General features: G+C 42.6%; 2 protein-coding genes across 3 annotated transcripts; both read right to left on the bottom strand.

Moving 5' to 3' along the window:
- Nucleotides 1–10,032: 10,032 nt before the first annotated feature.
- KAT14 (lysine acetyltransferase 14) lies at nt 10,033–54,936 on the bottom strand. 2 transcript variants are annotated; one of them, XM_007960939.3, is made up of 10 exons: nt 54,678–54,936; nt 52,258–52,376; nt 46,550–46,671; nt 37,910–38,091; nt 34,971–35,390; nt 34,265–34,833; nt 16,222–16,358; nt 14,773–14,948; nt 13,276–13,466; nt 10,033–10,787 (listed from the first exon to the last, which is right to left on the bottom strand). In XM_007960939.3, the coding sequence occupies exons 1-10, from the start codon at nt 54,934–54,936 to the stop codon at nt 10,614–10,616; spliced, it is 2,349 nt and encodes a 782-aa protein (XP_007959130.3). In that variant the 3' UTR covers nt 10,033–10,613. The 2 variants fall into 2 exon arrangements, with proteins under 2 accessions (XP_007959130.3, XP_007959138.3); XM_007960947.3 differs by having other exon boundaries at nt 34,971–35,387.
- Nucleotides 54,427–59,771, bottom strand: PET117 (PET117 cytochrome c oxidase chaperone). The gene is made up of 2 exons (XM_007960968.3): nt 59,527–59,771; nt 54,427–55,393 (listed from the first exon to the last, which is right to left on the bottom strand). The coding sequence occupies exons 1-2, from the start codon at nt 59,620–59,622 to the stop codon at nt 55,244–55,246; spliced, it is 246 nt and encodes an 81-aa protein (XP_007959159.2). The 5' UTR covers nt 59,623–59,771; the 3' UTR covers nt 54,427–55,243.
- Nucleotides 59,772–62,278: the final 2,507 nt, after the last annotated feature.

Raw genomic sequence — 62,278 nt, 5'->3', positions numbered from 1 at the left:
TCCTTGCTTTTAGAAATACACACCAAAACATTAAGGGTAAAATGGGCATGATATCTAACTTTTAACTTGTCCAGAAAAAAAAAAGTGTCTGTGTGTATGAGTGAGTGTGCATGTGTGGGAAAGAGAGGAGGGAGAGGCAAATGTATAAAATATTAACACTTACAGAACTGGGGTAAAGAGTATCTGGAAATTCTTTGTACTCTTTTACAACTTTTCCTTAAGCCTGATATTATATAAAAATTTAAAATAAACATTTTAAAGTTATTGTTCAGTGAGTCGTTCCTTTTGTACCTTTATCCCAACTACCCAGCTGGCTCTAGAAAGTTTCTTCCTTGAGTCTGCATCTGTTTTTCGTCTTGTTTTGTTTTTTGGAGACAGAGTCTCATTCTGTTGCGCAGGCTGGAGTACAGTGGCACAATCTTGGCTCACTGCAACCTCCGCCTCCCTGGTAAAACAATTCTCCTGCCTCAGGCTCCCAAGGAGGAGCTTGGATTACAGGCACCCACCACCATGCCTGGCAAATTTTTGTATTTTTAGTAGACACAGGGTTTTGCCATGTTGGCCAAGCTGGTCTCAAACTCCTGACCTCTGGTGATCTGCCCATCTTGGCCTCCTAAAGTGCTGAGTGGCGTGAGCCACCACGCCCGTCCTTGAGTCTGCATCTGAACAGGGCTAATTACTGCTATTTGTCTTACATACCCCTTTGAAGATCTGATAAAGCTTCAGGCCCTCCCCCCAGAAATACATTCATACTCTTATACTCATATATACTTGCCTTTGCATACAACCACCTCAGATTAAGAACCCTGACTTGGGAGACCAGCAAACAAATATCTAAACAAGAGGTTTAGAGGTCCCACCAGCAAAGTGAATGGGAAGTATATGACTGGGCTCTGAATCACGAGTCCCTATTCAACATTCAAGGGCCTGTTTGGCCTCGGATGATTTTCTCCTACATCTTACACACTTCTGCAGACAGGGAGGGGGCTGGCTGAGAGGCCCATTCTAGCCTGGACTTCGATGCTATCTTTTGCTTACTATCTGTGCATCCCTGGGGAGTTACTTAACCTCTGAAGCCTCAGTTTTCTCTTCATAAAATAGAGGCAATTACAGGACCACCTCATAGAGCTGCTGGAGAAAGAAGAGTTCAGAAATGAGAGCTTCCATTATTTTTGCATTTTTAGCACCTAATATTGTCTGCTTAATGCTTTGTGGCCTTTGTTGTTTTTACCAAGCCCAGCCTAGCATTGGCTCTGCAAGAGCTGAATAGTGTCTACTCCTCAGTGGCAAGCAACTACTGTACTCAGAGGCATGAGGCCACAGCCTAAGGCTTAATCACAAGGGCCCATGTTGCCAACAATCTTTGCTTCCTCAAGACCCTCTAAGATCAGGCTTTTGCTTTTTATCCTACTTGGAGCCTAATGTCCTTCACTGGACGTATCTTTTCATTTAATTGAACCTTTAGCAATATTCAGTTTAACTGGAATACTAAACATTTTGGGCAAATGTGAACATAGTAGTAGCATGTCTGCTTTTCAACTGTCATTAATCTTCAATACAAAATTCTCTTTCTCAGAATGAAATGAATTATAAAGTGTCACTCAAAGTGAAAACAGGTCTGTCTTGAACTCCTTGAATATTCATTAGGAGGAAAAGAATGAAATTTCAGATTGGTGGTGCACATTTGTGTGTGTGCATGTGCACTCTCTCTCTCTCCCTCTCTCTCTCTCTCTGGAGGCTCATAGAGTGTCCCAAACCATAAGCTAAAACTGCCCGTCTTCTTAGGGTTTCAGCTCTACCCAAAGCTTTGGAGTAGAGTTAAAATCCATTTTAATATTAAAACAAATCAGATACACTTAAAGAGCAGAATATGACATACCTGTAATTTTTTTTGTTTGCTTTTTTGAGACGGAGTCTCACTCTGCTGCCCAGGCTGGGAGTGCAGTGGCACAATCTCGGCTCAGTGCAACCTCCACCTGCCAGGTTCAAGCAACTCTCTTGCCTCAACCTCCTGAGTAGCTGGAATTACAGGTGTGCACCACCATGCCTAGCTAATTTTTGCATTTTTAGTAGGGACAGGGTTTCACCACGTTGATCAGACTGGTCTGACTCCTGTCAGGTGATCCACCCTCCTTGGCATCCCAAAGTGCTGGGATTACAGGTGTGAGCCAGGGCGCCCGGCCCATAGCTGTAATTTTTAATGAAACCTCAAAGGACATGAGTTCTTGCCAGGTCATAGCTGGTGCCTCCTTCTGTATTAGGGTTTTTGTAGGGCAAGGCTGGGAAGCACTGGTTTAGCTCTCTGGGAAGGGGAGGGAAGCGGTAAGCTGTCCAGAGGACTTGTTCTCCGGAGGCAAGCCATCACTGCTTTGGGGATCTTGGCAACTGAGCGTCTCTATGTGCCCAGGCCTCAGTCAAGTGCTGGGGAGGACAAGAGTAGCCTCAGTTCCCAGGGAGCCCAAAACCTGGTTAATACAGACAACAGCACCTACCCCTGCACAGAAGAGCCATTGCAGACACTGATACAAGCTAGCATTTTAGCAAATAAAGGCATTATTATTTGCCGAGTAAAATGTAATGTGGGGAGGCATCAGCACATGGCCTCTCGTATAGTTCTCTAAATTTAGTTTATTTAACATTAAACTTCAAAGGTTTCAAAAATTTTGTAACAGAATTTTGATCAAGTTGCTTCCATTTTTAAAGCTAGATCTGTCTTTAAAAACAAATAGCTGCCAGGTGTGGAGGCTCACGCCTGTAATTCCAGCACTTTGGGAGGCCGAGGCGGGCGGATCATGAGGTCAGGAGATCGAGACCATCCTGGCTAACACGGTGAAACCCCATCTCTACTAAAAATAGAAAAAAATTAGCCAGGCGTGGTGGTGGGGCCTGTAGTCCCAGCTACTCGGGAGACTGAGGCAGGAGAATGGAGTGAACCTGGGAGGCAGAGCTTGCAGTGAGCTGAGATCACGCCACTGCACTCCAACCTCGGTGACAGAGCGAGACTCTGCCTCAAAAAATAAATAATTAAAAATAAAAATAAATAAATAAAATAAAACAAAAACAAACAACTTACAAATGCCATAAACCTTAAAGAACACAGAATAGGCCAGGCGCAGTGGCTCATGTCTGTAATGCCAGCACTTCGGGGGGCTGAGGTGGGCTGATCACCTAAGGTCGGAAGTTTGAGACCAGCCACGGCCAACATGGTAAAACCCCATCTTTACTAAAAATACAAAAAATTAGGCCAGGTGTGGTAGCTCTCGCCTGTAACCCCAGCACTTTGGGAGGCTGAGGCGGGTGGATCACGAGGTCACAAGTTCAAGACCAGCCTGACCCGCACAGTGAAACCCCATCTCTACTAAAAATACAAAAAAATTAGCCGAGCATGGTGGCTGGCACCTGTAATCCCAGCTACTTGGGAGGCTGAGGCAGGAGAAATTGCTTGAACCTGGGAGGCAGAGGCTGCAATGAGCCGAGATCGTGCCACTGCACTCCAGCCTGGGCAACAGCGAGGGACTCCGTCTCAAAAAAAACAAAAAAAAACAAAAAAAAAAAACAAAAAAAATTAGCCAGGTGGGGTGGTGGGAGCCTGTAATCCTAGCTACTTGAGAGGCCGAGGCAGAATTGCTTGAACCTCAGAGGCAGGGGTTGCAGTGGACCGAGATGGTGCCATTGCACTCCAGCCTGGGCAACTGATCGAGACACTGTCTCAAAAAAAAAAAAAAAAAAGAACACAGAATATTCCCTTGCAATCCCTTCCATCTGTGGCCTAGCCTTGGCATTACTCTCTAACCATTAGCCCTACTTTACTATCTGTGCATCCTTGGGGAGTTTCTTTACCTCTCGAGCCTCACTTTTCTCTTCTATAAAATGGAGGCAATTACAGGACCACCTCATGGAGTTGCTGAGACAATGGCTCTGAGAATGTCCTTCGGCTGTTACTGGATAGCAGAGGTGGCCCATAAGCATTCTCCCCGAGTCACGGGGCGCAAATAAAACAGTATCTGTGCCACATACTGGACACGCCAGAGGGATGAATGCATCCACTTAGAGCTTAGTGAAGAAAACCATTTTTACATTTTTAGGAGAAAGTAAAATAATGTGCTAAATATTGAATTTATATATCATTTTCAAATAAAATCTCTTCAAATATTTTCATGAGAAACTCGATCTGGTTTTCATGGATATTTTAAAAATATCAGATATTACCCTTGAAACGGTTGCATACAATTCCTAATCACGAGCCTTTTTTTTTTTTTTTTTTTTTTTAAAGACAGAGTCTCACTCTTTCGCCCAGGCTGGAGTGCGGTGGGGTGATCTAGGCTCACTGCAAGCTCCGCCTCCTGGGTTCAAGTGATTCTCCTGCCTCAGCCTCCCCAGTAGCTGGTACTATAGGCGCCCGCCACCACGCCCGGCTAACTTTTTGTATTTTTAGTAGAGACGGGGTTTCACCGTGTTAGCCAGGATGGTCTCGATCTCCTAACCTTATGATCTGCCCGCCTCGGCCTCCCAAAGTGCTGGGATTACAGGCATGAGCCACCACGCCCGGCAATCACAGATGTTAACAATTCTCTCTTCTAGTTCTTGATTGTCACCAATGAGAAACATTGACAAAAATAGGTGATAAAATATTTAATCCTCCTGGCTGGGCACGGAGGCTCACACCTGTAATCCAGCATTTTGGGAGGCTGGAATATATATATTCCATTATATATTTCAGTGTAATAATAATAAAGTGCACAATAAATGTAATGTGCTTGAATCATCCTGAAACCATTCCCCCCTCAACCCCAGTCCATGGAAAAATTGTCTTCCACAAAACTGGTATCTGGTACCAAAAAGGTTGGGGACCACTGCTTTAAGCCATAGAATGTGTTCGGTGAAGTGGTCTCCCTGCAGCCAGCTTGGAAGCTACAAAAGCCACAGACAATCCAGTGTGTGTGAGGCTGCAACCTGGGCCTCCCAGGGCCTCCAGAAAGCCTCCCTGGCCTTCCTAGTCCGCCCCCACCAGCTACCCCTGGCCGCACAGGAACTCCTCGGGAGGCAGCTCCATCCTTGCCCAGGCTGACAATGTGGGCCACATGTGGTGAGCTCCAGGAGCTGCTCACATCTGTTGCTTATGGGACCACCAGGCAAGCCATCAGACCCCATTCTGCCCAGCCCGGAGGCGGCTGCATGCAGGAGCTGGTGCTTAGATTTCCAAAGTCATTATTAAAAGTTAAATTATATACATTTACAATTTTATCAATCATATTTAAAATCAATACTCAAAACGTACTAAATGTCAGCCAGGTGCAGTGGCTCATGCCTATCATCCCAGCACTTTGTGAGGTGGGAGGATTGCTTGAGGCCAGGAGTTTAAGACCACCTTGGCCAACATAGCAAGACCCTATCTCTGCAAAATACAAACAAACAAAACAACTTACTACATGACAATTATGTGACTGCTTGTTACTATTACCTGTGCTTCTGAGGTAACTTACATCTATTGTTTCTGTGTGACAGAAATACAATATAATGGTGGCTACTATACACATCCTTCTACCTCTGGGTTTAGTGACATCACATTGGTAGCTTGAAAATTGGCCGTGGTATTGGGTGCGGTGGCTCACGCCTGTAATCCCAGCACTTGGGAAGGCCAAGGTGGGTGGATTACCTGAGGTCGGGAGTCCGAGACCAGTCTGGCCAACATGGTGAAATCCCATCTCTACTAAGAATACAAAAATTAGGCTGGGGGCAGTGGCTCACACCTGTAATCCCAGCACTTTCTGAGGCTGAGGCGGGTGGATCATGAGGTCAGGAGATCGAGGCCATCCTGGCTAACATGGTGAAACCCCGTCTCTACTAAAAATACAAAAAATTAGCCGGGTATGGTGGCGGGCACCTGTAGTCCCAGCTACTCGGGAGGCTGAGGCAGGGGAATGGCATGAACCTGGAAAGCAGAGCTTGTAGTGAACTGAGATCGTGCCACTGCACTCCAGCCTGGGCGACACTGTGAAACTCTGTCTCAAAAAAAAAAATACAAAAATTAGCTGGGTATGGTGGTCGTGGTGGCACACGCCTGTAATCCCAGCTACTTGGGATGCTGAGGCAGGAGAATCACTTGAACCCGGGAGGTGGAGGTTGCCGTGAGCCAAGATCGTGCCATTGCACTCCACCCTGGGTGACAAGGGCGAAACTCCGTCTCAAAAAAAAAAAAAAGAAAGAAAGAAAAAGAAGATTGGCCATAGTGACAGTATTTCACCATGGAAATCAGCAAACACGACAAATCAGGGGCTTGGTTTACTGCTCCCCCTCTCCCCGCCTTACCCCCCGTCTGTGGTCATTTATCAGCACATTACTGACCGCACCTAGTGCGGACAAACCCCAAGGAGCTCTGGTTGTCCCAAGGGCTGAGGGGATTCACACGTGACGCACCTGGAACCTGCTCTGCTGGACAGAATGTTTGTTGGGTCTTTGGCGTTTCTAGGTGGACTTCGTCACCATGCTTGGGCCAGTGGCCTTCCAGACCTATGCTCTGATGTCACCTGCAATAAAATTCCACCTTATACAAGCAGCAAAGCTACAGGGGAAGACTGAGCTGCCCTTCCCACATGTGGGCTTACCTGGAGCCATTCCATCTGTGACAGCACAAACTATCCATCTTCCAGCCTCTTAACCTGAGCAGCCATCAGTCTTTTCCTTCAGCTCATAAAACTGAAATTTTACTGCATTCTTTGGTTACTTTTGCAGAGATTCTTCTGGCATGGGGTAACCTGTATATAATGTTGTAAGGTTCTAAGAGGCTAAGAGCTGCCTTTACCTATCCAGGCAAAGAGAAGGGGCTGAGTGCAAGGAGAAACACTTATGATTTGTGATAAACAGAAAGTTTCCATGCCTATAATATTTAAAAAGTGAAAAAAACAAGAGGCATTACCGAGGTCTCTCATCACATTGAACTCCTGGTACACACAGTTCATTTTCTCCCTCCTTCATCCAATGTGTGGAGTACTGGCTCTGTGCTGGGCACCACTCCGGGCACTGGGGGCAGTACTAAGTCACACACACACACAGACCCCCTAAACTACCCCCCACACCTCCCAGTCCCCTCCCCAAGGCTTAGCCAGAGCAGTGAAGGCTGCAGGCTGTGGTGCCAGACTGCCTGGCTTTGAATTCAGGGTCCTCCGTTTGTGATTTTCTTGACCTTGTTGTTCCTATTACTACAAATGTGTGAGGTGGGTCTCATCAATCCTGTTTTACAGATGAGGAAGCTGAAGCATGACATTCACTAAGACTGTGAACTTGTTTCTAATAAATAACTATAATACGTTTCTCAGAGTCAAGTATGTACTAATGAACTCACAAGTATGTGAGTTAGGTATGTATTAAGGAAGAGTCTCATGACTCCATGGCCATTCCCAGTTCTGAGGTACATAATGTTTTTACTGCAACTTCCTGCTGTTAGATACCTGGAGGATATCCTTAACCACACTGTGTAATGCAACCCCACATTGTGGGGTCAACTTGGATGCTTCTCTCCAGGGCTGTAGACACCAAGACACCAAGCCACTTGCAGGAGACAGTTCCAGGAAAGGTACCAAGGCAATGTGGCTTTCAGGTGATGAAAACTTTATGTAAAATACGTTAACGGCCTTTAGAAAATTTAAAATTATGTTTCTGGTTCTTAAACATCCTGCTGTAAATAGAGCTCAACCTCCCTAGAAAAAGACTGGGTAAATACGGACAATAATCAATCAGAATTCCTACACCCCCCTACGGATCCCGAAGGCCCACCTGGCTACTCCAGGCCACCTCCCAAGGGGAGAATCCAGACTCTCCCATGAACACACAATTGAAGGCAGAGTTCTTCAGCTTGTCAGAACTCATTCAGAACTCATTCTCGCTTTTGTGGCATGAAAAAGCAAGGCTTCCTCCTTACTTGATATTCTGAAACTTCACAGTAAATTTTGACTGTAAATCCACCAAAACATGGCTCTTCTGCAACCCAGTCCCAAGTCTGGCACTGTGGACACTCACTTCTAGAGGACTAGCTAAGGGTTTACTACAGGGCTAGCTCAGAAGGGCCAGAGAGAAAGGCAGGTCAAAACCAACAGCTGCCCCACACACAGGGGCCACCAAGCCCATCCCTGGGAAATAGCCCTGCCCCAACACCCAAGCAGGGACTGAAGTCGGGCAGGGAGTCAGCTGTCCCCACTCTCTGCTAAAGAGACAAGCACAAGTCCACTCCTCACTTTGTCCAGTCAGTCCTGCCCCATGAAAGACACAAGAAGGATGCAACAGACAACCCCTATGTGGGACACACCACGGGACAACTGATGTTGTTGGTGGCAGCACAGTAATAGGGCGGAGGCAATCTAGATGAACAGGCAGTGGAGACAGGACAGTAAGTCACTTATGTGGCCCCTGCTTGGCCACTGATCCAACAAACCAACTGTAAAATGAATTTCTAAGACAATTCGAAAGGTGTGACTACCGGTTGACTGCTAGATAATTCCAAACGTGTTCATCTTGTTAGAGGACTGATAATGAACATGAAATTATATAAGAAAATATCCTTATTTTTTAGAAATACCTATCTGAGTAAGTAGTGGTAAAATTATATGATATCTAGAATTTACCTTAAGATATTTTAGCAAAAAAAAAAAAAAGGATAAATGAAGCAAATGAGACAGAATTTCAACAATTATTGAATATGGGTGATGGGGTTTGTGGCATCATTCTCTTTGTGTATGATTAAAATATCTCATAGGCCAGGTGTGGTGGCTCATGCCTGTAATCCCAGCAATTTGGGAGGCCAAGGTGGGCAGATCACTTGAGCTCAGGAGTTCAAGACCAGCCTGGAAAACATGGTGAAACCCCATCTCTACCAAAAACACAAAAAATTAGCCAGGCGTGGTGGCGTGTTCCTGTGGTCCCAGCTATTCAAGAGGCTGAAGCAGAAGAATCGCTTGAACCTGGGAGGTGGAGGCTGCAGTGAACCAAGATCGCGCCAGTGCCACTTTACTGCAGCCTGGGCAACAAAGTGAGACCCTCTTAAAATTAAAAAAAGAAAAAGATGAAAAGGGTTTCTAAAAATTTCTCAAAATTAAAAAAAAAAAGTGAAACTGTCAGTAAAAGCAATCACAGCCTTCCTCAGCTCCTTGAAGTTATAGAGACAATTATTTGAGCCCCCCTTTGCAACAACAAATGCCTGACATTCACATACAACAATCACAAGCTGGTTTACATATGAGGAAATGTTGTCTCCTCAATTTTACTTTGTGGTGTTACAATCCATTCTGTCAGCAAAAACCTTTCAAAGAGGCAGAAAACTCTTGGGAGGTAGGGTGGGAGGTAAAGAAAAGGAAAGAAATAGATAAGACAGTGCTGCTACAGTTCCTCTCACAAATGAAATGGAGCCTCGACTGTTTCCCCAGATGACTGAACAGTTCCAGATTGGCTTAATGTGGGAGCTCAACACATTCTCTCTCACACAAAGGAATTCGAGCTGGCCGCAAGTACAGCTTCTAGAACAGATGTTCTTAACTTGTGGTTGACAGATCCCTGATACAAAATTTTAAATGTGCATGACAGTTTTCTAGAAAGTATTCAGCTTTCTTTGGATTCTCAAAGTGATCCATGTCCCAAAAAGTTAAGAACCACTGATCTTAATTAAAGAGGGTTTGAAAGCAAACCGACTAGATGGAAGCTCTGGCCATGGGTTGTGCAAAGAAAGCTTTTTATTTGAGAACACCTGATACTTTTGGAAATGTTCTTGGATCACAAACAACCTGAGTGACAGTCTATCTCCAACAGCCACAAACAAGGCAAACAGTCTAGTCCTGCAGACCATACAGGGTACATCTACAGAGGGTTCTACTTGCATCACCCACACCTCCACTCCTGTGAAACAACTGTCTTGGGCATGAGAAGTGCCAGGATAGGCCAAGTGAATGGCAGGCTGCCCAACAACCCCAATCCCAAACCAACCTCCCAGGCCATGGGTCCAAGTCCCTGCAGGAAGATACTAATAGGCAGAACAGGTAGAACATGTAGACACAAACATCTAGTTTATTTTTTCTGACAGTAACCAAAGTCAGCAAAAGAAACAATGAAACTTCAGTGCCCTAGAAATCCTCCTGGATTCAATGACAACACATCAATGGCTGGGCACAGGGTTGGATTCCTTTTATGAAATCATCTCATAATCTCTCATCATCCCAGGACAGGACAGTGCCTCTTGGGACTGCATGAATCTTTAATAGCTACACCACATTTTCTCATCCTTTAAGTTACGACAGACAGGTTCTCTCTCTCCAAGAGCATCAGGCTAGATGCTCTTTCACTCTTACAAACATCAGGTGGAGGGAGGACCATGACATGGTTCATTTAACTGTGGAGTCTGGGATGCTGGCTGAAGGCATCTCCAGGCAGGACTGGAGGGTGATTTTGCTAAAGGCTGCTCACTGCTCATTTCACTGCATGCCGCTTTTCTCACTTTGGTTGGGAGTTTGAAGGACCATGTAATCACAGACAAGATTAGGACTCCCTGTGAAATCAATCACTGCCTTTAGTGATTGTTCCACGATCTGTTCTCCAATAGTGCATGCATTTCTCTTTGAGCTGTATTCACATCAGCGCCGGAGTCTCAGAAAGAATGCGTGTTTACACTCAGTACTCTCCAATGGGTAATATTTATCATAGAAATCCAATACATATTCTTCAGTCTTGAATCCAAACTTCTGGTACAGTAGCATAGCGGGGTTGCTTGCTGAGACGTGAAGGGTTACGTCCTTGCCCATGCAGGTCTGCCAAAAGAGTGGAAAAATACAAGATAAAAATGGAAAGGCCTGAGGGAAAATGAGTAGGTGAAGAAACGCTTTTAAGTGTAGGCAGTTAGTTATGGAAACTGGAGAGACTGAGGCTGAGACACTGCAACACCTAGCAGCAGCTGGAAACAGAATGACATTTTGCTGCTGATCAAAACATTCACAAGACCAAGGAAATTGATAGTATTTTGGGCGTTTTTTATTTTTCTTTGAAGCAAAGGGTCAATGGGGATATTACTATTGTCAGCTTTTTTATTTATAACTCAATTACCTTTAAGTATGTCAAACATTTCAATACCCAACACTATGATAACCTTGAATAAATACAGAACAAAATAAATTTTGTTTTTAAAACTAGATGTTATCTTGTACCTCCCCAAAACCTGTAAAAATTCCTTACTAAGCCTGCTAAATTACGTGTACAAACATGAAATATTAAGAATGTAATGATAAAACCTGAGGCCCTTGTATAGACCTTCTGAATCCCAAAGTCCACCTTCTGTCTCTCTAAAACTGGCAGAATTAGCTTCTTAGAACTGAGATTTCTACATTCAGCTTTGACCTAATCTTAGGGGAAAAGAGTAACAATCATTCTATCAACACAAGGCAAGTCCTTAGATTATTTAATCAGCTACACAGAGTAAGGTGTCCCAAAAGTCATATCATTTAAGAACTTACTTTTTAATAAAGAAGGCACTGAAATACTGAAGTTGATAGAGTCCTTGAGATTTATAACCCATGGTTCTCTCAGGCCTCTAAGAACTCCTCTGTTGACTGTCATCTGAGAGCTACCTGCTTTCTCTGCTTAACTTCCATGTGTATCCATAGGAATATTTAGGTCAAGAGAGCACTTACTAGTATGCCAGGGACAAGAGCACCTTGTAAGTTTTTAAAGCAAATTTTGAGGGGTCATGTTAGTGTTTGCAAGATTGCAAATATACGTGATCTCACCGTGGCCATCATTGAGTACCAGCGACTGTGCGCCACCTATGTTTGGGCCCTCAGGTGTATGGTCTGGCTGGAGGGGAAGGTGCCCACCTGCAAAGATGAACCACTCCTCCACTGGCCTCGCAAACACTCAGCAGGGACTGACTCTGTACAGCCCTCATGCTGGGCACCAAGGACACACACACACAAGGACAAAGTACTACTGTTGCCCTGTCTTCAGGCCCTTACCAGTGACAGATAAGGCAGCAAATCCTCTAAGTGCTCTCCTAGGTTAAAAAGACGCATACTGAGAGATCTCAACTCTTGGGTGGGATGGGGCAGAGAAAAGGAGTGCTGTAGAAATAACTGAGAAACTCTCAAGAGAAAACCACCACCCAAAGTAGCACATATTAATTACTCAGTGAGTGATTTACACAGTCACTGCCTAAGGAGAGAAGGAAAGCAATTTCTAGGAAAATGGTTCTCAAGGTTCCTGCCAACATTTGGGAATTATTAAGCAAGTTTCATTAAAAATTGGAGAAACAACTTTTATCATCTTCATCTCCTCTTTAAAAGGAATCTTGCCTGCATAACATATAATCCTCCATACCAAATGGTTTCTAAGTAAAAGTTGACTAAAAAAACTCTAGGGGAAAAAAAATCCTTGCATGTTTTTTGATGTTGGTATACGGTGTGTTTTCTTTAAAGGTGATACAAATATATCAAAGGGTGAATTATAATTCAATACTAGAATCAAATCTTAGAAGGTTCATATCAGCCTTATACAGTGATAGTAAAATTAAAAACTATCAGCAACAATAAAATATGTAGCTAGGCGCGGTGGCTCATGCCCATAATCCTAGCACTTGGGAGGCTGAGGTGGGAGGATTGCTTGAACCCAGGAGTTCAAGTACAGACCAGGCAACACAGTGAGACCCTGTCCCTACAGAAAATCAGCCAGGCATGGTAGTGTGTGCCTGTGGTCCTGGCTACTCAGAAGGCTGAGGCGGGAAAATCACTTGAGCCCAGGAGGTTTAGGCTGCAGTGAGCTATGATTGTGCCACTCCAGCCTGGGTGACAGGATGAGACCCTGTCTCAAAATATATATATATATTTTCTTATTGATACAGTTGTGCTAAAATGTTTACAAATATTTTAAAAAATAAAAATAATAGTCCTACCCTCACTTCTCTGAGTTGCGAAGGTGATGATCCTAAGAGCAGTAGCTATTACTAATATGAACAGTCTACCCTAAAGCTCTTGCTTTTGGTGTTTTCTCATTTTATTTACTACACATGTTCACAAACTGGTTTCTATGAAAGCTGGGTCTAAATAATAATCTTATTTTACAGGGTCGGAGATTTTTGTCTGTGTGCTTTGACAACCTCATGAATGCTGATGACTGGCTTTCTTCACTTGGTTTCCAAGAAAACCATTCCATTGGGCCATGCTGGGAAGGGCTAGCTTAGCTTCATTCCTCCTCCAGGTTGTTCAGGGGAGCCCAGACACAGGTGATAAATCATAAACATAGACAACTTACCTGAATCAGATGATAGATCATGAAAGTTGCAATTCCTGCTCTTCTCCATTCAGGGTGGACAAAGAGAAATGAAATGTAAGCTTCATTGTATTTCACGTCAGGAACCATGAAGCCAAAGGCAATGATGACTTTCTTATAAAGAACAACAACACTGAAGTCTGGGTACTGCAGACACTCAGACAGGTCAATGCCTAAGAAAAGAAACCATCAGAGACTCAAACCACATGCCTTTGAGAATTAAGGAACACCAAGCTGTTCAGCATGTACATATGGCTACACCTGCATGCTAAAAAAAAAACAACACCAAAACTGGAGGTAACATAGATACCACACATCCAGATCATAAAAATAAGAGTGAATTTTAGAAAACATTGAAATTAACATAGTATTTTCTAAGTACATATATTAAAAGAAGAGTGGCAGAATAGAGTAGGTAGCAGTGCACAGGTTCAGAATTGGACACAACTGGCTTTGAACTCAGCCTCCTCTACCATGTGTGGCTTGGCACATTTCAAAATGTCTCAGAGACTCCGTTCCTGCAATGCGTAACATGAAGAGCACACCTAGACCTGACAGGGTTGAATAAAGATCCCCCCAAGCGTGTTCTATCACATCTTTTACCCCACACACATATAATGTATAAGCTCTTTTGTACAAACGATACCTTTCACAAAAAATAAGTAAAATATGGTTCTATGCATAATGTATGGAAGGCACCTAACATAAGGGCAGGAAGCAGAAGATGCTCCCAGAATGTTACTTTTGGCTCAATATGACTCCCAAAAGAGTGAGTGCAGCTCTGCCACCACATGCACGGTTATGTGATTATGTGACAATAAAGACGACACAGCTCTAATCTTGATGAAATCGTATCTAACACCTGAAAGGTACGTATTATTTCCTTTAGGTTTCAAGGCAGCATGGGAAAGCAGATCCACAAAGAACAGTTTATATTTAGCAATGAAAATGTGTTCCTTTAATTAATGACTTTGGTCTTCAGAGGCAATTTTGTTAAGGCTGATAAAATGACAAATTACACTGGGTCTACCCTTATTCTCAAAGTCTGTGATCAGGGTATTTGGCTTTTAAAAAACACCTTCTGGCTGTACTAACACTCTCTAAGGAACAGCTAAATAAACATAAAGAATTATTAAGCCAAAAACAAAAGTGTCCAAACATGCCCAAGCTACCAGTCTGTGTATCTTTGATAGACATTACCTGGTATCTAAATATATGCAGAAGCAAAACAGGATGAATCTTTTACTCTGGAAGCAGAGACAAACAGGGAAGAGAAACAAACAAAAACACTGTTTATTGCTGGCTTCTTCTAGATTTTAGGAAAACAAGAGGTATTTGTATTTTAGTATTTCTATATTAGCAGAGACAAACTAAACGAAATCATAAAAATCTTAAGGATATCACATAAACTAATTTTAAAAATCGCTAGAATGGACTGTACAGAAAAATGACCTGCCTGGTTTGGGAGGGGGAACATACCAGGCCAAAAAAACTCCTGACACATGGAGTTGATCGTTGGGATGTGATTTGGCCGCACATAACAGTAATCGAGAGGCGCGTCAGGCTCCGGCGTCCAGTGAGGGTCGCTCCTGTGCAGGTGGGAACGAATCTGTGACAGGAGCTGCAGTTTGGGTGGCTTTGTTTCATAATCACGCCTCCGGTACCACAGAAGATAAACAAATTCAAGTCAAGAAAAATAACTGGTATTATTCCTAGCTTTTTGACTCATATAAACTCTTTGATCTGCTTGAAACTTTAAAGTAACCTGCACTGTTTTATATGAAGCTGGCTTGATTACAGCTATACCTTTATGTATGAAATCTAAAATTCACTCTGAACATTCGTCAGGCTAAAGCCCTCTGTGCCCACCAGGGACTGTGCCAGGTGCCTTCATGAACAAAGTGAGGAAACAGAAACAGCATCAGATTCACCCCGAGGAGTCAGACATGAGGATGCATCTCCAGTGCCTTGGAGGCCAGAAGAGGGAACATCCAACTTTGTGGGGCATTTGGGGAACACCAGAGACAAAGTGAGCTTGGAGCAGGCTCATAAACAGCTTCTCACTGTGCCTGCCCAGGAGTGTGGTGCTGGCATGGAGGGTGAGGGTGATCGTGGAGCTGCAGGGCAGTTGTAGTGCAATGAGTGCAATAATGTGCTCTCATTTACAGTGCCAGACACTGCTGGGACATCTCTAGCAAGCTCAGTTTCCATTTCATTGCCTGGACAATGAGATTCATTATTGGAAACTGTTTCATATACATCCAGTCTAGATGGAGGCTCACCTGAGACGTCTTTCACATTTTTTCACTTCAGACTACTAAAAATATACAACTTTAGTATTTAAAATGATATAATGAGGGCCGGGCCCAGTGGCTCACGCCTGTAATCCCAGCACTTTGGGAGGCCAAGCCGGGCGGATCACTTGAGGTCGGGAGTTCAAGACCAGCCTGGCCAACATGGGGAAACCCTGTCTCTGCTAAAAATACAAAAATTAGCTAGGCTTGGTGGTGCATGCCTATAATCCCAGCTACTCAGAAGGCTGAGGCAAGAGAATTCCCTGAACCCCGGAGGTGAAGGTTACAGTGAGCCAAGATTGCACCACTGCACCCCAGCCTGGGTGACAGGGCGAGAGTCTGTCTCAAAAAATAATAATAATAATAAAATAATTATTATGATCATCACAAAGCAATCATTCAGTTAATTTATTCTTGCTTTTTAAGTTTCTTTCAAAGGACCACGTTCTCTGCAAAAAAGTAGAGTTGAAACAAGCAAAGGACAAAACTGGAGGTGAAGCACAGAACTCAGTCCTTGCCAATGCTGCTCACAGTTTGTGATCTTTATTCTCTCCAACAGGAGAACAGGGCACAGAAACCACAATCATTATCTCTTATGACACACCTGACATCACATCTCTAGTTCTCCATATACCTGATATAAGGTTTCAAGATCCGAGAGGTATAAGGGCTGACAATACTCTGGTCCACAGCCATATCTTCTGATCCCACCAAGCGATACAAAAACTTGGTGGTCTGGTGTCGAAATCCCTTCCTGGATGGCAAGGAAGTCTATGAGAAAGAAACACTGGTTATATAGAAATAAAATTACTCAGGCCGGGCGCAGTGGCTCACGCCTGTAATCCCAACACTTTGGGAGGCCAAGGCAGGCAGATCACAAGGTCAGAAGATCGAGACCACCCCGGCTAACACGGTAAAACCCCGTCTCTACTAAAAATACAAAAATTAGCCGGCCGTGGTGGCAGGCGTGCCTGTAGTCCCAGCTACTTGGGAGGATGAGGCAAGAGAATGGCATGAACCCAGGAGGTGGAGCTTGCAGTGAGCCGAGATCGTGCCACGGCACTCCAGCGTGGGCGACAGAGAGAGACTCCGTCTCAAAAAAAAAAAAAAAGGAAAAAGACAAAGAAAAAAAAAAAAGAAAGAAAATTACTCTGAGGATTGGTTAATTTCCATATAATTAATATCATATTTTTATGTGTCAAAAAGTAGGTCTTTTTGTATTACTTACTTGGAAAGCTCAAACTTCAATACAAAGTTTGTAGACACCTTTGCATAAAACTAGACATAAAAAACTAACCCCAGCTGTTTAAAATCAAAATAGTAATTTTAAAATTATGAAATCATTAAAAATTTTTTTTAACTCATTAGAGTGAGATGCAGGATTGAACACTGGATTTGCAGCTTCTCTAGGCTTCACTTTGTCTATATTATGCCTTCAACCCATTCACTAAATATTAACCAGCACTAGTATCAAGTAGATAACACACACATGGGTCATATTATATGATCACTCTGTTATCCAAAGAGCCACTGGGGCCAACTACTACTATATATAGAATTTTTGAAATATATCTCTGATATGGTTTGGCTCTGTGTTCCCAGACAAATCTCATCTTGAATTGTACTCCCTTAATTCCTTTGTGTTGTGGGAGGGACCTGGTGGGAGATAATTTGAATCATAGGGGCAGTTTCCACCATACTGTTCTCGTGGTAGTGAATAAGCCTCACGAGATCTGAGGGTTTATCAGGGGTTTCTGCTTTTGCATCTTCCTCATTTGTTTCTTGCCACTGCACTCTAAGAAGTGTCTTTCGCCTCCTGCCATGATGCTGAGGCCTACCCAGCCATGTGGAACTGTAAGTCCAATTAAACTTCTTTTTCTTCCCAGTCTTGGGTATGTCTTTATCAGCAGCATGAAAACGGACTAATATAATAAATTGGTACCAGGAGTGGGGTGTTGCTGAAAAAATATCAGAAAATGTGGAAATGACTTTGGAACTGGGTATAAGGCAGAGGCTGAAACAGTTTGGAGGGCTCATAAGAAGACATGAAAATGTGGGAAAGTTTGGAACTTCCTAGAGATTTGTTGAATGGCTTTGACAAAAATGCTGATAGTGATATGAACAATAAGGTCCAGGCTGAGGTGGTCTCAGATAGAGATAAGAAACTTGTTGGGAATTGGAGCAAAGGTGACTCTTATTATGTTTTAGCAAAGAGACTGGAGGCATTTTGTCCCTGCCCTAGAGATCTGTGGAACTCTGAGAGAGATGATTTAGGGTATCTGGTGGAAGAAATTTCTAAGCAGCAGAGCATTCAAGAGGTGACTTGAAGGACAGGCCTGGTGGCTCATGCCTGTAATCCTAGTACTATGGGAGACTGAGGTGGGCAGACCACCTGAGGTCAGGAGTTCAAGACTAGCTTGGCCAACATAGTGAAACCCTGTCTCTACTAAAAATACAAAAATTGGCCGGGCATAGTGGCACACGCCTGTAATCCCAGCTACTTGGGAGGCTGAGGCAGGAGAATCGCTTGAACCTGGGAGGCAGAGGTTGCAGTGAGCCAAGATTGCACCACTGCACTCCAGCCTGGACAACAGAGCAAGACTCTGTCTCAAAAAAAAAAAAAAAAAAAAAAAAAAAAAAAAAAAAAAAAAAGTGATCTGGGTGCTGTTAAAAGCATCCATTTTAAAAGGGAAACAGGACATGAAAGTTCAGAAAATGTGCAGCCTGACAATGCAGTAGAAAAGAAAAACCCATTTTTTGAGGAGAAATTCAACCTGGCTGCAGAAATTCGCATAAGTAACAACGAGCCGAATGTTAATCCCCAAGACAATCTCCAGGGCATGCCATAGGTATTCATGGCAGTCCCTCCCATCATAGACCTGGAAGCCTAGAAGACAGCCTGGGGACTTGCTGCCCTGCGCCCCAGCCGCTCCAGTCATTGCTAAAAGGGGCCAAGGAACAGCTCGGCCCATGGTTTCAGAGGGTGCAAGCCTCAAACCTTGGCAGCTTCCACTTCGTGTTTAGCCTGAGGGTGCACAGAAGTCAAGAACTGAGGTTTGGGAACCTCCACCTAGATTTCAGAAGATGAATGGAAACACCTGGATGCCCAGGCAAAAGTTTGCTGCTGGGGTGGGGCCCTTATAGAAAATCTCTGCTAGGGCAGTGCAGAGCCCCCCCCCCCCCCCCGCCAGAGTCCCTACTGGGGCACTGCCAGTGGAGCTGTGAGAAGAGGGCCACTGTCCTCCAGATCCAAGAATGGCAGATCCACTGACAGCTTGCACTGTGCAACTGGAAAAGTTGCAGACACTCAATGCCAGCCCATGAAAGCAGCCAGGAGGAGGGCTATACCCTGCAGAGCCACAGGGGTGGAGCTGCCTAAGACTTTGGGAACCTACCTCTTGCATCAGTGTGATCTGGATGTAAGATAAGGAGTTGAAGGAGATCATTTTAGATCATTTAGAATTCGACTGCCCTGCTGGAATTCAAGCTTGCATGGGCCCTGTAACCCCTTTGTTTTGGCCTATTTCTCCCATGTAGAACTGCTGTATTTACCCAATACCTGTACCCCCATTGTATCTAGGAAGCAACTAGCTTGCTTTTGATTTTACAGGCTCATAGGCGGAAGGGACTTGCCTTGTCTCAGATGAGACTTGGGACTGTGGACTTTTGAGTTAATGCTGAAACGAGTTAAGACTTTGGGGGACTGTTGGGAAGGCATGATGGGTTTTGAAATGTGAGGACATGAGATTTGGAGAGGCCAGGGGTGGAATGATATGGTTTGGCTCTGTGTCTTCACTCATATCTCATCTTGAATTGTATTCCCATAATTCCCACATGGTGTGGGAAAGACCCAGTGGGAGATAATTTGAATCATGGGGGCAGTTTCCACCATACTGTTCTCATGGTAGCGAATAAGTCTCACGAGATCCGATGGTTTTATCAGGGGTTTCCGCTTTTACATCTTTCTCATTTTTCTTTTGCCAACACTATGTAAGAAGTACCTTTTGCCTCCCACCATGATTCTGAGGCCTCCCTAGCCAGGTGGGACTCTAAGTCCAATTAAACTTCTTTTTCTTCGCAATCTCAGGTATGTCTTTATCAGCAGTGTGAAAACAGACTAATATAATCTCTTTTCTAGTGAATATATTCAACAAAAATGGGAGTGATGTAGAATATCATCCCTAAAATAAATTTTAGTAGCACAGAGGTCCTATCAGGGGTTTAGTGAGGAAGAGGTCTCTGTTCCCTAGGAAGGTATTCTAACAGACTTGGTGGATTTTATGTATTTCCTTTCAAACCCCAAGAGCTGGACTGGAAATATGTTGTTCTTCAGTGACTGCCGCTCCAGGGCTCTCAGTCATGTACTAACAGAACATGTGCAATTAGGGCTTTATAGCAAAGAAATCAGATGGAAGATTAAAAGGCACATTTATAAAGTTGTTTGCGAAGGGTTGGATGAAGTTTTAAAACCTGAGTTGTTTTTGTAGAATCAATTTGCTCTTAACCTAGAAAATAACTTTGTTAAAAGAAAAGAGCAAGATTCCTTCCATTATAATTTACTTTCATACCTTCCCAAATTGGACACCAAAATTTTCAAAGGTCAACTTTGAATTTTTCCAAGGCTTAAAGTCAGTTTCAAGGTAAAACTGAAAAGTGTGGCATGTAATTTCTAAATACAGCCACTAACAATTCCTCCATCCCTACAGGTGTAAGTGGCTCCTCATACCAAAAGGCAGGATAAATTTCCCCTTCCCTTGAAGCTGGGCGGACCTTGTGAATGGCTCTGACCAATCAGAAAGTAGCAGAAATAACTTTCTGGGACTTTTGAGTCTAGGTCTTAAGACAACTGGTGGCTGGCTTCCACTTTCTTCCTCCTGGAGTCAGCTAGACCAGTTAATGACTAGAGGCCACAGGGAGATGGACTCTGGAGGAAGAGAGGTTCTCCTGGTCATTCCAATCCCAAACTAGCTCCCAGGTTAATGCAGCACGAGTGACCCCAGCCTTCAGCCTACTAAGTAAAGAACCACCCAGTAGGGCCCAGTCAATCCACAGGACCAGAAAAAAGATACAGCTATCAAAAGCTGCTAAATTTTGGAGTGGTTTATAATGCAGCAACAGATAACTGAAACACGAGCCACTGAACTACTTACTGCACAGAATACTCTCATTATCTGGTTAATGTCTCAAGGTAAGTTCTGGGGAGCTCCATCCAAGTTATACAGCCCCCTAACTTCTTCCCACTCTAGTGTAAACCACTCCCAATGCTGCCTGGATCCACTGCCTCCCACTGGTCTCTCTGCTCCCACTCTTACACCCATACTATCCACTCTCGACACAGAGGCCAGAGTCTTCTAAAAACACAAATTCACTTCCCTTGAGCAAAACTCCGACATGGCTTCCTACCACATGTTCAGAATGCAGTTCAAACTCCTTACTTATGACCTGCAGGATCCTGCAGGATCTGGCCCCTGTCACCCCAGTGGCCTCATTCGCCACCAACCTGTTCCCTCTGCCATCACTAGGTTCCAGCCACATACACCAACCCAACTCCTGCTTCAGGGCCTGCGCCTGGACCTTCCACCCTGACCCTTCATCACCCTGGCTCCTCCTTGTGGACTTAGTTCAAGTGCTGCCTCCTCAGCGAGGCTGTCCTGAACCCCCATAGAGCAGTGCTCCTGCCCGCTACTCCTCCACTGTCCCCGCGTTCACTCTGCATGATGTAATCTTATTTGCCTGGCGAGCTAGTTAATGTCCACTCCCTGCTCAAGGATGTCCCCTGCCTAAGAACAAGGACCTACTCTGTCTTAGTTCACAGCAGATCCCCTGCTAGAATAGCACTTGGCACTTTTTGGGTTTTTTTTTTTTTTTGAAACGAAGTCTCACTCTGTTGCCCAAGCTAGAATGCAGTGGCGTCATCTCAGCTCACTGCAACCTCCACCTCCCGGATTCAAGCGATTCTCCTGCCTCAGTCTCCTGAACCGCTAGGACTACAGGCACATACCACTAAGCCTGGCTAATTTTTGTATTTTTAGTAGAGACAGGGTTTCATTATGTTGGCCAGGCTGGTCTTGAACTCCTGACATCATGATCTGCCCACCTCAGTCTCGCAAAGCGCGGGGATTACTGGCGTGAGCCACCACACCCTGCTTTTTTTCTTTTTTTTTTTTTTTTTGAGACAGTCTCACTCAGTTGCCCAGGCTGGAGTGCAGTGGCATGATCATGGCTCACTACAGCCTTGACCTCCTAGGCTCAAGTGATCCTCCCACCTCAGCCTCCTGAGTAGCACATGTCACCACACTTGGCTAATTTTTGTATTTTTTTGGTAGAGATGAGGTTTCCTCATGTTGCCCAGGCTGGTCTCAAACTCCTGAGCTCAAGTGATCTGCCTGCCTTGGCCTCCCAAAGTGCTAGGATTACAGGTTTGACCCATGTTACAGCTCTTGGCGTATGTTATGTACTTGACTTACATTTGTTGAATGGCAAAGTGTGGGGAGAAAAAAAGCATCCCAATGTCAAATAAGTGTGAAAAAATGTTAAATGAGTTTCTTTAAACTTCTAGTTCTCAACAAAATGGAGAGCTAGGTGGGCTGCTTGGTCCCCTTCCAAGCCCATCTGAGAGACGCTCCAGACATGAGAGGGAAGGCAAAACACAAGGCTGGGAGAAAGCCCGGGGAGGTGACGGGTGGCTGGGTACAAGTGAGGCAGCAGAGTAGAGAGGGCAGAAAAAGGCTCTGCCCCACAGATGGGTCAGGGGCTGCTTGGTTAAGCCATGTCCTCCCCTGAGCACTTCTCTGGGAGAGGTAGATCACTGCCAATCAACTTTGCCAGCCACGTATCGGCTGGAAGGTAACACCAGAGTGGCACTAGAGCCTTCCTGGGTGGAGGATGGACACCACTCTGGGCAGCCCCTGGGCATCCCACAGTCCTAGGAAGCAACACTAAGGGGAGATCAAAAGTAGCATCTGGGCGAGAGGTCCTGGGAGGTTCCCTGAGAGAAGACGGTGGCTGATTGTGGGAGAAAGAGAGGATGAGAAGTGGTTTTGCCCAGAACCTCCCATTTTACTAAACTTGCCGACAGGGTCAAAAGCTAGGAACCAGGCTTTTGCTCTCTCGCCCAGGTGTAAACTGCCAGCAAAGGTGCTGAAAACACTAAGGGGGTATGAGCTCACAGAGGAAAAAAAAAAATCAAGACCTGTAAATAAAAAGTGCAAGAAAATCGCCAGGTGCGGTGGCTCATGCCTGTAATCCCAACACTCTGGGAGGCTGAGGTGGGTGGATCACCTGAGGTCAGGAGTTCGAGACCAGCCTGACCAACATGATGAAACCCCATCTCTAATAAAAATACAAAAATTAGCTGGGTGTGGTGGCGGGCGCCTGTAATCCCAGCTACTTGGGTGGCTGAGGCAGAACTGCTTGAACCCAGGAGGCAGAGGTTGCAGTAAGCCGAGACCACATCACTGTACTCCAGCCTGGGCAGCAACAGTGAAAATCCACCTCAAAAAAAAAAAACAAGGTGCAAGAAAACAAAAGGATAACAAACTAAACAAGCTATTACAGGAAAAGGCACACTTAATTTACCAAACAGACAAGAATTTTAAAGTATAACAGTCATCAAAGAAATGCAAATCACAACTGCAATGAGATACTACGCTTCATACTCACTAGGATGGCTATAATAAAAAAGACAGACAACAACAATATGGCAAGGATGTGTGGAGAAATCAGAATCTTCATACCCTGCTTGGTGGGAATGTAAAACGGCACAGCCACTTTGGAAGACAGTCTAACAATTCTTCAAAAAGTTAAACATAGAGTCACATTTGACCCAGCAATTCCACTCCTAGATCTATACACCCAGAGAAATAAAAACGTGTGTCCACACAAAAACTTGTATACATATGTTTAAAGCAGTATTTATGTTCATAGTCAAAAGGTAGAAACAACCCAAAAGTCCATCAACTGATGAATGGATAAACCAAATGTCTATCCATACAATGGAATATTAAGCCATATTTAGGAATACTAATATATGTTACAATATGGATGAATCTTGAAAACATTATGCTAAGTGAAAGAAAGTGTTCACCAAAGGCCACATATTATATGACTTCATTTACATGAAATGTCCAGAGTACGTAAATCTACAGAGGCAGAAGTCAATTCATGGGCAGTAGGAATAGGGAGTTTTGGGTAGTAACAGCTAAAGGGTTCAGGGGCTTCTTTCTTGGTTAACAAAATGTTCCAAAATTGATTATGGTTGAACTCTGTGAATATATTAGGAACCCATGAATTGTACACTTTAAATAGGTGAATTGTAAGGTATATGAACTGTATCTTAATAAAGCTGTTACAGAAGAAAAAGCATAAGAAATAGCCTCCAAGGTAATGGAGGAGCCTGGAAGCTGGAATGAGTAGTTATGAAGCATCTCTTATTCATTACCACATATTAAACACATGATCACTGAAATAAAGCACTCAACAAATGATGTCAGGGACTGGTTAAGGATTTCATTAAAGAAGCAAAAGAAAAGACAAAAAAAAAAAAAAAGAAGAAGTAATGGTGTTAACATCCATATTCAGAGTCCAGAAGAGGAAAAGATAAAGGAGGAACACATTTAAAGAAGCAATAATGGTGAATTTCCTAGATCACAGCAGCATATCCAAGGACTTCTGGTTTCCAGTCTGGCAGGTAAGAAGCTTAGAAGTCATTCCTCCAGTCTAACAAGTAAACCATTGAACAAACTGAAAAATCAAGAACTCTTGTAGATCCGTAAAAGACATAATAACAAGGCAAACCACTGCCTTCAAATTTGGAGAGTAAGAGAATCACAGCACACGGGAGCAGAGCCTCTGTGGGAACCAGTATCAGGGTGGAAAAGCCCTGAAGAACTGAAGAACTGCTGAAGGCTCAATGCGGACAAGTCTAAGGATAAAAACTCCACTCCACAAGTTTACCTCCAGAAGTTGGCCCAGGTTCTCACAGTGAATTTCAAAGAAAACTCCCCTCTTGATTCCAGCTGGAGGAGGGGAAAAGGAACCATCTTAAAATAAAACACAGCATTGTGTTCTTAGTAAACACCTGCCCTCAGGAGAAGTTATTTTTATCACAGCCTAACCTATTGGGATTTAATCAGAGCCTAACTCACTCGGGGGAAGAGAAATACCTAACTTCACACCCTCTAGCCATCCTGTCCCAGCTGACTAGGGAGGAAACTGAGAAGCACTTTTAGTTCCCAGCCCAGAGCATAGGCTCAAAAAAGACTGAGAACTACTCACAGAGCTATAGAGGGCTTTCCCTGCCCACACCTCCCACATTTCCAACAGCCTACTTATCAAAGCTCCTCTTACCCAGATCATCCTCCGCTTTCAACAAAAAATTACAAGGTATACTAAAGGTAAAAAAACACGGCTTGAAGAAACAGAACAAACATCAGAACCAGACTGAGATATGGCAAAGACGTTACAACTACTGGACTGGGAATTTAAAATATAGGCATACCTCAGAGACATTGCAGGATCCATGCCAGATCACTGCAATAAAGTGAATGTCATAATAAGGCAAGCTACACAAATTTTTGGTGTACCAGTGCATATAAAAATTATGTTTAAGGCCAGGTATGGTGGCTCATGCCTGTAATCCCAGCACATTGGGAGGCTAAAGTGGGAGGACTGCATGAGTTCAGGAAGTCAACTGACAGTTACAGTGAGCCATAATTGTGCCACTACACTCCAGCCTGGGTGACAGCGTGAGACTCTATCTCCAAAAAAAAAAAAAAACGGTTGACACTATATTGTTGTGCGCAACAACAGCATTATGTCTAAAAAAAAAAGTATGACTTAATTTTAAATACTTTATTGCTAAAAAATGCCAATGATCATCTGAGCCTTCAGTGAGTCAATCATTTTACTGGTAGAGGCTCTTGCCTCAATATTGATGGTTGCCAACTGATCAGTGTGGTGGTGGCTGCTGAAGGTTGGGATGGCTGGGGTAATTTCTTAAAATAAGACAATGAAGTATACCACATTAACCTGCTCTTCCTTTCACAAAAGATATATATATATAATTATTATTATTATTTTTTGAGACAGAGTCTTACCCTGTCGCCTAGGCTGGAGTGCAGGGGTGTGATCTCAGCTTACTGAAATCTCCACCTCCCAGGTTCAAGCGATTCTCCTGCCTCAGCCTCCCAAGTAGCTGGGACTACAGGTGTACACCACCACGCCTGGCTAATTTTTGTATTTTTAGTAGAGACAAGGTTTCACATGTTGGCCAGGCTGGTCTCAAACTCCTGACCTCAGGTGATCCGCCCGCCTCAGCCTCCCAAAGTGCTGGGATTACAGGCATAAGCCACTGCATCCGGCCATGTGATGCTGCTTGATAGCATTTCACCCACAACATAACTTCTTTCAAAATTTGAGTCAAACTGTGCCACTAACTTATCAACTAAGTTTACGCAACATTCTAAATCTTTTGTTGTGAAATTTCAACAATGTTCATAGCATCTTTCCCAGGAGTAGATAGCATCTCAAAAAACCACTTTCTTTGCTCATTCATAAGAAGCAACCCTTATCCATTCAAGTCTTATCACGACATTTATCGGTCACATCTTCAGGCTCTACTTCTAATTCTAGTTCTCTTGCTCTTTCCACTACATCCACAGTGAATTCTTCCACTGAAGTCTTGAACCCCTCAAAAGTCATCCATGAGGCTTGGAATCAACTTCTTCCAAACTCCTGTGAATGCTGAAATTTTGACTCCTCCCATGAATCACAAATGTTCTTAATGGCATCTAGAATGGTGAATCCTTTCCAGAAGGTTTCAGTGTCTTTGCCCAGATCCATCAGAGAAATCACTATCTATAATAGCTATAGCCTTACAAAAAGTCTTAAATGATAAGACTTGAAAGTAAAAATTACTCCTTGATCCACGGGTTACAGAATGGATGTTGTTTTAGCAAGCATGAAAATAATACTAATCTTAAACCTCTCCATCAGAACTCTTGGGTGACCAGGTACATTGACAATGAGCAGTAATTGTTTGAAAATAATCTTTTTCTCTGAGTAGTAGCTTTCAATAGTGGGCTTAGAATATTTAGTAAACCATGCTGTAAACAGATATGCTGTCATCCAAGCTTTGTTGCTGTATTTATAGAGCACAGCCAGGGTAGATTCAGGATAATTTATAAGGGCCCTAAGATTTTTGGAAGCGTAAATGACCATTGGCTCCAACTGAAAGTCACCAGTTGCATTAGCCCCTAACAAGACAGTTGGTTTGTCTTTTGAAGCTCTGAAGCTAGGCACTGACTTCTCTCTAACTATGAAAGTCCTAGGTGGCATCTTCTTCAAATAGAAGGCTGTTTCATCTACAGTGAATATCTTGCTTAGGGCAGCCACTTCCATGAATGATCTTAGCTAGGTCTTCTAGATAATGTGTTGCTGTTTCTACATTAGCAATTGCTGCTTTATCTTGCACTCTTTTGTGTTATAGAGTCGACTTCTTTCCTAAACCTCATGAACCAACCTCTGCTAGCTTCCAACTTTTCTTCTGTAGATTCCTCCCTTCTCTAAGCCTTTACGGAATTAAAGAGTTAAGACCTTACTCTGGATTAGGCTTTAGCTTAAGGGAATACTGTGGCTGGTTTGATCTTCTATCCAGACCACTCAAACTCTCTCCATATCAGCAATAAGGCTACTTCGATTTTTTATCAGTCATGCACTCACTGGAGTAGCACCTTTAACAACTTTCAAGAACTTTTCCTTTGCATTCACACCTTGGCTAATTGTTTGGCACAAGAGGCCTAGTTTTCGGCCTATCTCTGCTTTTGAAATGCTTTCCTCACTAAACTTAATCATTTCTAGTTTTTTATTTAAAATGAGAGAAGTATAACTCTTCCTTTTACTTGAACACTTAGAGGCCATTGTAGGGTTAACTGACCTAATTCCAATATTTTTGTCTCAGGGAATAGGGAGCCCCAAGGAGAGGGGGAAACATGGGGAACAGCTGGTTAGTGGAACAGTCAGAAAACACACATTTACCAATTAAGTTCATTGTCTCATATGGGTGTGGTTCATGGTGCTCCAAAACAATTACAATAAGTAACATCAAAGACCACTGATCACAGATCACCATAAAAGATATAATAATAATGAAAAAAGTTGGAAATAATGCAAAAACTACCAAAACGTGAGACACAGAGACACAAAGTAAGCACACACTACTAGAAAAATGGTGCCAACAGACTTGCTCAACATAAGATTGTCACAAACCTCCCATTTGTACAAAATGCAGTATCTGTGAAGTACAATACAGCAATGTGAATAAAACAAGGTATGCCTATAATATTTAATATGTTAAGGGCTTAATGGACAAAGTATACAACATGCAAGAACAGATGGGCAATTAAAACAAAGAGATGAAAACTCTGAAAATGAATCAAAAAGAAATGCTAGAGATAAAAAACACTGTAACCAAAATGAAGGTTGCCTTTGATGATGGGCTCATTTGTAGACTGACACAGGTGAGTACAGAATCTCTGAACTTGAGGATTTGTCAGTAAAAACTTCCAAAACTGAAAAGCAAAGACAAACAAGATAAAAAAAGAACAAAACAGACTATCCGAGAACTGTGGAAAACTACGAAAGGTGTAATAAACACACAATGGGAATACTAGAAGACAGAAAGGAATAGAAGAAATATTTGAAGCAATAATGACTGAGAATATCCCCAATTTAATGTCAGACACCAAACCACACATTCAGGAAGCTCAGCGAACACCAAGCAGGATAAATGCCAAGAAGCATATCAAATACCTCTGACCAAAAGAACAGAGTTGTCAAGTAAGACAAATGAGAACAAACACAATTTCTGCATTTTGGATGTGCTGGAAAATAAAAAAATAGAAAAAAGAAAATAAAGCTTTATAAAGAGAAAATAAAAGACACTTAACATGCACTAATTAAAGATCAAAAACAAAGAGAAAAATTTGAAAGTTTTAGGAGATGGGAGAATAAAACAAGGAGTCCACTTAATTGATAAGAAACATGTAGCAAACCTGCACGTTGTGCACATGTACCCTACAACTTGAAGTTTAATAATAATAAATAAAAAAAGAAACAAACAAAAAAAAGAAACAAAAAAAAAATTGTTTTTTGAGAGAGAGTCTCGCCCTATCACCCAGGCTGGAGTATAGTGGCATGATCTTGGCTCACTGCAACCTTTGCCTCCCTGGTTCAAATGATTCTCAAGCCTCAGCCTCCCAAGCAGCTGGGATTATACTCATGCACCACCAGGCCTGGCTAATTTTTTTATTTTTAGTAGAGACAGGGTTTCACCATGTTGTCCAGGCTGGTTTCAAATTCCTGGCCTCAAGTGATCTGCCTGCCTCGGCCTCCCAAAGTGCTGGGATTACAGGCATGAGCCACTGTGCCCAGTCAAAAATGTCTATTTCTTATCAATACCAGGGTTCTCAGGAGTGACACTGTATGTAAGATGATAATGAAGTCATAATTTCAAAATATCAATGGAAAAAACAAAGTAACAATTTTATATGACTGCTATCATTTAAATTAAAAAGTGAAATGAAGATATTCTTAGCCGTGTAAGTTTTCAAAATTAAGCTCAAAAAGCCCATATTTTTAAAGAACTGTTACAGAAAGCAGTCTAGCAAGAAATTAATCTAGAAAGAAACAATGGGATGAGTGAATAATTTAGTAAAGATTTATGTCATTTAAATAAGCAACACAAAAGAAAAAAGAGATGAATGCATGAAAACGTACTTTTTTGTTTGGGGGGACAACCACATGATATTAAAAAAAAAGAATAAGGAAAAATAAATGTATCTTAATTTAGGACCTATAAAAAGAATAAAAATAGAATGTATAACTTTCTTTATGGTACAGAATCAATATCACATAGACTATTTTCTCTGATCATAATACAACATTAGAAATCAAATCAATTACCAAAACATAGCTTAAAATTCTCATGTATCTGAAAACTAAAAAACAGAACTAAATAACCTTTGGGATAAAGAGGAAATAATGAGAAAAATTACAAAATGCCAAGTACTGATTGGAAATAAAATAACATTATTTCAAAAGTCAAGAATCACAGCTAAAGCAGCACTTATTGAGAAAGTTATAGCTACGAATATATTCAAAGAATAAATATAAAACAAGAGTATGCATTGAATAAATGCATTTATAGCCACCCCCTGTGTAAATACATTAAAATTTATACTAAAATTCCAAGTTAAGACCAGGTTAAAACACAAGCATATAAAGCTTTACTACTTCCCAAAATCCCACTGAAACTACAGAAGCTGACTTGATTAGAACAGTAACTGGTAAGCAGATGGACAAATAGTAACTGATTTAATACCAAAATCCTGAAGTAGCTTTGAGTAAGTTAAATGAGAACTAACCCAATCTATACTGCAGAACCTGCTAAAATCTAGGCGGCAGCAGCAGATTCCTCTAGAACTGGGACCAAATGGGACAACAGAATAAATAAGGAGCAGGCAAACACCATGTGGAAAGCAGTATAATCCCCAGATCCCTCTACTCCCTCTTGCCGGGTGGCCGCCCTCCCCCAGAAGCCAGGAGGTCTGATCTCTAGAGAAGGCCTAACAGGGGCTCCAGATGGAGGGCGGAGGTGTGAGTACCTGACAAGCTGAATGCTAAGGTCCTTCTTCCCCCACTTGGCAACCAGCATCCTGAGCCCAGAAGATTCTTCCCCGGGACTCTGACTAGATTCAAAGGAAAGACCTAAAGGAAGTGCAGTGGTCCTCAACAGAGGTCTCACTTACACAATGTGGCTGTGTATGGAATTCCCGGTTCAACCTCATTTAGCCAGGGTCTTTTCAGTAGGTAGGTCTCAAATTTTACTTCCCATGCAGCTTTTCTCTGGAAGCCATTAAGAACAAGGGAATAAACTTATAACAAGGTAAAGATGGGCCACAGGAAACAGGAGATCAAATACAGAGGATGGCAAAAGAATCTCTAGTGAGGGGAAATCCCAGCACCCCTGCTGAGTTTCACAACAAAGGGTGAACAAGTGTGACCCATGGGCAGACATACTGTAGAATGGAGAAAGTTTCCTCTTCAAAGTTTTCCTTCTTGTTAAAGAATAAATCCTAAGTGTTAGAAATAATAGTTTCTTTTAAAGACTAGCTTTCTTCAAGCCTCCTTGCCTTGTGTTAATAACTCTTTGTTAAGACCTATCCTATGTAACTGCTGGACATGCTCACCAGCACGTTCCACAGTCCATGTCCCTTCCTTATTTGGAAATGTTATTGCTTCCTTAAACCTTTTGTAAGCAACTTCTTTGTTCTTCTCTGCACTTACCTATTTAGGAAAGTTTTAGGCTAGTAGCAAATCAGGTATGTTTAAGATTGTGAGGTCCCACTCCAGCCAATGGATGCAGGACACAGCAGTAATGACGACCCAAATGCGTTAAGGGATAAATATGTCTGCTTTTCCTTTGTTCAAGTGTGCTCTTGCTTTTGTTCTATCTGCGATTGAGCACCCTTTCTACAGAAAGTAAAGATGGCTTTGCTGAGAGATCTTTTGTCTCTGTGTTGACTTTTCTTCGCAGCACCGATTATCTATTTCTAACAATTTTGGTATTTCTAATACATACTGAGGCTATCATACTTAAGTCCTTGCTGCCACTGACCATCTTTTAACCCTACAGCATCGTGGCCCAGAATCTTATCTATGCTCAGCTTGTCTTCACCATGTACCGGTGAGCCTCCTGTACACCACCTATGCCCACCCCAAGGACCAGATGATGACGCTCACTCCACAAATAACTGCTTTGACCTTCTGCAAGCTGGAAGAAAGCTGTCAGCTCAGGCAGGAAATACAGAGGATCCCACTTCCTCTGCCCAGATTTCTGCCGTATCTCTGGTATACATCACAGCCCTGGCTGATGCATACACTATGCATCATGTTTCCCAGGACTCCCTAGTGACCTTGGCCAGTGACTTCCCCAGAAGGGGTTCATGGAAGCTGAAGCCAGAACATCTCTGTAAGTATTAGTTTCCTGGGGCTATAGGAACAAAGCACCACAAACTGGGTGGCTTAAAACAACAGGAATTTATTGTCTCACAGTTTCAGAGGCCAAATGTCAGAAGTCACAGTGTGGGCAGGGCTATGCTCTCCTGGGTACGCACTAGGGGAGAATTTGTTCCGTGCCTTTCTCTTAGCTCCTGGTGCTGCCAGCAATCCTTGGTGGTCTTGGCTAATTATATCTGCAAAGGGCCTATTTCCAGATAAGGTTGCATTCATAGGTACCCCAGGGTTGGAACTTCAACATATCCTTTAGGAGGACACAATTCAGTCCACAACAATGACCCAGAATGACTCTTTAGCTTATCTTCTCCAGGAAACTTCATCTAATAGTGGCAATTTCCTTACACAGCTAGATTTGTGCTTGCTACTCAGTATTTTTTTAAACTAAAAGTATATCTTTTAGAGACATACACATTTAAAAAGCAAATGAATAATTAACACTGTAAGTCAAAGTGGCTTCCTCTCAGGGGAAGAGAAAGTACACAGGAGACTTCTAAGGTGTTTACAACACTTTTTATCCAGAAGATGAATACATGGGCATTTATTTTATTAATATCTAAACTATCCCATATTTCTATGCCACCTTCTATCTGTATGACACATCTTAAACAATTTAAAAAATTAAGTATACGCACTCAACAGGTCCATAAGAACAAAGAACAGGTGAATATCGGCCAGGCACAGTGGCTCATGCCTGTAATCCCAGCACTTTGGGAGACTGAGGCGATCACCTGAGCCCAGGAGTTCGAGACCAGTCTAGGCAAGATGGTAAGACCCTGTCTCTACTAAAAATAAAAATAAAAATAAAATTAGCTGAGTGTGGTAGTGTGTGCCTATAATACCAGCTACTTGGGAAGCTGAGGTGGAAGAATTGCTTGAGCCTGGAGTTCAGGGCTGCAATGAGCTGTGGTTGTGCTGCTACATTACAAACTGGGGACAGAGGGAGACCATGTCTCAAAAAAAAAAAAAAAAGAACAAGTGAATAGATGACTAACAAAAGCATATGAACAAGCAGCAAATGACTTAACAACCAAAGAAAGTCAATACCTAAGCCAGTGGTGAAGCTAAGCAGGGTGATTTACAAAACACAGCCTCAAGGAAGTGCAGTCATCCAAGGCACTAGGCTTAGAGCCTGGGGGTATGACTATGATTAAGAGGTTCTTTAGGAGGTTAAAGCCTGCAATTATACCCCTATAGTAATTATACTGCCCACATCTAGGAAATGATCTTTCCCTCCACAGGCAGAAGACTGGAGAGGCTCAAGAGGGAGATCCTGGACACAGGAAGCCAAGGGTGGGAGCACTGTACCGAATACAGGGAGAGTCAGTTTGATGGGCTCCTGGGCCCTCCCGACTTGGCCAGTTAATACTGTGCTTCCCAGGAAAGATGGGAATTAGGAGAAAAAAGAAAAGAGGATCTATCTGGAGTAGGAATCTTGGTAGACTACAGCCCACAAGCTAAATCCAGCCCACTGCCCATTTCAGTAAGTTTTACTGGAACACAGCCACACTCATTCACTATGGCTCTCCAATCACAACAGCAGAGTTGAGGAGTTGCGAATGAGATTTTGTGGCCGGCAAAGCCTAAACTAATTACTATCTGGCAGAAATACTTATTTCTTTACAGACAAAGTTTGCCAACTTTTTATCTACAGGGTCCAATATCCAAATAATGGGGAGTTCTAAAATGAGAGAACAGAAAAACTAGAAGATAGGAAATTAAGACTTTTCCATACTCAGGAAAGAAAGTTTCAAATTGAAAGGGCCCACACACCACATGTCCAGCACAAGGAAAGACATAAGCCCTACATATGGCACATCACTGAATAATAGCAGAACACCAGCAATGAAGAGCAGATCCCACTAGCTTCCAGAGAAGGAGAGAAAAACGTGCAAACTCCAAACAGGCAATTCACAGACAAAGAAACAACCAGGAAATGTAGCCTCACCTGTAACCAAAGAAATGTAAATAAAAAACAAGATTTCACTTTACAGCCAACCAATTAGCAAAACATAAAGGCTGGTTGGTGTTGAGTGCTAGCAAAGATACAGGGAAATAAGGCCTCTTGTTCCTCCCAGTGCGAGAGTATATGCAGGTCGTTCTAAGTGGAATTAATTGTTCCCAGAAGCATCCACAAAACTTGGGTTCCACTGACCATCGTTTGAGCAACACTGCTACCACACTGATCCCTTGGCTGCTATTTCTTCATGTTGTCCTATGCAGATGTCTACACACCTTCAGATCCTGTGCAGCACAGCGTCTGAGACACCGTCACGGTCTCAACAAATTTGTCAAAGCTATGACACAAGTCATGTATAGCTATCCTCAGAGAGAGAGACAGACAGATGAACCAAACTTATAGGTTATGTTTGAATGCCCAAAGGAAAAGAAAAACTCAAATGTATTCAAGTGTACTTACAATGAACAATTCCGAAAAATAAAGCCCAGCGATTTTTGTATTTTTTTCCCTCACACTTTACTTTTCTCTTCCCAAATTACTCAGGATTTAAAAGGTCACAGCATAACCGTGTCCAATGCCTGGTGCTCCCTGCCCCACCTCCACTCCTGCCCCCACCAGCTTTACAGCAAGTGCTTGCATTCACCTGGTATCGGTCAAGGATTCTGAAGTCTTGACAGGTAGTTCTGTATGTGGCTTGTCCAGCTGGAAGTCTGGAAACTCCTCCTTCTTTGGCTCCATAAATCCCATCAACCAACAGAAGAGCAGCATTAACAACTTGATCCAAGTCAAAAAGTGGTAATCCCCTATCTCTTTTCGCTTGTCTGACAATCAGTTTGCGCTTCAGTCTCCGAGCTTCCGGAGTCATGGCAACAGCACCGGGACAAGCTTCCAGCCTCTTGAGCAGGAGCTTTTCCTCATAGATGCTCACGGGAGTATACTTGGGCTCTTTCGGCTTTGTGTCCTTCTCCAGCTGAGGCTTCCTCTTTTCTCTAGCCCTTGTTTGCAAAGACACGTTTGAATCTGTGTCTTCACTGTCAATATCCATCCTGTCAGGTTTTTCCTCCTCACTCTCTACCTCCTGCTTTATCTGTTCAGGGCCTCTGACCTTCTTTCTGCCCCCAACCACTGGCCCAGAAGCTACTGACCCAGCAGGCGGTGGGACGTACTCCATCCCTGGGTCTATGACTCCATCGCCTTCCATCTCATCATCATCTGTGCAGAGTACAAAACAGTGTCATCAAGGCACGGGAAGGAAGAAATGCAGAGCACACAGCCCACAGGGTAAAAACTTGTACATTTATACCACGGCCCATACCCAAAATAAAAGACCAAAGCAACCAAAGTCTTACCGTGAAACAAGGCTTGTGGGGGCATCACATCTGGAATCAGATCTGCTTCTGAAAGCAAGCTAGGCGTGGCAGAATGAGAGGCAGGTGTCCCGGGAGCAGAGAAATCCAGAGAAGGAGAAGGAGATGGGCTTGTCAGTGGGGTGCGGTCAGAGGAGCTCAAGGAGGAAAAGTCAATCACTTCCCCTTTTTCCAGAATCACATCTGGCCTGCGGCCTCGGCTTATGAATTTTACAGGGGTAGAAGACGTGCTCCTGTCAAGAAAGCCAGCGGCCTCCTTCTGGGCTCTTCTAATGTCTTTTGCTTCCTGAGTTCGAGACCTTTTCTCTTTTAATTCCATGGCAGATTCCACAGGATTTCGACTTGCTCGTTTTCTAAGTCCCTCAACAGTAATGATGGGATCTAAAGTTGGTTTTGAGGCTGCTAGGAAAGAATAAATACAGGCTGAGTATCCCTCATCTGAAATGCTTGGGCACAAGCATGTTTTGGATTTCAGATGTTTTCGGATTTTTGAATATTTGCATTATACTTATGGCCTGAGTATCCCAAACCCAGAAATCCAAAATCTGAAATGCTCCAAATGAGCATTTCCTTTTAACGTTATGTCGGTGCTCAAAAAGTTTCAGATTTTGGAGTGTTTTTGATTTTGGATTTTCAGATTTGGATTGCTCAACCCATATCTAAATTTTAAAATAACTGCTCAACTTTAGTTTCCTTTGCTAATTTATCATTATGCATAGTATCATGTTCAATAAAGAGAAATGTTCAATGAATGCCCTAAACTAAAAAAGACTTAGATATCTCTTGAGAAAAAAAAAGTTATACTGCAAATTTAAACAAATAAATACTGTCTTTCACCTACTGGAACTGGTAAACATTAAAAGTTTAGCCAGGCGTGGTAGTGCATGCCTCTTAATCCCAGCACTTTGGGAGGCTGAGGTTGGCAGATCTTGAGCCCAGGAGGTGGTGGCTGCAGTGAGCCAAAAAAAAGTTTGATAAAGCTCAGTAAATGTATGGGGAAATGGGCATTTTCATGGGCATTTCAATGGGCACTTTTTTTTGGACAGGGTGTTGCTCTGTTGCCCAGGCTAGAATGTAGTGGTGTGATCTCGGCTCACTGCAACCTCTGCCTCCCAGGTTCAAGCAATTCTCCTGCCTCAGCCTCCTGAGAAGCTGGGATTACAGGCATGCACCACCATGCCCGGCTCATTTTTGTATTTCTGTACAGATGGGCTTTCATCATGTTGGCCAGGCTGGTCTCGAACTCCTGACCTCAGATGATCCACCCACCTCAGCCTCCCAAAGTACTGGCATTACAGGCATGAGCCACCACGCCCGGCCTTATTACAGTTTCTTGGAGGATAATTTGGCAATCCTGATTAAAATTTTGAATGAATATGCCCTTTGATGTAGAAACTCTGTTTCCAGGAATTTATCACATTTTCACATGTACACAAATTTGTAGAATTGGAGCACTGTTTAAAGTAACAAAAAGTCAGGCACGATGGCTCACGCCTGTAATCCCAACACTTTTGGAGGCAGAGGCTGGAGGATCACTTGAGCCCAACAGTTCAAGACCAGGCCAGGAAACATAGTGAGACCCTATCTCTATTATTTTTTTTAAATGTTTTAATTAAAAAATAAATAAATAAAACAACAAAAAGGTAGAAACAACCAAGATGTCCATCAATAGGAGAATGGTTTAACAAATTATCACATAATTATATAATGGATGTAATGAAATAAAATAGGGTAAATCTACATATACTGTCATGGAAAGATGTCCAAGACATACTGGTAAGTGTGGCAAAAATGGAAAACTCATATAGTATGAGTCCATTTTACTTTTTGTAAAAAGTAAGAAAATGCTTAAATCTGCAGAGATCATTTCTGAAAGTATTCACAAAAGACAACAGTGGTTACTCTGGGAAATGAAATTGCAGGCAATAGGCAGGAGGGGGAACTTTCATACTTTACACCCTTAAGTACTATTTGATTTTCTTCCCAATTATATTACAGTTCATCAGTCTGGTCCAGTGGCTCACCCTGTAATCCCAGCACTTTGTGAGGCCAAGGCAGGTGGATAGCCTGAGGTCAGGAGTTCGAGACCAACCTGGCCAACAGGGCAAAAGATGTCTCTAATAAAAATTTTTTAAAAAATTAGCTGGGCATGGTGGCATGTTATTTGGGAGGCTAAGGCACGAAAATCATTTGAACCTAAGAGGGAGAGGTTACAGTGTGCCAAGATTGCACCACTGCACTCCAGCCTGGGCGACAGAGTGAGACTGTATCTCAAATAAATAAACAAACAAACAAGTAAACAAATAAATATAAAAATTTTAAAGCTCATTGAAAACTTTTTAGATCATAAAACCAGATCAATATGTGATAGTAAGAAGTTACTGTTAACATCTTTTTAAATGTGAAAATGGCATTATGGTCAGGCTGCAAAAAAGAAAGAATCCTGATCTCTTGGAAATGAAATGTTGATTCCTGGAATTTGTTTCTATATAATCCAATAGTAAGAATGGGGAAGGTTGGGGGAAAGTATTGAGGATTTAGATAAAATGAGACTGTCAGGAGTTAATGTCAAAGTGAGGTGGAAGGTACATGGGAATTCATCATGTTATTTATTAAGGGAATTTTAAAACATCTTTTCACCTTTGTGAGAAGTTTAAAAACAAAAACCAGATGGAAAACATTGAACCTTTCAGATACCCTGGGAAATTTATAGAAATGATAGCTTGATTAGGAAGTGATAAAATGTTTTTATGTAGCATTTATTTATAGCACACACACAAGTGTCATCACAGAAGTATTAAGCAGAGTAGTTCCAGAGAGGCCTGCAAGCCATGCCCAGTGGAAGCAGGAGTGTCTCCTGGGCTCACACCCGCTTGGCTCTGGTCTGACCAGCATCTTTTGTACTGTTCTCACAACAGTACCTTTTATTTTCAAAGTAGAGGCAGACAACTTCTCTCCTTCAGGTTTCATCGTTGGGGGCTTGTTATGAACAAGTTTCCACCATCCCGGCTCTCCAAATTCCTGAGCACCTGAACGGAAGTACATGGGACTTCCCACGCTGAGGCAACCTGCCACGGTGCTCCACCAGGTGGACGTCTTTTTCCTAAAGAGTCCAAGAATTTGAAAATGATTGGCACTTCAATTTGCTCATTATACAGAAAAGACAGTCTGTGTATACTGTGACTCCCGGCCTGCAACATGCAATGGCACCTCCAGCTACTGAAGGAGCAGAGTACGAGAGGCAGGAGAGAGGCTCTGGAGTCCGCCTGCTTCAAACCCTGGCACTACCAACTTCTAGCAGCCTCGGTTTGTTCATCTGTAAAGTCAGGATAATAGAACTTACCTCACAGGGTTGCTAGGAGGATTAAACGAAATAATTCAAACAAAGCACGTAAAATACTTCTCATCACAATCATCACGATTATGGAATTCTACAGGCTAATTTTAATTAAGTTGCTTTTTTATGTGAATTAAGCACAGCTCCCAAGAATAAACCATACAAAAAGTGTAACTCCAAGCCTGGGCATTTTGTGATAGAAGTTAATCACCGGCTCCAGTAAACAGCTGATTTTACCGGAGAAGTCGCACACATCTCTCAATCTGATCCTATCTGCCTTGAAGCACTAGAGTGGTAACAAAACTGTTGCATGTTCCACAAGCACCTACTGCACGACAAAATAATCAAAACATACAAAATGTCAACTATTCGGGGTTCCCTGTTGAAAATCCTTTTAAGGCAACTGTTCTATTTCTACCTTGAAAACATAAATCGAATGCCAGAAATCCTAAAAGACAGTCTTTCACAAGAAGACCAGTCTAACAGTTTGAAGATAATGCTGGGAAGGCAAAGGAAAAGCATTCTGAGGAACAGAGATGTATTATTAATAGAAAACACAGAAAATAAATAAGCTAAGATACAGTAGGCATAAGCACTATCTGAGGCCGGGCATGGCAGCTCACGCCTGTAATCCCAGCACTTTGGGAGGCCAAGGCGGGTGGATCACCTGAGGTCAGGAGTTCGAGACCAGCTTGGCTGACGTGGTAAAACCCCGTCTCTAGTAAAAATACAAAATTAGCCAGGTGTTATGGCACACGCCTGTAATTCCAGCTACTCGGGAGGGTGAGGCAGGAGAATCTTTGAACCTGAGAGGCAGAGGTTGCAGTGAGCCAAGACTGTGCCACTGCACTCCAGCCTGGGCAACAAGAACAAAACTTGGTCTCAAAAAAAGCACTGTCTGAGATGGAGAGAATGAAACCCCCAACCTTTTGTTCCCAAAGTACCTAGCCTACATTCTTATCTTTTTCTAATCTTTCCAAACCCTAATACAAAATGTAACATAAACACATACAATAGAATATTATTCAGTCTTAAAAATAAAGGAAATCCTGTCATATGCTGCAATGTGGATAACCCTTGAGGACATTATGCTAAGTGAAATAAGCCAGTCCCAAAAAGACAAATACTGTATGGTTCTGCATATATGAAGTATTTAGAGTAATCAAATTCATAGAAACAAAGTAGAAAGGTGACTGCCTAGAGCTGTAAGGAGGGGAGAATGGAGAGTTATTTAATAGGGATAGAGTTTCAGATCTGCAAGCTGAGAAGAGTTCTGGCCATCTGTGAGTCTATATTCAAATATGTGAATATACTTAACACTACTAACTATACACTTAGAACTGGTTAAGATGGTAAATTTTCACTGTTTTCACTGCAATAAACAAACAAAAGTTTGGCAAACATAGTAAGACCTCATTTCTACAAAAAAAAATCAAAAATTAGCTGGGTGTGATGGCACGTGCCTGTGGTCCCAGCTACTTGGGAGGCTGAGGTGGGAGGATCACTTGTGCCTGGGGGGTCAAGGCTGCAGTGAGCCATGATTGTGCCACAGCACTCCAGCCTGGGTGACAGGATGAAACCCTATCTCAAACAAAAACAATAAAAAGATTGACAAAGACTCAAAAGATTTTAAAAACCAATGTGTTATTTAGTGTGTGGAAAATGGGTGCGTACTTGTACATTGACAGTGGGACTATACACAGGCATATACTTTCTGGAGGTTACTTTCATAACGTACAGCAAAATTGTGTGTATCCTCTGACCTCACAAATCTACTTCTAATCACAAAAACACAAAGGATATATATACAAGAATATTCCTCACAAGGCTAACTTAAACATACAAAAACTGGAAATAATATAAATCTTTATAAAGTTATTGTCCAGTGTTACAGATTTAATTGTGTTCTCCCAAAAGATGTTGAAGTCCCAGTACTTGTGAATGTGACCTTACGTGCCAACAGTGATCAGGAGGTCATGAAGTTGAACACTAATCCAATATGACTGGTGACCTTATACAAAGGGGAAACTTGGACAGAGAGACAGATGTGTAGAGAGGGAAGATGCATGAAGACACAGGGAGAATGTCATCTACAAGCCAAGGAAGGCCTGTGGCACAGAAGCTACGGAGAGGCATAGAACATTCTCTCCCTCACAGCCTTCAAAAGGAACCAACCCTATCAACACCTGGATTTCAGATTTCTAGCCTCTAGAACTGGAATACATTTCTGTTGTTTAAGCCATCCAGTTTGTGTTACAGCATCATTAGCAAACTAATAGAGCCAGCTAAATTACAGCACAGACACGTAACAAAATATTTGTATAAAATGGAATAAATTTATTGCCAGGACATATATAAATACAGTATTTATGAATGGCCTAAATAGTTTTCCCCCAAAATTATTATTGTGGTAAAATATACATAACATTTACTATCTTAATTTTTAAGAGTAGAGTTCAGTGGTATTAAGTACCTTTATATGGCACAATCACCACCACCATCCACCTTCAGAACGCTTTTCAAAGGGCAAAACTGAAACTCCACATCCGTTAAACAACTCCCAATTCCACCCTCCCCACCCAGTGCTGACAACCACCGATCTACTTTCTGTATCTGAGATTTTCACTACCCTAAGTATCTCAGATAAGTGGACTCACACAGTATGTTTTCTTGTGATTGGTTTGTTTCACACAGCATAATATCCTCAGGGTTCATCTACATTGCAGCATGTGCCAGAATGTCCTTCCTTTTTAAGACTGAATGATATCTACTGTGTCTATATGCCACATTTTACTTATCCATTCATCTACTGATGGACACTTGGGTTGGTTCCACATCTCAGTTATTGTGAATAATGCTGCTAAAAACATGGAGATACAAGTATCTCTGAGACCCTGCTTTCAATGCTTTCGAGTATATACCCAGAAGTGAAATTGCCAGATCATATGATCATTATATTTTTAACTATTTGAGGAAATACCACACCGTTTTCCACAATGATTGTACAATTTTATATTCCCACTAACACTGCAAAAGAGTTCCCATTTCTCCACATTCTCGCCCACAGTTGTTATTTTCTGGGTTTTTTTTTTTTTTTTTTTTTTTTTTGATAATTGTCATCCTAAGAGGCGTGAGGTGGTATCGTGTTAATAGATTTGATTTGTGTTTCTCTAATGATTAATGATGTTGAGCAGCTTTTGATGTGTTCATTGGCCATTTTTATATCTTTGAAGGAATGTCTATTAAATTCCTTTACCCATTTTTGCAATGGGGGGAGCTATAACAATGGCTGCCATCTCTTTGCCCCTCTATGATTAGAAGCAGCAATCAGTGATCAGAGCACAAGAGCACAAATACCCAATATTTGGAAAACAGGCTTATTTTTGCCCACCCTGGATGCTACAAGCTGTGTGTAAGCCACTCCAGAAACACACACACAGTTTTCTCCCTAGTGGCTAGAGAAGGCAGATGGGTAGCTGCTACTGCATTAAGAACTAAAATTGACCAGTATTAACCACAATCTGCTGTCTATGCCTTCCCTTGGAAGCTGTAAGCCTTTATTAGACTCCAGAGTTCCAAAATAGTTCCATCAGTCTGACTCTGCCAGTGCAACTGCTGTCTAGGCAGGAAGGCAGATGCTTCATATCTGCCACCTTCCCAGAATCCTCCTCATAAAGTTGATTGAAGTATAGATACTACAAATGCGTCTATCATATTTCATCAATTCTAAGATCCATTAACTTTAAGATACACCATTTTATGTACAAATAAGAGCTAACTACCAATTAAATTATGACATATCAGTAACCTTAAGATGTATCTAGTTGTCAGAGATGTCAAAATTTGCAAAATTATGTATCTTAAAATCGTAAAATACGGTACTAGAAGAAAATATTCAAGCTATTCTTCACTAATCAAAACTATACCTTCTGGAAGAATTCAAGGCTAGGACTAAAAGCAGATTAAATGAACAAACATTAGGCAATTATTTAGTAATAATTAAGTTTTCATATACTTTCTAACTTGTTTCTACAATGGTACAGAAAATTATTTAGGTTAGCACTAAAAAAAAAAACACCTTTCTACATTTAAACTTTAATAACATATTAAAGACATAAAAGAAAAACCTGTAAACATCTGAAAGAAAATTTAGAACTTCATTACACTGAATACTATTCTCCTAGATCTTGTGACAAATAAGAAATGGTTACAATTTTTAAGAATTTAAAGTATGTCCTGGCCAGGTACAGAGGTTCATGCCTGTAATCTCAGCACTTTGGGTGGCAGGCAGGTGGATCACCTGAAGTCAGGAGTTCAAGACCAGCCTGACCAATATGGTGAAACCCTGTCCCTACTAAAAATACAAAAATTAGTCGGGCATGTTCGGGTGTGCCTGTAGTACCGTCTCCACAGGCTGAGACGGGAGTATTGCTTGAACCTGGGAGGTGGAGGGTGCAGTGAGCTGAGATTGTGCCACTGCACTCCAGCCTGGATGACAGAGCAGGACTCCATCTCAAAAAAATAAGTAAGTAAGTAAATACACAAATAAATAAAATATGTCCTATGGATAGCAGAACGAAAATCTTTAGTAGCTATGAAAAAAAGTGTACCTTAAACATAAATGCTCTTTATAAACAGCTTCTCTGGGGTATGGTAATCTTGTTAACATACACACAGATATCTGAGCAAGTGGTAACTACCCAGGGGTAGTGGCTTCAGGGGATTTTCCAATCACTGATGTTTCAAGTGGAGTTCCCAAAGTGAAGAGCAGCACTGTAGCATGAAACCGGGTGGCAAGAATCATAGAGTGATTTCTAATTCTCTTTTGCTTCTTCTGGTTAGATCAAGAGACGTTTACTGCTTTAAATTCTCATTAACACTTGTAGCCTCCCTTTTTGACTGGAAAAGAAAGCCATGGCTTGCCATTATATGCCATGGGATCCAGCTACAATTTAACAGCAGTTTTATTTTTTATTGTTACATTCTATTTATGACAACTTATATAGGTTTCCCACTTACCATGATGATAAGTTTCTTTTAAAATTAATGTATTTTTTTAAGTGACTTGATTTAAATAGGAAGATCAAATTAATAAATCCAGTGATATACCAATATGGCCAACACACTAGATAACAGTTACACCACACAGAAATTGGAGAGTAATTAATGCCTTTCATTGGCATGTTAAAAAGAAATAAGGCTCAGCTGATTCCTCTCAAAACATGCTCTAGAAATGAACAAATGAAGCAACTAAACAACTTCTGTTAAACTCCAGCAATATCCTTAAAAACAGGCAATCTAAATCCAATTTCTTCCAGGAGATAACCCACTAAATAGAACAGCACTCGAAGATCATGAAAACATTCCAAGATCCAATTTTATCAGTTTTTTCCCTTTCTTATCCCTTATAAATGGGGTGCATTAAGTTCCATAAATAGTGCTATATCATTAAACTAAAACAACAGATTATTTCCTTATGAGAAAGAACCAGTTATAGTGTCGATTCTTTTCTTAGCACCACTAAATAGCTCAAGAACCAAAATAACCCCTTTTGTAAAAATGTAGGGAGTCTATTCCATTTTCTCACAGCAGCCTGCAGAAGGTCACCCTCCTTCTGACTGCCCTCCCGCATCTCAGTAACACAAGCAAAACTGTGATTCCTCAGCGTTGGAAGAAACAGAGGCTGCAGTGAGCCCCAAGTGAGGAAAAGCGTGAACTCCCTGCCCTGACCTGAAGCGGTCAGAGACTTTGTCATGTCTAAACTAATCTCATTACGTAAGATTCATGAATCTCACACAGGACTTCAGACAACAACAATCAGAATCTCAAACAAAAATTCACCAATGTGGTAGCAAACTCACAAGTACCCAAGAGCAATAAAAGTCTTGTCAGGTCCACGTGGACCTTTAGTGAAAATACATGGTTGCAAGGTCTGTGCATCAGCATCCCCGAGTCTAATGAACCAAAGCAGCCACTGAGGTGAGCACACAGCAGCAAACTCAAAGTGCAATGGTAAACACAGTGACTAATGAACAAGCCATATGCAGATGTGCCCAGACTTTGCTAAGCACTATGAAAAATAGTTAAACATATAAAAAAGTGTCTACTGAGTTAACAAAACAAATACTAGTAACACAAAACTCTATTAACGACCAGGCGCGGTGGCTCACGCCTGTAGTCCCAACACTTTAGGAGGCTGAGGCGGCGGATCATGAGGTCAGGAGATCGAAAGCATCCTGGCTAACATGGTGAAATCCTGTCTCTACAAAAAATACAAAAAATTAGCTGGGCATAGTGGTGGGCGCCTGTAGTCCCAGCTACTCGGGAGGCTGAGGCAGCAGAATGGCATGAACCCGGGAGGCAGAGATTGCAGTGAGCCGAGATCGCGCCACTGCACTCCAGCCAGGGCGACAGAGGGAGATTCCATCTCAAAAAAAAAAAAAAAAATTAACTAAGGGCAAGCTAAATACATACAGTCAGTAACCACCTTATTTTTCCTCTCTTGTCTTCCTAGAAGGCACTGCTGTGTTTTGGATTTTTTTGTTTGCTTGTTTGTTTGAGACGGAGTCTCGCGCAGTCACCTAGGCTGGAGTAAAGTGGCACCATCTCAACTCACTGCAACCTCCGCCTCCCAGGTTCAAGCAATTCTCCTGCCTCAGCCTCCCAAGTAGCTGGGATTACGGGCCCGCCAGCATGCCCAGCTAATTTTTGTATTTTTAGTAGAGACGGGGTTTCACCATGTTGGCCAGGCTGTTCTTGAACTCCTGACCTCAGGTGATCTGCCCACCTCGGACTCCCAAAATGCTGGGATTGCAGGCATGAACTACCGGGCCTGGCCTGGTTGGTGTTTTTTAAGAGATGGGGGTCTCACTATACTGTCCAGGCTGGCTTCAAACTCCAGGGCTCAAGTGATCCTCCAACCTTGGTCTCCTGAGTAGCTGGGACAACAGGCATGCCCCACCACACACAGCTTAAAAGAATGTAATAACCCTATCTCCTCAAGTGAAATATTGACTTATCCAACTCTTGAACAGTCTCATGTAACACAATTCTTATTTTTTAACATTCTAAGAATTTCTTCAAAAAATGTCATGTTCAGTTGAAATAAACACTTTCTTTTTTTTTCTTTTTAGATGGAGTCTCACTCTGTTGCCCAGGCTGGAGTGCAATGGAACGATCTTGGCTCACTGCAACCTCCACCTCCTGGGTTCAAGTGATTCTCCTGCCTCAGCCTCCTGAGTAGCTGGGATTATAGTTGCCTGCCACCACGCCCAGCTAATTTTTGTATTTTAGTAGAGATAAGGTTTCACCATGTTGGCCAGGCTGGTCTTGAACTCCTGACTAGAGGTGATCCATCTGCCTCGGCCTCCCATAGTGCTGGGATTACAGGCGTGAGCCACCATGCCTGGCCAAGTTTTCTTTTTTGTTTTTTCAATCTTAAAAAAGTAAAAACATTCTTTGGAATTCAAAAATTCTTTGTAATTGCCACAAGTAAACACCTAACAAGGTCAGGAACAGTGGCTCATACCCATAATCCTAGCACTCTGGAAGGCTGAGGCAGGAAAGCTGTTTGAGCCCAGAAGTTCGAGACCAGCCTGAGACAACATGAGACCCCCGTCTCTACAAAAATATTTAAAAATAAGGCCGGGAGCAGTGGCTCATGCCTGTAATCCCAGCACTTTGGGAGGCCAAGGCAGACGGATCACCTGTAGTCAGGAGTTCAAGAACAGCCTGGCCAACATGGTGAAACCCCGTCTCTATTAAAAATACAAAAATTAGCCAGGCATGGTGGCAGGTGTCTGTAATCCCAGCTACTCAGGAGGCTAAGGCAGGAGAATCACTTGAACCCGGGAGGTGGAGGTTGCAGGGAGCCAAGATCACACCACTGCACTCCAGCCTGGGGGATAGAGCAAGACGCTCCTCAAAAAATAAATAAATAAATAAATAAATAAATAAATAAATAAATAAGCCAGGCATGTTGGTGCACACCTGTAATCCCAGCTTCTCAGGAGGCTGATGCAGGAGGATTACTTGAGCCCAGGAGGTTGAGGATGCAGTGAGCTATGATCGCGCCACTGCACTCTAGCCTGGGTGACAGAGGGAGACTCTGTCTCAAAAAAATTAAAATAAATCTCTAACAAGGCTACATTAGGCAGTCTCAAATCTTGTATACTTCATTCTTTACATATTCCTTCAAGTATAAGATTTTTTGAAAACACATTACCTGTTCCCTAGTAAAAAAGTCCAATGTTTCTCAATAAAAGCGCAGATATCTTCTTTCCACCTGAAATAACCTTGACGTCCACTTCCTTCTAGAGACAAGTTGTACATTGCCAACATGACAACCTGAAACACAATTGAAACAAGAGGTGGGAGAACAGCACGGTTAGGGATGTTAATCTTGAGGAGGGAAATGTTTCTTCTGTTTTATATTCTGAGTAGGAATGGCGGGGAACAAAGGGAACAAAGGAAGGACAGTATCTTAGAATATTCCCAGGGTAGAATTTACTTCCTTTTTCACTTTCATTAGATATCACTAATCCACTTAATTATGTGCAGAACTAAGCATCTAATCCTTAGGTGCCACACACGCAGGGCTGTGTGGCTGAACTGATGGCTACAACAGAGCTGCCCCTGAATCAGCTGATAAACAGGCATTGTCCCAAGGATCTGCACCCTACACAGTGCAGTCCTAAATCAAAGGCTATCTTCTGACAGCAGGAGGCCTTCAGGTGCCTACTCCAGCCAGCATTTTCTGACCAATGGCACTACCCTTTATCAACTATCTTGAAAATCACCCTTGTATACACTTTTCTAAGCTCTTAGTGGGCAAAAACAAGATTCTCAGAATCTCAGAACTAAAAATAATGCTACATGCCATCTACTCGGTGACTCAGCCATTTTTACCTGTCAAACCCCTCCTTCAAATGAAATCAGCATTAGAGGAGAAACAGACAACTGAAAGGCCCCGCCACTCAGCCCATTCTCGAAGGACTCCAAGACACCCCCACAGCTCAAGATGCAAACTCTTAATCTAATCTAATCTACTCTTATTTTACAGATGAGGAATTCATGGCCCCAAATGGGGAAGTATTTTCCAGAAATATAAATAACATATGCTCACTGTAAAATACTTCAGTAATATAGAAAAGAGCAAAGGAGGAAGTAAAAATCACTTGAAATCCACCATCAAGAAATAATCCCATCCTTTCAGACATTTTTCTTTGAATCTATACTCATATACTCATATAGATTTTTTTTGTGTTTGTTTGTTTGGTCCTTTTGAGACGGAGTCCCACTGGGATGCCTAGGCTGGAATGTGATGGTGCGATCTCGGCTCACTGCAACCTCCGATTCCTGGGTTCAAGCAATTTTCCTGCCTCAGCCTCCCGAGCACTGGAATCTCAGATTTGCACCACCATTCCTGGCTAATTTTTGTATTTTCAGTAGAGACAGGGTTTTGAACTCCTGACCTCAAGTGATCCACCCGCCTCGGTCTCTCAAAGTGCTGGAATTACGGATGTGAGCCACTGCATCCAGCCTAATCCTTATTTCTATAAAGAGCATCCTGTATCTGTAAGGAGTGTAGTAAATTGCAGTTAACGCCCCCAACATCTGTATTCACAGCATTAAATCCCCAACAGTCTTACAGAAAGACCTGTATCTACACCACTCAAAGGGGCCCAGTAATTCTGACCCTTCACTAACCAAGTTTCAAATTCCCCCATTATTAAACTGGCAATAGTTGCAGACAGTCTAAAAACAATTAACTCCATGAACAGATTTTTTAAAATGTCTTCCAGTTATACCTGCATCTGGTCGACACCAGCCAACAAACATCTTCCTTTAAGCAATGAATATTCATGAGAAGTTAGTGTTTAATGGGCATGGACTTTCATTTTGTAAAGATAAAAAAATTCTGGAGGTGGATGGTGGTGGTGATTACACAGCAATGTGAATGTACTTAATTCCACTGAACTGTACATTAAAAAATGGTAAACTATATGTTATACATATTTCACCACAAGTTTAAAAAATAATTATTGCTCAATAAATAATTTAAGAAAATCATAGAACAAGCTTTGCCCACTCTCAGAAGAGTATCTCAGAAACATGTATTTGTTGATAATCTCAGTGATAAAGTATCTGTCATTTTATTTCTATGACTTTTCTGTATAATTGAGACATTTTATGACTTTAAAAAGTTAAAGTTTGCATATTTACTTGAAAACAACTTTTTCTATTATCACTTAATCTTTACTGGGAAAACTATAAACTAATATATAAAGGACCTGTTTATATTTTAGGTCTCGTCTCCTGGAATTTATGATCTAAAAGAATGAATCCCAGGCCAGGCATGGTGGCTCACACCTGTAATCCCAGCACTTTGGGAGGCTAAGTTGGGTGAATCACCTGAGGTCAGGAGTTCAAGACCAGCCTGGACAACATGGTGAAACCCTGTCTGTACTAAAAATACAAAAATTAGCTGGGCATGGTGGCGCATGCCTGTAGTTCCAGCTACTCGTGAGGCTGAGGCAGGAGAATCGTTTGAATGCAGGAGGCAGAGGTTGCAGTGAGCCATTGCACTCCAGCCTGGGCAACAAGAGTGAAACTTCATCTCAAAAAAAAAAAAAAAAAGAACACCAGTTTAGTTTTCCGTTCTCATGCTACCAGACCAAGTTCATCAGTAATGAAGCTGATCTTGTGGACCAATGTATCCACAGGGCCTAGCTCAGAGCTGGCAGGTACTCAGTATATGCTGAAGAACAGTAGAAAAATAATGGGCAAAGATCAATCATGGTATCCTTACTTGTGCCGTAAGAATGAGTCTCCAGGAAAAGAATGTAAAACCTTCCCTATTCTTCCCAAATGTCTGATAAAGTTTCTCCTCTGTATGGAACTGCTATTCACAGGAGTCACCAAGGAGGAGGAAAGGACACAGAAAGGGAGCGTGGCAGGAAGGGGCCTTTTAATCAGGAGATCAGACCTCTTTACTGTATTTTATAATACAAACAAAATGCTGTTTGTGTTACACGCATTTCTACATATTTCTTTGGTAAATCTTTCAAAGTTTAAGATTTAAAGACAGAAAACCCACATTTCAATATACTAAGAATGTGGCTACATCAATGGAGTCTATTCAAGACCAACTGATTCTCTTTCAGGTCTTCAACAAGAGATGGGCTTTTTCAGATGCAACTAGAAATACTGGTCAGTTGTTTGCTAAGATTCAGATATATGTAACCTAAGTTATCACTTCACCCTACCAGGTTAGTATCCACCATCAATATGTCTTTTGGAAGTGAAAAAATAATTTGCAAGTTATGTCAGTCTAATTAAATATGCAAAGTGGCCAGGCACAGTGGCTCACACCTATAATCCCAGCACTTTGAGAGGCTGAGGTGGGTGGATCACCTGAGGTCAGGAGTTCGAGACCAGCCTGGCTAACATGGCAAAACCCCGTCTCTACTAAAAATACAAAAAATTAGCCAGGCATAGTGGCGCGTGCCTGTAATCCCAGCTACTAGACAGGCTGAGGCAGGAGGACTGTTTGAACCTGGGAGGCGGAGGTTGCAGTGAGCTGAGATCGTGCCACTGCACTCCAGTCTGAGCAACAGAGCAAGACCGTGTCTCAAAAAGATTTAAAAATAAAAAAAAAGTAAATAAATATGCAAAGTGAGCCAATATTACATAGTCTGAGCAAAATAAGCAAAAGCCAGCTTTTCTTTTAAAAAGACCCACTACACAAAACTCACATTTTTGAAAATAACAAATTACATATATTTGCTCTTCTTCCATTATATAGCTTTTATGAGAAACCACTTGCAGGACAAATACAAATCTACCTGCGTGCACATATCACAATACTCTATTAATAAGATCTTGCCTACACACAGTATCCCATATACACTTGAGAAAAATGTCCCAGTTATAATATTCATAAGGCTCTATCCTCAATACAAACTTCTCTTCATTTTCTACTTACATTTTTTTCAGGCAACTCAAAGAAAAGTCTTCCTAATTCAACACTGACAGATTTCATCAGATGTCCTAATAAAGCACTGATAATTAAGATAATAGACTAAGGCTGCTAAGGCAACTACCATTTACAACGAACACCATAAGTGGCTAAAATGGTGTAATTTAAAATCTTTCTCATCGATCTATTTATTTCCTTCAAAGTAAAAAGTGCTGTGGGTAATTATCTTGTTGATCTGTTTATTATCAAAATTAAGTATAGAATGTCAGCTGTCTTGGGGCAGAGGCCTTAGCTGTCTCGTTCACCACAGTAGTCTCAGGCCTAGAACAGTACCTGGTTCATAATAGATTTGCTGAATAGATAAATAGATAAATACATAAATAGATTTGCTGAATGAATGAATGAACATAAAAACTAAGCAATATATAATTCTTTTTTTTTTTTTGAGACAGGGTCTCACTCTGTCACCACCTAGGCTGGAGTGCAGTGGCTTGATCACAGCTCATCCCAGCCTCAACCTCCCAGGCTCAAGCAACCCTCCCACCTCAGTCTCCTGAGAAGCTGGGACCACAGGCGTGCACCACCACCACACTCAGCTAATTTTTGTATTGTTTTGTTTTGTTTTTTTGGTTTTTTTTTTGAAACGGACTTTCACTCTTGTTGCCCAAGCTGGAGTGCAGTGGCGCAATCTCAGCTCATGGTAACCTCAGCCTCCCGGGTTCAAGCGATTCTCCTGCCTCAGCTTCCCAAGGAGCTGGGATTACAGGCATGCACCACCACGCCCAGCTAATTATGTATCTTTAGTAGAGACGGGGTTTTTCCATGTTGGTCAGGCTGGTCTCGAACTCCTGAACTCAGGTGATCCGCCCCACCCGGCCTCCCAAAGTGCTGGGATTACAGGCATGAGCCACCGCGCCTGGCCTGTTTTTTATAGAGACGGGGTTCCACCACGTTACCCAGGCTTGTCTCCCGAGCTCAGGTGATCTGGCCGCCTCCGCCTCCCAAAGTGCTGGGATTACAGATGTGAGCCACCATGTCTGGCTTCATTTGGTTTTTGAACTAAAAAGTATACATTGATACCTTATTATTATTCATATTATACATTAACCTATTGATATAGAAACAAAACCAAAACAATTTAATACAACCTGGAGATCAGTAAAAAGCTATTGTTTAGGACACAGCTGGCTTAGATTAGCATGTTGGTATTAGAGACAGTTAAAAATGAACAAGTATTTCAGCAAACAAAAATTCAAACATCTCCGAGTTCAAATGCAGAAAAGCTGAGTTATGTTGGTTTTTGCAATCAGTCACCTTCCTTCTTCCAAATCTATTTTCAACATAGCCATCTTTCCACTTTAAAAAAAGTTTTATTGTTCTTAAAATGGCTGCCAGGAAAATGAGATTTTCATTTTCAATTATAATCAGAGCTTGGTATTACATATAAATGAAATCATGAGATTCTCAAGGCTCTCAAGCCTAATTTGCCAAGTCAGCAGTGAATATTTTTCTTTTTTTTTTTTTTGAAAAGGAGTCACACTTTGTTGCCCAAGCTGGAGTACAGTGGCGCGGTCTGGGCTCACTGCAGCCTCCGCCTCCCAGGTTCAAGCGATTCTCCTGCCTCAGCCTCCTAGGTAGCTGGGATTACAGGGGCCCACCACTAGCCAGTTAATTTTTGTATTTTCAATAAAGATGGGGTTTCACCATGTTGACCAGGCTGGTCTCGAAGTCCTGACCTCAGGTGATCTGCCCGTCTTGGTCTCCCAAAGTGCTGGGATTACAGCGAGTATTTTTCACTCCCCTCTCCATATATTCGGTATCTAATTTCATTGCGAAATAAAAAGTGCCCCTCCAAACAACTCAAAAGCTCATCCCTAAGTTTCTAGATATTCATTCCAACAAACTCCTGGGGGAACCACCCTCATGGACTCGGGGAAGGGCTTTTTACTCACTTGCTGCCATGTCAGCTTCAGCCTTTCATACTGCTCCTTGCCATCTGCTGAGCAATCCGAACAAGTAAACCTAAAAAAATTATCACCTTTAAGGTAACTGAGCTGTTCCCTCAGCTGACCTAGGAGAAAAACAAAAAGTCACATCACGGGTTTATCTAGAGCAGCGGTAACCCAAAGGTTTAATCCATTTATCACCCAGATTTTCCTTTCCTATGTTGAGTCGTATTTTCTTCAGACAACTCACAATTGCAAGATGGGGAAAAGGAAGGGAGTAAGAAAGATTTCTAATACCAAGTATACGCCCACTAAGATCTGTAGGATCCAGTAACTTTTAGGAGAAAGGTACTGGAAAAGCAGGTATTATTGCTGGATTTCCCAACTGTCACATTCCTGACTCCCAAAGGCAGGTCTCTTCACACATTCTTTCAAAAAATTTGAGCTCCCTCTGCATACCAGGCACTGGGCTAGGAACTGGGAATACAAAGTCCAAGACAGAAAATGGTGCCTGCTCTCACAGGTTTGCACTTCCCTGAGGGCTGCATAGAAAACAGGTGATCACAACAGCACAGTGGTTCTCCATGCTCACAGTGCATTGGAATCACCCAAGTTGTTCTTGGTTTTCTAAATATGCTTGGTTCTAGCCCAGATAAAATTAATCAATTTCTAAAGCAGGGCCTAGGAGTTACATTTCTTAAAGTCCCTCAGGTGATGCTGATGCTCTGTGACACATGAAAACCAAAGGAGTGGAATGTGATATGTACCACAGGGCAGTGTGAGGGTAAATAAAAGGGGGGCCCAATCTATATTAGTGGGAGGCTTAGGATTAGAAATTGGCCAGGTGAAAAGGGGTGTCTTTGTGTTTAGGGAGAATGGAGGCTGTGGAGATGCATATTCCAGAGGAAAAAAACTGTGCAAAGTCCTAAGGATAAGAATTGTTTGTGAAGAATGAGAAGTTCACCCTAACTGCAAAGTTGTGTGGAGATCAAAGAAGATACAGTTAGCAGGGTCCTGACCACAAAGGGCAGTTTCAAATTTGTCCTCACAGGATAAAGGTAAAGCCACTGAGAATTCAGGCATGAACCTGAAATTAATAAGCAGAGACCGCTCAGAAGCAAAAACCGTCTAACTAGTAAATTCTACATTTCCTGTGAAAATGTTACTATTAATTTGTTGTAACAGTGACTAAATTTGAAGTTGAACCCATTTTAAGAAAAACATTTCCGCATGCCAGAAAATGACCCTCTTCACAATTATATATGTATTTCTCTGACTTGGTTACAAATTATATTACACAAAGGCATTCCTCAAGTAGTGTATCTTTACTAGGCTCTTGCCTAACGGGAAAATCCTGTTTCAGTAGGAACCATGTGATAGCTGGCAAGCCACGCTCCTCAAGTGCCAGGAAGCTGGCCATTGAAAATCTCAAGATTAGGGCCGAGCACAGTGGCTCATGTCTATAATCCCAGCATTTTGGGAGGCCGGGGTGGGTGGATCACCTGAGGTCGGAGTTCAAGACCAGCCTCAACCTGGAGAAACCCTATCTCTACTAAAAATATAAAATCAGCCGGGCATGGTGGTGCATGCCTGTAATCCCAGTTACTCGGGAGGCTGAGGCAGAAGAATTACTTGAACCTAGGAGGCGGAGGTTGCAGTGAGCCAAGATCACACCATTGCACTCCAGTGTGGGCAACAAGAGCGAAACTCTGTCTCAAAAAAAAAAAAAAAATTGCCAGGTGTGCTGGCAAATGCCTATAATCCCAGCTACTTGGGAGGCTGAGGCAGGAGAATCACCTGAACCCAGGAGCTGAGATCGCTCCATTGCACTCCGTCCTGGGCAACAAAAGCAAAACTCCACCTCAAAAAAAAGAAAAGAAAAGAAACCCCTCAAGATTGAGGCAGTCAGGGAGTGTGTATGATGCATCTCTTGCCAGCAGAAAAAAAGGAAAATGGGAAAAAAGACTGGTCCTAGAAAAAGGGCAAAAAACCCCTTCAATCTGCTAATTCTAACCTCTTTTCAGTATACAATAAGAGGAGTTCTTTATATAAGTTAAACATTAACAAAGTAATTTTTATAAACTTGAACATGAATTCAACACTGGGACTGGAATTGGCCCTAAATCTCTATGATCTTGTTAGAAAAACATGGCTAATTCTTTAAGTAACACAGGATTTCCAAGTTTCTCAATTTTATTGAGTTACCATCAAAAGTGTTAATTTAACAATGTGATAGAGGTTGACAGTAAGTTTCATTAGTACAAACGTGCCTATGTCTTATATAAATTTATACCTGATCGACTAGGAATAAATATAATTATCTTTTTATTTAGGTCTCTTTTACACATTCACGCTTCTTTCACAGGTTGGAAAAACAAACCTTCACACAGGAATTGACAAATCAAAGGGAGTGAGAAGCTCCTTACTGGCTGGTATCCATTTTTGGCACTTGTCACAGAAGTAGGACAGCTGCTCCTCCATCCACGACACGTCTCCTTCATCACTGTTGAGGGAATCCCCACTCTGGTCGTGCGATAAGTCCACGGATGCCTGGTCCTCGGATTCGACAATCAGGAGCGTCTCTCCCTCCACTTCACCTTCCTCCAGTCCTTCTGAGGTCGATGTTCTCGTGGCTTCGTCATCATGCCGACTGATCAGACTACTCAGGTGGATGCTACTATCCATCCCTTCCTTCTCACAAGCTCAGCAGTGGTTCACAGTAACAACCCTAAGCTCTGGACAATGACCTTAACAGGGCTTCTACCAGGATCACACAGACAGAGACTCTTCCAAAGAGTGTCTGCCCACACTCCTTTATTCAGATATAAGGGACCCTGAAAGCAGTAATTTACAATAGATGATCCACTGTCCTTTATTTGATCAAGTGTAAAAGGACAGTGACCAGAAAAAATATGAAGATACTACTAAGCTACTCTCCATCAACACACACACAAACTCGTGTTGTCTGTCCAATAGATACTTCACATTCAAGTCATGATTTTTGAGATCCTTTTGCCAATAACATCTTCTCTCTTTCTGTTTCAAGTTGCTCAGTCAAAATAATCTGTTCTCCCAAAAGACGAATGTTTTCTTTTTTCCGAATTTGCCTCTCAATGTCTCTGATAACTCCGTCACGAAGCCTCTAAAAACGTAAGAAACAGATTTCAGTAACATCCCGAACAGGTGGTCCCCATCCTTGTGCCATTCAAATCCAAATAACAGTGTTACCAAAATACACTTAAAACTTTCAGATTCCAAATACCCAGTTACTATTTTAATTTTCTGTACAAATGTAAAATGTAATAACCGATCAAATAAATTTGGTAGTGTACTAAATGTTATTACTGAAATGATTTCTTATCATACTTTAAGAAATTCCTGAGCATTTAGTACAGAAAATGTAATGGGAAATAATAGAAAAAAAAAAACAAAAAAAAACTGGCACTATGTTAAATTTTTTTTTTTAATTTATTTTTTGAGACAAGAGTCTCGCTCTGTCAACCAGGCTGGAGTGCAGTGGTGTGAACTCAGCTCACCGCAACATCCGCCTCCGGGGTTCAAGGGATTCTCCGGCCTCAGCCTACCAAGTAGCTGAGACTACAGGCGCGCACCACCAGGCCCAGCTAATTTTTGCATTTTTAGTAGAGACAGGGTTTCGTCACGTCAGCCAAGCTGGTCTCGAACTCCTGATCTCAAGTAATCCACCTGCCTCAGGCTCCCAAAGTGCTGGATTACAGGCATGAGCCACCGCACCCAGCCAATGTTAAATTTTTAAAGTTTAATTGATATGTAATGCTTTAAAAACTTGGCGAGTTACTATAGTAACACTCTAAACTACTCTTCAGTTAGCAATTATCCTAGCTGAACAACAAACATCTAGAGAAAAAAATGCAGATTACTAAAATCTGAACTTGGCTTCTAGCATGTAAAGTTAAAAATGTAAAAATCATGAATTATTAATTAATTATATAACATAGAAAGAAGAAAAAGAAGAATGCTACTACCAGAGGAAAAAATAAATGCTCATCAATGGTAGTTACCTTAGTAAGCACTAAAAAACCACAGCATTTCAGAACATGGACCTGGCACCCAAGATGAGACTTTTAAAAACATCAGTTTAGTCATTACTAATAACTAACATTTTATAGTTTATTGCTCACAAAATACTCTACAAGTTTTAGGCCAGGAATGGTGGCTCACTCCTGCAATCCCAGCACTCCTGTAATCTTAGGCCAAGGCAGGCAGACTGCTTGAGCTCAGAAGTTCTAGACCATCCTGGGCAACATGGCAAAATCCCGTCTCTAGCAAAAATACAACCAAAAAAACAAAATTGCAGGGAGTAGTGGTGTGTGCCTGTGGTCCCAGCTACTCCTGAGGCTGATGTGATAGGATCACCTGAGCCTGGAGGAACAGACTGCAGACAGCTGAGATTGCACCACTCCACTCCCACCTGGGTGACAGAACAAGCCCCCATTTCTAAACAAATAAATAAATAAATAAATAGGTTGTTTGTTTGTTTTTTGAGGAGTCTTGCTCTGTCGCCCAGGCTGGAGTACAATGGCACAATCTTGGCTCACTGTAATCTCCACCTTCTGAGTTCAAGTGATTCTTGTGCCTCAGCCTCCCCAGTAGCTGAGATTACAGGCGTGCGCCACCAGGCCTGGCTAACTTTTTTGTATTTTTAATAGAGACGGGGTTTCACCACGTTGGCCAGACTGGTCTCGAACTCCTGACCTTAAATGATCTGCCCGCTTCAGCCTCCCAAAGTGCTGCTACCATGCCTGGCCAATAAACAGTTTTTAATAGTGGCTGTATAGAGTAGAACTAATGGGAGTGGGGCCCAGGGCCTACGTATGTTTGTGGGGCTTTTTCCAAATTATTTTACCTATTTTTAAAACTCACCTAATATAAAACCTACTTGCTGGACCTCCTCCAGGTCTACAGCTTCATTATGAGGGATTTGAAGGAGTCCCAGGATTGATATAACTCAGCTGAAACCCAACTGTCTTGAACTATGCACCCTGGGCAAGATCCCCACTGAGACAAAAACGGAGGTGCTTATTCCACTCCCCGGACCACAGGTCTTCCTGTCCTGTGCTTCTTACACCATGACACACCGATACCCACACTCCCAAGCCCACACCATTTACCAGAATCATTCCTTCCACACCTGCCTCCCATCCTACCCTTCCTTCTCAGAGGTGTCATGTGTGCTTATGATCTGGCTCTCCATCCCATCATTTGCTATCTTCTAGGCTTCAAGGTCTATGCTGATTGCCTCACACATCCTTCCTGTGACCCTCACTGAACTAACTACCTTTCTAACCACTAAAGACCTCTTTATTCTTCCAACCCTAACACCTAGAACTCTGGCTCCTCATGTAGCACTGCTTAATTTTTGCTAGGTTCCTGTGAGGATTAAAGATGATAAACATAAAGTGCTTAATACACTGCCTGGTATGTGGTAGACGGTCAGGAAACAATATTCGTTATTTAATTTTTTGCTACCTTGAATCTTCTGACACATCCAATGTGCGAAATCATTTGTCCTACTCTTTCCCACTGCTATTAATACAATGTAAGCCCCTAATGAAGAACCAGACATAAAAGGAAAAAAAAGAAACACACACACACACACACACACACACGTTATTCTGGTCAGCCTTTTCAACCCGGTCAACATTTTCTTCATCTCTAACTTCCAAATAACCACTTTTCCACTCTGTAACACAACGGTTCTTAGCCCTGTGTTAAAATTCTCTGGGTTGCTTTTAAAACATTGCTGAACCAGCTCCCCATCCCCAAGAGATTCTGGTTTAAACGGTCTGGGGTGGGGACCAAGCCTTAGTCACAATGTAAAAACTTTCCGGAAAGGTCTGCTGTTTAGCTAGGGTCCAAAGCCAAGCTCTAATCCATCCCTACCCAAACCCTTCAAAAACCACTTCACTGACGTCAGAACAACATCTGTCATACTAAATTTTACTCCATCTCAAGTTTTCCCAGGATCAACATCTTTTCGTTTTCCTTCTAAAAAGGCGGAAGTCTTCTGCCTCTATTCCAAAAGCTAGCCCCTTAGGAGCACATTTTAATCCCAAATCTCTGATCTCTCCTGTGCCCTTTCATTAAGTCATCTCACCCCCATCCCCCTCGTCAAAATTCTTGTATCATCACATGCTTCCTCTCTTCTAATTTCCACAGTCTGTGAACACCAGGAACAAAGACCTCATCCGCTTCATCTCTGTATGTCAAGCACACAGCACAGTCCAAAGCTCTGGGTAGGCAAATCAAGAAAAGACTGTTTACTCTTGATTCATCCTGCCCATTATTTTCACTCTTGGTGAACTAGGTTCAACCCCAATCACTGCCAAGTTGTTCTCTGAAAATTCACCAACGACCCAATTCCCCGTTCTCAGCACGGTTGTGAATCACCGATAAACTCTGGAAGAGTGGAGTTTCCTCATCTTCGTATTCCCAAGGTGCTTACTGAGGTAGCTTCCACACAGCAATCAGCCATTAAAGGTCTGCCAACTTGAGTAAGAAAGAAAATATGAACTGAGAGGAAAGAATAGATGGTCAGTCACTGCTGATCAGTAGGTCACGGATATTCCCTGAAATAAAAGTATCAAAAAGAAAATCTGGAGGCTGTTATCTCTGTCGTTCCCAGATTCCAGTTTACACAGCAAACTGTTCATTTAAAAGAGAAGTTCAACTATCTCACCAAATTATCTTGGTCAAAGGCGTGGAGAACGAGTATGGGGAGGGGGGCTCCCTTACCATAGGATAAAATCAAAAGCACTTAAAACACTTTAGGCTTTAGCCCCAACCTTGGGCCAGGAGAGAGGTTGGTAACTTGCAGAATGCACCCCAAGAAACTCCTTCCCCGCCTTCTATTTTCTAGCGGCCCAAGTGACATGTGGAAAGGTCCGCACTCTGCGGGCCAACTGTGACTTGAAAACAGAGCCTCTGGGCACCCCAAAAGCGTGCGAGCCGTGCGAGTGTGGAGCAAGGCCACTTCAGCGCGGAGCTCCCAAGGCACTAAGCCCGGCGGCCGGGTCTTCCTGAACCACCAGGCTGCACACGCCTGCCGGGAGCTGCAGCGCCCGGAGCCCAGCAGGGCGGCCGCCGGCTGCAGCCACAAATGCGTGGGGTGCAGGGACGCGCCACCGCGGGGAAAAGACACGAGGACGAACTGAGGAACCGAACCGGCAGAGACCACGAGAGGCCCCAGGTCGCCGCTGCGCGCGGGCCCGGAAGAGACGGTCACATGACACCGACCTGCCGGTCCCACTGCTGCTTCACATGTACGCCGGCCACTGTGGCCGCCGTCAGCAACACCGAGAGGCCCAACACCACCTTCGAGCTCCTCGACATCCCCGCGCTGGCCGCCGCGGCCTCTCTCACCCGCTTGCCCGGGGCGCAGAGGCCTCCGCAGAGTGCGCGCCGCCGCCGGTTCGGCCCAGGCTCGACCCCTCGAGCGCAGAGCCCCAGCCGTCGCGTGCGCCGCCCGCCGCTGCCAGGCGCGAGCAATCGAGAGCCGAGCATAGAGCGGCGCCCCGACTCTGCGGACACTTGGCTTCACTAGGGGCCTCCTGCACACCCCGCAGGCGACAGCGTTAGACCACCCCCAATTCAAATTCTAGGAGTCCCGGCCCAAACTGGCCCCGGCACCTTACGAGGGTGGAGGGTAGGGGTTCCACGCCTCAGCCAGTTCAGTACCAACCTCACCCCGGGCGGGGTCTGGGTACCGCGCTGACCCCTCTCCCACAGACGTCCCTTCTGAGCGCCTGACTGATCCAGAAGCCTTGCTCAATACCGGGTTCACCTAAACGCAGCCCCTCATTGCTCCTTTGGCGGGGCAGGTGCCACCAGGAGACCGCCTCGTTGGGCAGCTTCAGAGGCGCGGGCTTCCCATCCATGGAGTTTTTGCCTGAGGACCCATTATTAAACGCTGTAGTCGCGGTCACCTGGTTTCACCTTGACGCTGTGGGGCGACTGGTCAGGCTCGGATTATTATTATTATTATTTTGATACAGTCTCTCTCTGTCGTCCAGGCTGGAGTGCAGTGGCGCGATCTCGGCTCACTGCAGCCTTACCGGATTCAAGCGATTCTCCTGCCTCAGCCTCCCGAGGGGATTATAGGCGTGAGCCACCGCGCCTGGCCCCATGAATCTTTGTGATCACTTTTACACCCAAGTTTCCGCACCAGTAATACAGGATTCCTTATGCCCACATTACTAGGGAAATAAATGATAGAATGAAGGCTTGCGCTGGAAATAGTTAAGCAATTGTGCAAGACGCATTTTCACTTCTTCCTTGGGTAGAAAAGGCAAGGCCTCCCAGAAACTTTAAGTATCTGATAGAGCAGTCAATGAAGACATGTTTATCATTCAATAATTCTTTCCCACTAGAATTCACAGAGAACCAGCTTCCTCCGGTGGACACGGCTATAGACAGTATTGATTAAGCCTCACCAGGGACTTTTACAACATTCATCACTGTTCATAGTGCTTTACTATTCCAGTCTCTTATGTGAGCGTAAATGGCATAAGGGGACTCTTGCTCTTAAAGGTATCTTTAAAGACACCTTTTTCAAATGTCATTTTGTCCTCTGCATTTTTTGCAGCCTAGAGAGAATGTACCACTGAAATGGAAAATGGAGTTCTTGCTGTAATGAACTTTGGAGTGAGAAGAAATTCAATTCAGGGTGTATTTGCATATTTCTCTTAAAAAATTATATTAGACTTCTTTTTATTCGTGGTATATCCTAGATATTTTTCCCTGTAAATCAGTGAGCCTTCAACAGAGCTGTATGTCCTTAGAATGTACATCAGGGAATTAGATCAATCACCTTTCGTTTTATTGTGACTAATTTTTCAACTTGTTTTCTTGAAATGTACTCTTTTTTTTCCTTTGTTTTCAGGATACCAGAAGCAAAAAAAAAAAAAAAAAAATTCTACTTTTAAGAAATCATTATTAACTGTGTCAAATAAAAAAGTGGGTTGGGGCACTTAAGGAGGTCTTGCAAAAAAAAAAAAAAAAAAAAGTAGGTTTATCTGTTTAAATATTTATAAAACTAAGCAGTATATTTTCCGTGATTATTGTCGCATAAACTACTGATGTGTGAGAGTGACTACATATCATCAAACTGGGAAGCAATTATTATTTTTTTTTCTTTTCTTTACTTTTTTTCTTTTTAATTGAGACAGGGCATCGCTCTGTCTTCCAGGCTGGAGTGTTGTGGTGTGATCTCGCTGCAACCTTTGCCTCCCAGATTCGAGTGACTATTGTGTCTCAGCCTCTGGAATAGTTGGGGTTACAGGCCTGAGCCACCACGCCCAGCTAATTTTTGTATTTTTAGTAGAGATGGGGTTTCACCGTGTTGGTCAGGCTGATCTAGAACTCCTGGCCTCAATGATCCACCTGCCTCAGCCTCCCAAAGAGCTGGCATTACAGGTGTGAGCCACCTTGCTGGCCATGAATACATTTTCAAAAAGAAAAGTTCAGACTTGCTGATCACCTCTTTTCTGATGTTGATTACATTCATTCTTTCAACAAATCTTGAATGCGTCAGAACAATGTATTCAAGGTACCCCTCCCTGCATTCCTCAAGCATGTCAGTGCCCGGGAGGAAAAGAGACTGGTATACAAAATTATCATAGTAAAAAAGGGGAGGTAGTTGACTAGAAGTAAACGTTACATTTGTGTCCCCCCAAATTCCTATGTTGAAACCCTAATCCCCAAGGGAATCTATTTGGAGGTGGGGTGTTTGGGAAGTAATTAGGGTTAGATGAGGTGATGAAGGTGGAGGCCCCATAATGGGATTAGTGCCCTTATAAGAATAGAAAGAGACTAGTGCTCACTCTGCACCATGTGAGGACACAGTTGGAAGACTGTTGTCTGCAAACCAGGGAGAGGGCCCTTACCAGAACTCAATCATGCCAGTACCATGATCTTGAACTTTCCAGCCTCCAAAACTGTGAGAAATAAATTGTTGTTTAAACCATGTACTCTATGGTATTTTTGTTAC

Source organism: Chlorocebus sabaeus, chromosome 2 (assembly GCF_047675955.1).
Source record: "Chlorocebus sabaeus isolate Y175 chromosome 2, mChlSab1.0.hap1, whole genome shotgun sequence".
NCBI lineage: Eukaryota > Metazoa > Chordata > Mammalia > Primates > Cercopithecidae > Chlorocebus > Chlorocebus sabaeus.
Note: the sequence above shows the minus strand (reverse complement) of the source record. Positions and strands in the feature narration are given on the sequence as shown.

Bases quoted from the DNA above. Each gene is read 5' to 3' on its own strand.
- KAT14 (XM_007960939.3), bottom strand. From the start codon at position 54,936: ATGGATAGTAGCATCCACCTGAGTAGTCTGATCAGTCGGCATGATGAC. The intron at 38,092-46,549 runs GTAATGTGTTTT...TGGACTCTTTAG, and splicing joins ACTTTTTTACTAGGGAACAG to GAAAAAGACGTCCACCTGGT. The intron at 13,467-14,772 runs GTATGTTCCCCC...TTCTTTTCTTAG, and splicing joins TCAGGAGTTTTTTTGGCCTG to GCATTGACCTGTCTGAGTGT.
- PET117 (XM_007960968.3), bottom strand. From the start codon at position 59,622: ATGTCGAGGAGCTCGAAGGTGGTGTTGGGCCTCTCGGTGTTGCTGACG. The intron at 55,394-59,526 runs GTCGGTGTCATG...TTACGTTTTTAG, and splicing joins AGCAGCAGTGGGACCGGCAG to AGGCTTCGTGACGGAGTTAT.